The following is a 71,721-nucleotide window of genomic DNA, read 5'->3' on the forward strand; positions in this document are numbered from 1 at the left end:
AAAATCTTAGAGCAAAATGCTTTGATGACATAGTCATATTCTGATATTGTACTCTTGTATATTAAATCTGAAACCAGCCATTCCTTCAGTTGAAACTGCTGCCAAACATCTTGTTATGCAAAAAGAAATTAGTCCTTTCCTGGGCCAAGCAAATACTGCTGTTCCTATTGATGTGGTAGGCACACAGCCTAGATCTTTGGGTTTTACTTCCCAGGGCTCTAATGCTGCCTAGAGATGTAGAGTAGCAACAGTGAATTAAGCATAGTGTTTTGAACACAATGGTTTGGCTGAATCTTGTGAAAGCTGAGGACCATTTGGTGTGATTCTTGGATGTTTTGTTTTTGGTGGGGAAGAATTCCACAAGTTACTCCCAAAACATCAGTTCTATTCTGGCTGAAGTTGCTAGATTTTGTTGTATATCAGTCTGGAAGCAATGTAAAGCCTCGTAGGGCACAGTCCTACGCATAGAGACAGAAAAGGCCTACAACTCCCAGCATGCCCCAGCCACGGCTGGCTGGGGAATGCTGGGACTTTTAGACCTTTTATCTGTCTAAACATGCATAGGATTGCATGCATTTAGAAAATGCAAGATGTCATCACTTGTCAAAACCTTGTTTGCAAATTAGCTTGCCCCTCTCCCATTCTATTTGAGCCAGCCCAGCAAGGTGCTTCTCTCGCTCACTCTGCACCAGGCTACAGAAGCTTATATTTTCTGATCACATTTGTGTCTTGTTCTTCTGCCAAGATTGGCTGCAGAGCAGCTCGCCACAATTAAATGCAACTTCTGGCTACTGCTGAGGTTGTTTTTCTCCTGTGCCTCTTGGGTCTGGGTAGGGGGAAACAGCCGAGGAAACGTTCATTTGCTGTTTGGGAAGACAACTACAAGATCGGGGGGGGGGGAACCTCCCCCCCCCAAACATTAAGGGCCCGATCTCCATGCCCTGCTTCCCAGGGAGTGCTGGAAATTGTAGGGCTTTGTTTCTGTCTAAGCATGCGTGAGATCGCACCCTAACAGACGTTATTGCCAAAGGCCCGGAGCAGATGAGGCGTGGCATCTAATTCGGATGGCGAAGCGTCTCCTTAAAAGTCCGTCTCAGGTCGGGAAGCCTTCCATTCGGGGCGGAGCCGAGAGGCCACGTCGCTGCCGCTGCTGGAGGAGCCCCTCTTCAGCAGCTGCTCCGACGCCGGGTCCGGGAGGGGAGGGGCTCCGCTTGGGGTCCGCGATCGCGTCATTCCCGGCTGCTGCCGTCACAAGACAGCACAGGCCCCTCTGCGCCGCGGGGCCTCTGCACGCGCCCAAGCGGGCTTGCGACGAAGCCAGCCCCGATGAAGGCGGCGGGGCCTCCCTCCCAGTAGGCGCGCCGGGGACCCCCGCGGCCCCACTGAGTCACTCCCTCCCCACGGCTCGTCAGCCTCGCCCGCCGACTGCAGCGCGGGCGCTCACGTCACGGAGGTGCGAGGGAGAGCGCCAGGCCCCGGGACACGCCCCGCGCGGTCCCGCGGCCGTCACGTGACGCGCTCCGGCGGCCGTGTCAGCTGATCTCGGCGGAGCTGTGGCGGCGATGATGGAGTTTCTCCTGGGCAACCCTTTCAGCTCTCCGGTGGGGCAGCGCATCGGTAAGCCCGCCGCGCCGCGCCGTGCCGCTTCCCTCATCGGGCGCGCCCCGCGAGTTCAATTCCTGCGTGTGGCTCTGCGGTTTCTTTCCTGACATTCCTTACCTCAGGCTGGAGGGGGGGGGGGTTGGTGGCGCGTGGGCGGAGCTTATGGTCGGCGAAGGCGGGGTTCGGGGCCATCTGAACCAATGGGAACGCGGAGCTCTTTGGATGGACGCCGGCTGGTGGGCAATGGGGAGCGATCCGAGAGGCGGGCTCTTGGGGCAGGCCTCCGGAGCCAATCCTGGCGTGGGGTGGGGACGGTGGGGGGTCTCGGGAAGGGGATAAAGTTCGCTCATTTAAAGAGACCGCGCCCCCGAGCGAAGGAGCGGCGCGCCCCCTTGGACGATGGCGCCCCGTAGATGGCGGCTCATTCCAGCTCTGTTTTCAAAGGGGGCTGCTTGAGAACCGTTGAGGGGGAGTCTACAGCGGCCGTTCCCCAACCTGGTATCCCTCAGGAGTATTGGACGACAGCAGGGGTAGGCAGCCTAGTGCCCTTCAGAGGTTTTGGACTACAGCTCCCATAAACCCCAGCCAGCATAGCCAGTGGCCAGGGATTGTGGGAGTTATAGTCCAAAACTCCTGGACGGCACCAGCTTGCATACTCCTGGACTACAACATCACCCACAATCCCTGTGGATTCAAAGTCATGACCAATGGCCATGCTGTATTGGAATGTTGGGAGTTGTAGCCCAATGCGTCTGGAGGGCACTAGGTTGGGGAAGGCTGGCTTAAAGTGCCAGTCAGCAGCCTGGAAGCCCCTGAGGAGAGTACCACTGCTCCCCTCAGTTGCTTGCCATACTAAGGGCAATAAGTGTGGTGTGTAGGAGGAAGCAGCGTGTGTCAGAACAGAATGTCTTGGTAGGCCAATTGACTGGGTGGCATTTGAGTTAATGGCTCCTTGCCTTTCATTTGCTCCTCCAAGCAAAACCAGTTGCTGACCAACGCCCTAAAGATAAGAAATGGCAGTCCTAAATGTCACTCAGTGGTTGTCCCTGGTAGAGAAAAATCCCCAGCAACAGTGTTGTTTGCAGGGGATCACCAAATCTGAATGTGTATGGCAGTGTGGGCAAGGGTGAGCCCTTCTTCCGTTGGATGGTGGTGATGGCAGCAGCAGACCTGGACAGGTGGCTCTAACCCATTTAAATTTCCTACAGTGCCTCCCTCATAGCCTTGCTCCAGGGCATTGTAGGAAATTTAAATGTCAGCTAGATGCAGCCACCTGCTTCTGATAAGGGCATCTGGCCAGAACAACTATTTGAAACAGCAAGGAGTTTTCTGGCACCTAAAGATTAACAATCTCCTTATGGCTTAAGTTAATGGCTTACTTTACATTATGGCTTACTTAAGTTAAGTACTGTCTATACTTTCTGCATTTCATTTCCCTCTGACCTGGCTTTTTGCAATCTCCCGTGCCTCTGAGCATGTGTGTATCTATTATATACATTTAGCTTAGGATAACACTTCATGCATCTGATGAAGTGGGCTGTAGTCCATGAAGCTTATGCCAGTCTTTAAGCTGCTACAAGACTCTTCGTTGTTTTTGCTGCAATAGACTAACACAGCTACCACTCAGGGGGTGGGATGTATGTAGCTCAGGGCAGGCATCAACACTGGGCCCTGCCTGTATGCCCACCAAGGTGGTAAGGCCCTAGCAGTTGCTTGTGGGTGCCAGGTGGCACTGCATAGGAGGACAGGTACAACTGATTTCTAAAGCAATCCATTGATATCCATAGGAGGTATGCTGCAGGTGGTTTGTAAAGGTGAGGACATGAGAAGAATGCTCATTTCCTGATCGTGGTGGCTTTTGGTGCCAAGAATTGCACTGCAAGAGGAAAAGTTACATATTTACTTTGGAGCTGTTCTTTGCTGCCAGGGACAATTCCATGGCAAGCGGGAAAGTTACCGATTCACTTGGAGCCACTCTTTGCTGTGTCTTATAAAACTGCATGTCTTCGTAGAATTGTATATCAAAGCATATTGGCTTATATGAGTGATTCACATGCTCCTTCTGCAGATGAATTCCTTCCTGTTTACATCATGCCCTGGCCCACTTCATAGATTCACAGAAGGCCTTCCCTTGTAACTTTAGAACACTTAGGGTGCTTCAAGACGAAGCTTTTATTGTGCAATCACACTGCCTCATTCGTGAAATTTTATGGGAGGTCCAGACAGTGTCGTCTTCCATTTGTAGCCCTCCCATGCGTTCCCACCAGTTCTTCCATCTGTCCTCTTGCCAGAAAAAATCCTTTAAGGAAAGAAAGATGGAACAGCTGCACAATGCCTTCCAAGTTTTAGTGCTAGGAGCCCTGGAAGCACCCTTATAATAATCATGTATATTTGGATTATTTCTTGTACATTTTAGGCAAACAGAAACAAAACAAAACAGCCTTAAGAGCAGGGGTATGCCTAATCCAGTATATTTGCTCCAGCTTTGGCTAGTCCTAGATGCACAAAAAAACTGGAATGTACAGGAAAGCTCTGTCATTCTCATCTATCTTCTGACAATGTAAGGTTCACTAGGCTTCCATTGTGCAGGGAAAAACAGTGTATCAGTCCACATTCAGGGCTTTGGTGACCCACTGATGAATCAAGATCAACCACATTTGTTATGGGAATGTTATAGTCACTACTCTGTTAGAGGTGTGCATTTTCTGTACAGAGTAGACTTTAATGGTGAATGGCCTTGGGACAGTGACTGATTAATGAAAGATGATTCAGACATTGAAACTGGAGCAAGAGATAGCATGAGATGGCATAGTTCTCTTCTCTTCCTAATTAGTTCATTTTCCCAGTACATACTGATTTGCTGCACTGACAATAGTACTAGGTGGTCATTAACCCACATAATCTGAAAAAAAATGGCAGGCAGTGTACATACAGGGCTGGACAGATCAGGCTTGATGGATCTACTTCATTTTTACCATAATCTCAAGATACACCAACCAGAGTCAGATACAAAATGGTGGCACAGTGGGGCTTCTGTACACTTACAATTAAGGACCAGGGTGCCTCTGAGCACATGCTCAGCCCAATAATTTGTTTTCAGGATAGAACTGATCTCACAGTCCTTTCACACACAAAACCACTCCTAGTTTCCCCCAAAGCTTTCTTCATTTCAGCAACCTAATTTAGGGGTGGGAATGGGGAGTCCTTTTTGTTGTTGCTTTTGTTAAACCATTCAGAGTCAGAAATTCTTGCCAATTCCTTGCAAATCATCCCCAAGATCTACTAGTAGATCCCAGTGTACCTTCTGCTCACCCTTGCAGTACACAACACTGTATTAGTTAATTAGGACTGTTGTTCTTGACAACATCAGTTGAGTAAAAATGATTTACATTGAATGAAATATTGTAGTTTTACAGTACAGGTAATATTTTGGAAATTGAAAACCAACTTTAAATCACTGCCTAATTCAATGGAAGCACATACATTATTTGCAACACTAATCAGCACTGAATTCCATATCACAGGGAATTGTTGGGCTAAAGTGTGATTTAAAAGCCATATTTTATAACTATGAAATTTGTTCAGTCTGTGCTAGGTATTAATAGTATATCCTAGTCCCTGATGTTCCCTCCCAGTCTCTGTATGCTGAAGTTCTTAGTGATGCTGAGAATCTTCACTGAAGCCTTTCCTGGCACTTTTCCTTTGAGGACAACAAGTAAACACTTTAGTTTCAGAGTGAAACCTGAAAGTGTCCCCTTGAAATCTGAAATAACCTGACCAGCCTGTAAAACATAACGCTTCAGTGTTATGTGACAAATTGCCAGTCACCACACCCTGGAGGCAGAGTAACACCCTTCTTAACTAGGTTTGAAGTTGCCAGAGATGCTCACAGCTTGGAATGTTCAGCTTGCCATTTGGAATTAGTCTCTGGCCCTCCATCTGATAACCTACAATTTGGAATGTTTGTTGTCAGGTGAAATTTGGGTGCTTGTGTTGTCTGAGTCATGGCTCAGAAGCCATGTTGGCCTGGGTTAGATTTCAGGAGGTGTGGATGGTTCCAATTACAACTCCCAAAGCTGCCCCCAGCATCCAGATCTTTCATGTGACCAATGAATAGCCTTTGTGTTTCTGAAAACCTTCATCAAAGGAGTACAATCCAGGATTTCCTCTCCCTCCTGCCTTTTTTGGGGGGCGGGGGGGGGGGAAGTATCAAAACATACTAAACATCATAAGCTTGAAATCCATTTCATGGGCTTAAAGGGTAAGAAGCATTATTTGAGTGGCTGGGAGAGATTAAAATTCTAGCTCTTTGAAGCATCTCTCTAAAATGCTCAGTCACAGCGACGCACGATGGCTGTATAGGTTAGAACAGCTTCCCCCAACCTGGTGTCCTTCAGCATGGCCAGCTGGAGAATGGTGGAAGTTGTAGTCCAAGACATCAGGAAGGCACTAAGTTGGGGAAAGCTGCACTGGGATCAGTCAAGTGGTTCTCCTTGGAGTGTGATGCACCCCCCAGGGAAGTTCCCCCTTACACAACTTGCCCCCTTATAAACTGTGTTTCTTAGATCAGCAGGTAGAGTGCCAACTTATCAAACACAGTCAATGTACTGTCAGCAGCTGTGTGCCACACTTCTCTTGTTGGTAGTCGTTCCCAGCAGTACCATGTGGCAATACTCCCTCTCTTTCTTTCTTTCTTTCTTTCTTTCTTTCTTCATTCATCTCACACCCAGAGGCAGAATGAGATGATCTATTTCTTTTAGGTCTACTTGAGTAGAATTATGTAAGAAGCTTTTCCATTTATGTGAGGCTTCTTATCAGACACTGAAAACCCCTGAGCTAGAGTGTTGGATGATGAGTCACATCACCCACATGGGCACCTCTTCTTCCCCCCGCCCTCAGCCAACCATATCCACCTGAACTCCAGTGGTCTTTCAGAAGGGGTGCTAAAGTGCTGGCAATATGTTTGACAGTTCCCAAAGATGATAAATAGAATTAGTGGTACTTGTACGATGTGTTCTGCTTGGATCTGGAAGAGAGGCGTGTTCTATTATATTCAGTGTGCGTCACATTCACTAGCTCAGTAATCCTTACAAAACTATAAGGTAGGGCAGTATTATTATCCCAAGATTGCAGAGAGAAGCTGAGGCTGAAGTAGACTGGCTTGCCTGAAGCCCCCTAGTGAGTTCATGGCTGGTGAAATTTGGGCTAGGGACTTCCTGGCTCACACTCTTGTCCTCGAGTTGTACAATTTTGCTTATATCTAAAGCTGAGTGTATCATGTGCGGTCCACAAAACACAGCATGGGAAGCGGTATGAAATGTGGCTTCCAGTGAATCTTTGCTTTCATTAAAGCAGTCTCAAAACTGACAATTTGCACAGTGCAAATGTGCACACTACATTCTGAGACCACTTTGGATTTCCTATTTTTACTTCGGATGCACAGCATTCACAGCCTTCCTTGTACACCCTCAGGTTGTTGCTTGCTCTGTCCTTGGACCTCTTTCCTAATCATGCTCCTCCCTCAACCATGTACTTGATAGCATTGCTCTCAGCTCTGATATCCACGTGCAACTTCCCTGCATCAAAGTAAAGGGAATTGTTTCGCCTTCCAAAGCTGTTGGCCAGAGTAAAACTCGATCCCACGACTGCCAATTACTAGCCATTACCTAATGTTGTAGCCATTTGGTTGGATATTGCTCCTTTGGACTTGTTTCTTTCCTTTAAGAAAGCCGCTTTCCCAGGCAGTCAGAGGAGTATGTATGTGCAGCTTGTTTGCATTCCTTTCTACAAAGTAAATATTTTGGGACCTTGACAGGATCTCGTTGCATTGGGAGCAGCGTTGCTGTCAAAACCCAGGCAGAAGAAACAGTAGTGGAGGAGAGTGCTAGAGTGACCACAGGCTTAGAGGTGTGAGCAGGAAAAATTCAAAAGTGGCACCCATCACCTGCAGTCTGAAGTGGCACAGGCAGTTCTGATTAATAATGCTGCTGTATGCATACTCTAGGTGCATAGTCCTCACATAGAGCATAGAATGCTGTTACCTGTACAGGATTCACAAAGGTTTCTAGCCCTCAGCATTGTAGGGGGAAAATCTTTTAAAGATGGCACATTCTTAAAGGAAAGGTGATATTTGTCAGCGTTTCTAAAAAGGTGTGTCTGCTCAGGTGTGTAGGTCCCTTTCTATCTCTGTACAACTTGAATCTTTGCCATTCCACATCTGTCCTTCCCCCCTGCCCCGCACTGCCTGTGTCATTTGTCATGATTTTTGTAGCCAAGCAATTCCTAATCCTAGTTTATTCAATCAAATAACCTCATGGAGATTGAGCACAATTTGCTTTGAGAAAAAAATTAAAAGGAGGTGTCTGCTGCTCTGGAATTCCCTTCCAAGGAAGCCTGTCTCACCTCCTGTCTAAGGACCTTCCACAAGATGGTTAAAACCCTCCTTTTTAGGAAAGCATTTGGACCTTACTGAATTTCATTTTTAAGAGTCTCTGGGGGTTTAAAAGAATGATTTTTATTGCTGAGTTCTGTTGCTTTTTGCTGCTGTTTTAATATCTTAATTCTTTATTGTTACATTATAAGAATAGTTTAAAATGGTTAATTTGTGTGTTTTTCCTTGAGCAACACTAACATCATTTATATATTCATGTTTTAACATGTAAATGAATAAGTTAAATAAGCAGTGGCAGGACCACCACTCCTGTTTCTTTACTAAGCCTGCAGACATTCTACTGGGAACGTTTTTCCTGCCACTCACAGTGCTGTGATGGGAAAGGCATGGAGCAATGAAGTTCTGTTTATACACCTGTCAAAGGCACAGGAGCACTGCTAGGAAAAAATAAGTGGCTACCCTAACCTGTATGTCTGGGTACCCTGACCTGTATTTTTGGTTCTCCCACTTCCCCCACTGGCCACTTGTAAATGCTACTGTGGACAGTGGATTGAGTTGCTCTCTCAGTTCTGCTTTTCTCTTCAGCCTGTTGCTTTGTAGAGTCCCAGCTGCCTCTGCTGCTGACTTGGTATCCATTTTCCTTTTGCACACTGGTAGTACACCCGCCCGGACATACTCCGTCCCCTTGCCCTAGGGGGTTGAGACTGAGCTGATTACAGGGTAGAGACACTGGCAACTGATAATAACAGCTTGTTGTTCATCGCTCGTCCTGAGTAACAGCGTGGCAAATTCACAAACTGCTAACTAAATGGGGCACCATGAAATGCAGACTAGATTTGCCTCCAGTTAGTTCTGCTATCCATCCCGTACATTTGGATATCTCATCTCATTCTTCCCACTGAAGAACCTTCTACAAATTAAATAGCTACTACATTTTTTGGTAGGGCCAGAGATAGCCTAGGTTAGTTTGGTTCCTGTCCCACCCCTGGTGGTAAAAATACAATAATAAATGAAGTGAGCAACCATATGCCCTGTAATGGTACCCCTAGAGATGTGAAAGCTTGGGAAGAGGGGACAGGGGGAAGAGGAATGGAAAAGTTCAGGGGTGGGGACTCCCCCCCTCAATTTTTCTAAAAATCCCTGGAGAAAAACATTTTCCCTCAATTTATTCTGTGCCTTCCGCACTCATTTTTGCTTTGTTTTTTTTCCCCAGGCCTTCGTATCTCTAGCTACTCCAACAAATTCCCATCTGAAGTGAACTCAGGGGAAGGCCCACAGAGGGCAAGATCCATATGGGGGGAGATGCTTAATTCCCCTCCTCCTTATATATGCAAATACTTTTGCTCCTGAATTGGCCTCCCACAGGACCATCCTTTCTGACCAGCCATATGCTCCTGGATGTTCACAAATAGGTGTTACAGAGAGAGTCATTCCTCCTTGTTGGTCTGGCCTCTGAATATGGCAATGCTGCTCCTAGCTGCCAGCAAAGACCGCCATCTGTTGCGTCCTTGCAGTGTCCCACAAATACCATTCTCTGTGCAGCACCAGACAGGAACTAGGAAGTAGCTGCCTGCCTTATTCTCTCTCTCTCTCTCTCTCTCTCTGGTCCTATGCTGCTGGAGGGGTGCAGGGTGCATGGGCAGCACCATGACGAGAGAGCTGGAATGTGGCTCTCTGGTTAACTGTAGCACAGCCATCCCCAACCTTGTGCCCACCAGGTGGTTTGGGATCACAACTCCCTCCATCCCTGACAGTTGGCTATGCTGGCTTGGGCTGATGGGAGTTCAAGTCCAAAACCTTGGGAGAGCACCAGGTTGAGGAAGGCTGCCTGTAGCACTTGTCACAATCAGAAGCTGATGCAGTTAGCTGGAGACTTCTAATCAGCAGCGGCTTGGGAGGCAGTTCACTGCAGGCTCCCAACTCCTGGCTGCTGCAGGAGCGAAGGGGACCCACTGCCCTTACCAGAGGATTTCATGAGGCAAAGGTGTAGCATCTATTACCGTTGGCCCATGCAGGCTGCTGAGTGGCTAGGAGTGCCCATGGATGTCATGACCTCACAGGCTGCCAATGCTTCTGACAGCCTGTGGAGGTTATTCTTTGGCAGGAGGTGTATTTCTGGAGGAGTGCTGCTGCCTCCTCTCTTCCAGTCTCACCCCTAACAGTAGTTCTATTGTAACAGTCTTTCATGCTTCAAAAGCCAGTCTAGAGATGTCTTTAGTCTTGTGGTTGTTGGTTTTTCTTCTCCCCCCTCAGAGAAAGCTACTGATGGCTCCCGGCAGAATGAAGACTGGGCCCTCAACATGGAGATCTGCGACATCATTAACGAGACAGAAGAAGGGTAAGACACTGCTACAAAAGGGCAGGTGACATTTATCCATGTCCTTGGGTGAGTCCACTGATGCACTTGCATCAGCCTACAGTGCTGCACACAAATCTTCTCAAATACTTTCAGGAACACCCAGTTCAGGGGAAAACGATCTGTGTAGAGGGAGGTAGTGTAAGTTATTAGACTTAAAAGCCCAAGACTAGGTCTGTTGACGCTTTCTGAAGAGAATGCTGTTAGACAGATGTGCTGCTCAAAACCTGCTTTTGTGCCACCACCTGCCAAAGACTGACAGAAAAGAATAGTAGGGTTGGAAGGGGCCTATAAGACCATCGAGACTCCATTAGCTATTACCCATAGTTCTTTGCATGGGGGGTAAAATCAGTCTCCTACTCTTTTCCTGACATTTTTTTTATTTGAGACTGTTCTTATCCCTTTCTCATGAAAGTCAGCTTACTGTGTGTTGTGTTTCTTCTTATAGCCCTCACTTTTTCTTTCTCCACTTCTTTCTCTCTCTCTTCCTTCTTCCCTCTCTCTGGCATATTAATACTCTCCATACTGGTGAGGAGACTGAAAAATCTTAGCTGGCCCACTCAGTGCTCTGATTTTATCCAGTTCCAGGTGGGGTTCTGCTCTCAGGCATATTGATAATACGGTAAAATCAGGGAGATAGAGAGGGAAGTGTAAAGTTTCCAGTTCACGCACACACACTTGACACCCTCTCCCCCCACCCCATATGTTTTCCTCGTCATTGCTTACCTCAGGCAAACCAGCCTTGAGACATCCAGAAATCTGTGGAATGCCAAATCCTTCCATGCTTAACCCTATAAATAGCTTTTGTTGGGCTTGCTGGTGACCTCAGTAAGGGCAAGAACAGCATGTAATAGGAATGGTGCTCCATGGAATGCAAAGCAGTGTTTACGTGGCTGCATCTGTTTCTACCATGCAGAAGCTGAGGGAAGCCTTCTAGCACTCTTCATTCTCATAAACCCTGAAGCCATGTCATCTATTTCTGTCAACAGTATTTCACCCCTACCTTGCAGCCCCCCGTTTCTATTCCAGCCCCACATCACTGGCCCAACATGTGCCCAACATAGCCCTGCCTCACATTTCTACCCACTCTCCCTCTCTTCAGTATTATACATTCTTGGCCACAACAATTCTATCATTGCTCAACGAGTCCATTCTATTAGAATATTTTACTTGGACATGGTCGATGTTGACTCACATCCTAGCTTAGCTGCAAACTTAGTAACTTGAGACCACTCAGTATCTCCCAGCCTAAATTTGTTGTCAGGATAAAATAAAACTGACTCTGATGAAGTGATCTAATCTGCAAATTTCACATCATAATAGATTTCTCAGCCCTTGTAAAGTGCTGCAAGAAGACTCGTTGTCGAGATAACCATTCTGGAATGCTTTGTATATTGAAAGGGTCATGATGTTGTTATGGCTAATAATCATATTCAGGGGCACGTCGAGGTTTCAAGGAGCCCTCAGGAAAGTACCCCTCCTCCATCAGTGGGTCCCCCAGTGGGCTTGTCAGGCAGCAGCAGGAGTCACAGCCAGATTATTGCTGGGTGGTCCCCGGCCACCTTTAATGAGATGTAAAATCCCCTGCCTCATAGCAAGGCCACATCTGACTTTCATTATCCTAGCTCTGCTTCTCATCCTCTACACTGCTGTTCATTCCATTCCACCTTTTCCCCACCCACTCATACAAAACTACAAAACAGCAGCACAAAGATACGAGCTGCTGCTTGTCTGTGTGGGGAAAAGGTTGCAAGGTATCAGTCAAACTTTGGCTATTTCATCTCATTTCTATATGGCCCAGTAGCCAAAGCTCACTGGGCGATTCACAAAAATGACAACCCACAAATACAATATAATAAAAATGTAATATAAAATCTTTAACATTCAAAATTTAAAAACAAATTAAAACAGCTTTAAAAAAAACAGTTACAGTAAGATACTTTACAATCTTTCTGAATGCTCAGTATCAAGAAAGCAAGACATGACCAAAATAAATAATGTTCTGTAGGTTGTGCTGTCTTAATTCTGCATCTTACATAACATGGCAACAGGAAGCATGTACATGGTTCCACCTGTAAAGCTATCAGTGGTACTGATCTCAGGATTTCAGAGTGAACTTGCCCATTGAAAACAGGGTATTCTTCTGTTGGTAGACTGTTTTATGTCCTGCTCTGTTTTAGCCCAATAGCTGCCCCTTTCTGACATGCTGTAGATCAAGGGTTGGTAACGTCCAAAGAGTCAGGGGGCCATGGGGCTACATTACCCCCCTGGACCCCCCTCAGCACCATACCCCCACCCACACCACCCACTGCCACCACTGCACACACATGCCACTGTGCTGCTGAATTTGCCACTTCCTCCATGCTTGGTTTAAAGCAAAATCGGCACCTTTTTTCCTGCAGCGCCATGGAATTTCATCAGCAAATTCAGTAGCATCATGGCAGTGGGGGCCACAAAAAAGGCCAGGGGGGGCACACGTGGCCCATGGGCCATGTGTTCCCCATCCCTGCTGTAGATATAAATCTTTCCTCTACTTCCAAACCAGCCCACACCATCCGATTTTGCCTGGGCATGATTAGGGTGGATTCATACATTTCTTGCCTGTGAGCTGTTTATCCATATTTCTGTTTGTACTTGTCTTGCTCCTTGCACTCCTCCTCTTCCTCCTTGCAGTCCCTACACATTGGTCCCTTGTTCCAGGCAAATTAAATTTGTGCAGATAAAGTTGCTGCTACTGGTATTGTGGGGATGGACTAGTTTAGCTCACTGGGTTGGCTGTTTAATTGCTTGTGTGACTCTAAAATAGTAGTGACTGAGGACTAAAACTGGCCAAGAACTTATGGCCTGGCAAATTGCAGCAATATATTTTGTCTGTGTTCCAGTGCTAGTGCTTTTGTAATCTTGCTTCTCCTGCTGTTAGGCCCAAAGATGCCTTCCGAGCCATAAAGAAAAGGATTGTAGGGAATAAGAACTTTCATGAGGTCATGCTGGCTTTGACAGTGAGTATCGTCCCCTTTTTTCAGTAATACAAAGCCATCACGCCTTGCCCCCGTTTTCTGCCTTTGCTTCTTACCATCTTTTGGTTGGGTGGGGGTTTAAGGGGCAGGTTGTCATTACAAAAGAACTCTGTTGATTTCAGTAGCTGACTAAAGGGCAGGAACGTTCTGAAGGTGGTCTCTCTCCTGGATATCTCTGGGAAAGAGGTGTGACCTCTGAGCTGGAATGTCCAGTCTCAGGTTAAGTAGTGGGAAAGCACCAAAAGACTACAACAATTATGTCACAAGTGTTCTGTTGAAAGCAAAAGTGTTCTGTTGAAAGCAAAAGGAAATGCTGGAGACCAAAACAACAATTGTGTTGACACATTTAAGAACATAAGAAGAGCCATGCTGGATCAGAGCAAGGGTCTATCTAGTCCAGCTTTCTGTTCACACGGTGGCCAACCAGCTGTTGACCAGGAACCCACAAGCAGGGCATGAGTGCAACTGCACCCCCCCCCCGGCCCACCTATTTGGCAGGTTGTGGCCTTTGCCTGCCTTTTGCACTGGAAAGACTGCTGCTTCCAGTTGGGGAGGGTGCTGTGTGTGTATTTCTAAATGTTGGTTTTTTTCTGTGATCAGGGAGGAGGAAGGCAAGCAGTGGCAAGACCAAAAGTACCCTCACTGACATCTTGTTTGGCTCTACAGGTCCTTGAAACGTGTGTCAAAAACTGTGGCCACCGCTTCCACGTACTGATTGCTAGCCAGGACTTTGTGGAAGGTGTGCTAGTGCGAACCATCCTCCCAAAAAACAATCCCCCTGCCATTGTGCATGATAAGGTGTTGACACTCATACAGGTGAGTGCTTGAGGTGAGCTGCATGAGGAAGCACAGTTGTAGCAATGCTTCTGTCTTCCTTCATTGGCAAATAGCTGTACAACAAATTGAGCAGAGGGGCAGGATGCCATTCTGTCTGTTAAGCTCTCTACCAATGTGGCTATATAGAGAGCTTCTAAAGGGCTCCCGGCATAGCTCCCAGCTATGAGAATAGAGAATAAAACACTTCGCCTGCACCTCCCCCCTCCCACACACATGTAGTTAATTTTGAGTCTAAACCTGGGCAGTGGCATACACCCAGATTATTTTCAGGGTTGTGTGTACTCTAGCCTAAAAAAAAAGTAAAACTCTGTGCATTCCAAATCCTCCACCAAGGAAAGTGGAATTCTGCAGCCTTTATATATTATGCAAATGTATTTAATTTGCAATCTCTCATTTTTCATAGTGCATTCTGCAGTATTTGTTGTTTTGCTTAATTTATTCTGGTGTTGCTAAATATGATGAAGGGCAAGAAATTAGGTAGGGCACACTGAAGCCCTGCTTTCAATTCTTGAAAATCTTACTCGGACATCCCTCTGGATCTTGAGATTTCAGCTGTCATTGTCTACACATTTTTAAGAATATCTTTGTAGCCAAAACTTGTCTTAAAAAAATAAATTAATCAAAAGCTGAGATTTTCAGGAAGCTGATTACTGCATCTGATACCACATTCTGCACTATTTCAGTGCTCTTCCAGGATGATGGCATTCACATATCCCTGCTTTTTTAATAAGAGTTAAAACAAAGAGTATGCATTATAATACTGTGAAATGGCACCTTTTTCCTGTCTCTCCAGTCCTGGGCTGATGCATTCCGAAGTACACCAGACCTGACGGGGGTTGTAGCTGTTTATGAGGACCTGAGGAGGAAGGGCCTGGAGTTTCCCATGACTGATCTGGATATGCTGTCACCCATCCATACGCCACAGAGGGTAAGGTTAGCACTTGGGTATAATGGGAAAGGTAAAGGACCAGAAGTAGGGTATTTGTAAGGGTGGAATCAGATGGGACTCCAGATTCCGTAATCAAGATAAAGAGTAAAAAATATGAATGTTTACATCATTTTAAATAATGGCATTGCTGTTTGCAGCAACTAGCCTTGTCCCTCTCTAGTTCCAGACAGACAATACAACAGGGTTGGGCAACTTGTGGCCCTCCAGATGTTTTGGCCTACAACTCCCATCATATCTCACCATTGGCTTTGCTGGGTAGACCTGATGAGAGTTATAGTCCAAAATATCTGGAGGGCCACAAGTTGCCCATCCCTTATGTATATATTGCTGCTGCATTCAAAGCTAATATAGATTTTTTTCTGCACTATTTGATAAAAGATAGCAAGATCTGGATTCTTCAGAGGATTTAGACTTGTCTTGGATGAGATGTATAGCACTAGTTAAAACAGTGTCACCTATTGTAAACCACCCAGAGAGCTTTGGCTATGGGGTGGTATAGAAATGCAATAAATAATAACGAGGAGGAGGAGGAGAAGAAGAAGAAATACTAGTTCCGTATTATTATTTTTTTATTCCAATCCAACCTGATATTACTTATGAGAAAGAAATAAGTTTATGAGGTTTTGGCCTCCACGGAAAGGTTTATTGACTTCAGTTTCGAAAGGGAAAAGGGCTTGAGTAAGCAGATCAATATTGATACATTCTTGTTTATATGTTTTGATGTAACTCCTTTATTACTGACATGAGCAGGGCTTGGGAGGTATGCAGAACTCAGGAATCTTGTCTCACAATCACTGTAAGGTTTTCCCAAGGTTGTCTTTGGCTTCTGAACAGAAACTGCCCACGTGGCTTCAACCTTTTATCCCATTAGCACAAAGACAGCTTGAATCTCTGCTTCAGTATTTAAAAGAAGCAGCATGTTGCATCTTGCCAAATTCCTCGCTGTACATGCAGAGACATGGAACATGCATAGCCTAGTTGTAGCCAGAATGTTTGGACCTGTGGTTGGGGTAGGCTGCAGTAACAGTAGTCTGCTTTGGAATCTCTAGGGACACATTAAGGGCCTGTCCAGAGAACATGAGAAGGATTGCGTGTCCAGCTCATATAAGGGCAACAGTGCATATGAGAATAAGAATCTACATTAAGGGTAGGCAATTTCAGGGGGGGGGGTGCATTTCCCTCCCCCGGAACCCATATCATGTGGTACATCCCTTCCCCACTGCCGGTGGGAGCAGCCGCGCTCCCGCTGGGAGCTGCACTGTCAGATTCCCAACAACAGCTGTTTGGCAGGCTGCGAGGAGTATGAATCTGTTGGGAAACAAGGGATATGCTCCCTCTGCACCCTGTTTCCAAGCAGAATCACCGTTTCTGCAGAGAAACATCTTCCCACGTGCACCCTGTTTCTCTACAGAATTGCATTTTCCCTCAGCCAGCCAAACCATCCTTTGCTAGATGGAATCTTTGAGTAGGAATAAGTACAGATTTCCTTTGCCTCTTTTGCCTGTTACTGCACCACTTTCCCTCTCATTCTGTGAATTCCTCTCTAGACTGTATACAACCCAGACTCCCCGTCAGGAGTGAGTTCACCAGCAGTAGGTTCCCCTCAAGCAATAGAGTCTATCCTGCACCCCGTGTCTCTACCAGGAGCTCCAGGCACCTCCTCTGATGCCCCCATCACACCTACACCAGAGCAGGTAAGAGGCTCATGAGCCGTGGCGCAATATGCACTGCCTGAAATGTTCTGTGTTGAAGCAGCGACTCAGAGTTCCCTATGTATAAAAGAGACAGTCTCATTGCAGCCCCCCCACACCCCATTCTTTCACGACGGCAAATTCCACAGTTGCCAAACAACAACGTATGCCTGAAGGAGCAGTATGAAAGATTCCATTTGCCTAGCAAGGATATGCAGGATCCCCTGGTACGTAACAACATCAGGGAGGAACTTTAGGTGGGACGTGGGATAGAGTGGGGTATGGATGGGTAAAACCTGGGCGCCGTTTAGTGTGTAGTTTTGCTTCCCCTTGATGTCGGCTTCCCCTAATACTTTTCTGAATACTGCTCCTAAGGTTAGGCTCTACAAGCAGTGCTCTCCCCCAAAGATCCCATTTCCAAATAAGACGTAAGTATTTATACTTGCTTGTTTAGGTTCAGTATTGATATCACCTCTATTGCACAAACTGTGGTAATTTACAGCATTAAAGGGTAGGTGGGGTAAAATACTGTAAATACATTAGATAAAAAAGAACCCCTATGTTTGGGAGAGGAGAAAGCAGTTCTTCAGAAATTTGTTGGGGAACCATCACAGGACCAACTGTTTCCATCATGAGGTGTTCTTTTGCAGATGTATGACTAGTTCACTGGCATTTTACCTGTTTGCCAGAGCTGATCCCAGAATGTAAGGCAGCCTTCCCCAACCTGGTGCCCTCCAAGTGTGGCCATGCTGGCTGGGAATGATGGGAATTGCAGTCCAATGCATCTGGAGGGCACCAGGTTGGGGAAAGCTGTTGTATGGTGATTTGACAATGTAAGAAATGGTTGTGAGAATCCACCCTTCATATCCCGTGAACCTTAGCACTTCCAGCATCCAAGTACTTCACATACCTTATCTTGGTAATCCTTGGAGCAGGAGTGGGCAACCTTCGTAGAATCATAGAATAGTAGGGTTGGAAGGGGCCTACAAGGCCATCGAGTCCAATCCCCTGCTCAATGCAGGAATCCTCAATGCAGGAAGGATTGTGTCTTACCACCAAGACACATTCCCTCCATGGATATCTGTCAGGGGACGCACTTTGTGGGGGTCTGGGGTGGTTGTGGGTGAAGTTGGAACGAGGAGTGGGTAGGGCCAGAATCCCATGCGTCTATTCATAAATACCTCCCACCAATTCACACACACTCCACATCCCCATGCATCCATTCACACACCTCCAACACATGCAGAGCTTTTCTAGACAAAGCTGTATCTACTTCTGGTTTCATTGAAGAACTGAGATCAGATCTCTACACAAAGAGCTCTTCCTTTCCTGCCTTTCCATACTTTCCACTACGTAACCTCTAGGTGGCACTGTGGTATAGCAGAATAACGCATTTACATTAGTTGGGATTTGTGCTTTGTTTGGGGATTTAAAAAATACTGGATTTTCCCTGCTCCAAAAACCTCAGCGAAAGAGCTCTTTAAAAACAGAAGCAAAACCTGGAGGGTCACGTTGTCATCTAAAGCACCTGTAAACAACTATGAGTGAGGAATGACAAGGGCACGGTAAAACCTTATGTAGAAAAGCCCACACACTCTAGATACCTATTTATTCATTCTCTTCCCCCTCCCCCCCAAACTACCACCACCACAAACACACACCCCATCTTGGATGCCTTTTGAAAGCGCAGATCGTGTCAGATCCATGCTTTCAAGGGGCTGTTCTTTCTTTGTTTGAGTGGGGAGGGGGCAGCCTCCTGCCCAGCCAGGCAGGGACACCCTTTAAAACAGCTGATTCAGTGGGATCTGTTTTTGCAAAGGGCCCTACTGTCCTTGCTTTGGATCTGTACTTTTCAAAGGACTTTGAGAGTGCTCACTAGGCTTATATTTAAAAAAAAAAATAGGATAAGCAGTGTATAAATCTATTAAATAATAACAAATCTGTCTGGTGCAAACTCATCATTCCTAAGAATGATATGTTGCTCTACTGTTCTGTTGTTTGGTCTCGCAAGCCCTCGCCCAACACAGAGAGTGTTTCCGAAAAGCGAGCTTGCGCAAGCACCTCATTGCCCACCTGCCAGCTTCATCTTTCTCCTCACAGGAAATGCTGGGGGTGGGAGACATTGGAGATCACCTTGAGAGAGATCGGGGTGGGCGGGCATGCAGGGTTCAAATTGCCCACCTGTACCTGAGCAGGGGTCAACAGATTTTGCTTGGCAAACCCAGTGGGACGTAATGCCTGCGTTTGTGCTTTCAGATCGGGAAGCTGCGCAGTGAGCTGGAAGTGGTGAATGGAAACGTGAAAGTGATGTCTGAGATGCTAACTGAGCTAGTCCCGGGACAGTCTGAACCCTCTGACCTGGAACTGCTCCAGGTAGGAATTGGCTGGAACAGATGTTTGCCCTTGCTGCTGTGAGTAGAGACTTGATTTGATTCAACCCAACAACTGCTGAGTTGGGCAGAGCTTACCCCAACAGAAACTACCCATCATGTCCATGACCTGGGTAGTAGAAATGAATTTTGAGCCCCAGCTGGTGACTGGCTGTCGCTTCTTAACCTAGTTTCCCTGGTTCAGTTCTCACAATCTGCATTCTCTTGCCATGGGTAGGAACTGAACAGGACGTGTAAATCAATGCAGCAGCGTGTGTTGGAGCTGATCCCCCGTATCCTCAATGAACAGCTAACAGAGGAGCTGCTCATTGTCAATGACAACCTCAACAACATTTTCCTGCGTCATGAACGGTATTCCTAAGACCTTCCCCTTTCCCCTGCTCTTTCCCTTCTCCTCTCACAAGCAGAGCAGCCCATCACCTTCCACTGAAGCTCATCTCCCTCTTTCTTGTAGGTTCGAACGGCTCCGATCTGGCCAGCCTGCTAAGGTGAGCATGCTAATGACTGAGCATTCCTTTCCTTTAAAGCATGCTAACAGGTTTTGTCATTCGTATTGCTTAGGAGGATAAGGTAGAATGCCATAGTAACACATTTGGGACATGGTGTACTGGATTCAGATATTTGGTGTGCTTGGAGAAGCTACTTCCGTTACATCCAGATAGGAGGTAATGATTAGGGATGTCAAAGAGGATCATACATCGTTCTGGTCAGATTTACTCCCTTATGGACATTCCATAACCATACCCTGTGGACATCTAATTCGGGATTCACTTCAGTTTCTGATAGATATAAGGGTACTGAAGTTTCCATTCCACCCACCTCTTGTCTCAGCTGGAGATAGAGGGAGATTCTAGGAGCCCTGTTTATTGTTGAATCCTGGCCCATTGGTCTGCCCAGTAACTACAAGGACTAGCGGAAGGGCTGTCGCTCAGTGGTGGAGCAGGTAGGTTCATCCCCAGCATCTCCAGCTAGGGCCGGGAAAGAGTTCTGCTGAAAACCTGGAGAGTCGCTGCTAGTCAGTGTAGACCAGCCTTCCCCAGCCTTGTGCCCCCCAGATGCTCTGGACTACAACTCCCAGCATTCCTGACCATTGGGAATGCTGGCTGGGTCTGACAGGAATTGAAGCCCAGAACCCCTGGAGGGCACCAAGTTGGGGAAGGCTGGTGTAGGCAATATTGAACTAAATGGACCAACAATTTGACTCAGGATAAGGCAGCTTGCTATGTTCCTTGGACGAGTTCACCTTCCTCTGCGTTCACTGTTAGGCCACAGGCATATCTGCCATATACTTTGCAGTTCTGCCCATTTTCCATAAGAGTAGCCCTGGTCAGGCATTCATAATTCATAAGTGTGGAGGGATCATGCCCCACCTGTGCCCTCCCTGCATTGACAGAGAAGGTCTGCAAGGGTGCTGTAACCACATTTGGCTGAGCACAATTACAGAGCCCCACACAATTGGGAGCCCTGGGTTCCTGATGGTGTAGGGCTCTGTAACCGTGTTCAGCTGGATGAAGTCACAGCACCCTTGCAGAAGTCCCTGTAAATAAGGGGAGGTGGAAGGACTGGGGCCAGAGCGTGCACCCTCCTGCTTACAAATTATGAATGGGTGAGTAAGGCATTTCAAAGAACTCTCAGGAGCTGAAGATCACTGCTTCAAAAGAACTTCACAGATTGCCCATAATCCAATGGTTGGAGGCCCATTTGTTACTCACCTCATGCCAAGCCTAATGATGACTCATCATTACAACTCTTAAACGTCTTGGCAACCCCGTCCCCCCTCCCCAATAGATGGGTTACAAACAGATTTTAGGCTTAGAGACATTTTGCCCTTTCATGCTACTGAAGTCAGCCGGGGAAGTTACTGTGTTGGATTTCCATTGAATCAGTGGGAGTTGAAGACACAGTTAAGTGTTCAAGACCCACTGATTTCAGCAGAACCAAAACAGGCATAGCTTGGGGGGGGGGGGGGGGGACTGTGTCCATATCTTAGATGTGGGCACAGTTAATAGCAAAGGTCCCCCCAAAACTGTCCATATCTTGGATCTCCAGTTAATAGTGAAGACCCCCCAAAAGTTAATCAAGTAATCCATACCTTGTCCATGTGGTCAAGGTAACTGCCTGTGTCTGTCATGTAGCAACGTTTCTGTTCATTCCCCACATTTCTCAGGCTTTTGTGTGATGGGTGGTGTTTTACATTTCCCAAACTGTTCAACGGGACCTTGTCTGGGCAGTAATGCCATGATGGTTGAGAATAGTGCAAGGATGGCAAGTCAGTTTTCTCTCTCTTCAAAGCAGCAGAACAATGCAGAAAATGCAAGCAATTTGATTAACATGGAACCTAGCGCTACACCAGTGGAAAAAGAGCCTGAAGCCCCCAACACACTCTCGTCTCAGCTCGCAGGAATGAGTGAGTAACCTAGCTGTGTTCCTTGTTCTGTGTAGCTCCTTGTCTCCTCCCACATCCCAGCTCCATGGTTCTGGCCACCAGCCCACCTGTCTTGAGTCTCTGTACCAGGGGTGTTGAACCTCTTTCAGCCCATGGGTAGAATTCCATTTTGGAGAAGCTCTTGGGCACCGCATTCCACTGGTGGGTGGAGCTGAAGGCAAAAGGGGTGGAGCCAAAAGACCAGCATATTGTAGCTTAAAGCTCTTCCTGCCAGTCACTAAGCTTTAGGAGAGGCATTTCAACCTTTTAGAATGGGGGTGAAGTCTGCATAAAAGCCAGGAAAGCACCAAAAAGAATCCATAGTTGAGGAGGGCGGGGGCAAGAGAAAGGGGCATGGCCATCTGGAGAACCCTGGAGGGCCAGATTGGGACCATAGGAGGGCCAGGTTTGGCCTCCGGGCCTGAGATTCTACAGCCCTGCTCTGTATGTTTTCCTCCATATGTTTGCTTGCTGTAAAAAATTCTTTGAATGTAGGGTAATAGAATCAGTAATGCAGAATTAGCAAATCATGCAGATTTGTTGGTTGTTCATAACCTAGTCAGTTATCAAGACTTGGATTTGGGGAGCCGGCACAGTACATATACAGTGTGGCTATCCTTACCTGCGATGAGGCAAAGAGAGCTGAAACCTTCTGTTTTCAGACTTTCACAATGGTACCTTACTGTATCATAATACGATCTTAACGTGTTGGATGCTGCTTTGCTTCCGTCTCTCGTGCCTTGCAGATCTGGGTTCTGGCAGCGTCAGTGCAGGGCTGGTGTCCCTCAACAATTCTGGCAAACTGGAAGAAGAGTTTGACATGTTTGCACTGACCCGTGGCAGCTCCTTGGCTGAACAACTCAAAGAGTGAGTGGCGGTGCCTGCTAGAATAAATTAGGTGAAATGGTGAACATCGCAGAATAAATGATTCCACATAAGATTTTTAAAATCCCGTAAGGTAGTGTATACAAGTTGTGGAATTCAGCTGTTGTTTATGCAAACTCTGGTTTATATCCATGCAGAGATTTGATTTGATTTTTAAGTGCAGTCCATATTCAACTGAGGTCTGTGGCCCTCTGCCCCTTAATATGTTTTCGTATGTGTAAGGAAGTTGCAGAGTCCTAAATTCTACTGCGCCGCAAGGAGAGAGAAAGGGAGAAATCATGAAACTGAAATCAAGGGTGCTTGTAGGCTGGAGAAGCAATTTAGTGAGAGATCCTTGTTGATTCAAGTAGGAAACCATCTGGCATACTGCAGGTGAAGCTAAATCCCCTAGAGACTTGCGTGCCTGCCCAGGGCACTTTGGGAATGAATAGTTTCCATATCCAGTCTATTGCCATTAGATACTGTATTTTCCAATGCGTCTTGGCATGTGCCCAATTTGGGTAGGGCGGTAAAGGCCACATGTGTGTCACTCGTCTTTGTTGGCTTCCATTTCTCTTTTTCACAATAGGCCAGCCTTCTCCAATCCAGTACCCTCCAGATGTTTTGGGCTACAACTCCCAGTATTCCTGACCATTGGCCATGCAGGCTTGGGGCTGATGGGCACTGATGTCCAAAACATTTGGAGGGTGCTGGGTTGGGGAAGGCTGCAAGTAGACTGTAGTGCAGAGGCTTTTCAGCTTCTTAGCCTCCCACTTTTGATTTCCCAATTTGAATCCTAAGGAGTTGCAAAATTCAAGAGCAGACTATCTGTACTCTAAACGCACAGAGACCCAGTTTGCAGGATCAAAGCAAGCCACCCAAGGCTTGTTGTTGGGTTATTTGAGGTTTGTTTCTCCCTCAAACAAGCCATGCCACCCGGGTTCAGACGACAAGCCGTGCCTGGGTGGGTTATTAGGAAAATGACCACTGGCACACGCCAGGGATTAAAACAAGCACAGCTTTTCACATCGTCCAAACCAGGATGACCTGGCTTATTTAAGCCATAGTGGCTTGTTTGACACGGGCCCACTGTCTGATCTTTTAGAAGACACTTCCTTCTTGTTGCTTTTATCCTCCCCCTCCCCAGAACGAATGTAAGCAAACTTGAGCCTTCATTAGCACATAGCTCTCTCCTCCACTCCTTTTTCCTCCTTGGCCTGTTCTCAATCTTTGATGGTCTCTGGGGATTGCAGCAGCAGTGAAATGGGATAATTTATTTTTAACTGAGTGGGCCAAATGGAAAGCAGAGCTGTGTGTCAGTGCTCTACAGAACACTGGTCAGCCTTTAGGAGGTTAACTCACAATGCTTCAGCTAGTTTTATGCTCAGTTTCTCATTCTGGTAGCCTGGAGATTGAGGTGAACCTCTCATAAAGCACCTAGTTTACATTGCAGTGCTACTCTGAAGCTACCTAGAGTGGAATTTTCAAGGTATTTGGAATACCTCCCTCCTTCTGCCTTTTGAAAACAAATCTCTCACTCATACGAAGCTGCCATATTTGTTTGGATCTATTTAGACTCGACTGGAAAGGAATTTCTCTGCAGTTTGTTTTCTCTGCATTGTGCAGTGTTGTTTTACACCTTAATTCACACACCTTGGTTGCTCCTGCTGTCCGAGTTATGGGAATCTAGATTTTGTAAGAGCTGTTGTATAGGCTAAGGGGAACTTAATGCCCTCCAGATTGTTTGGACTACAATTCCCATCCCCCCCAGCCAGCACGACCAGTGGTCAGGGGGGCACCTAGCTGTCTACTCCTGTGAGCCAGGGTAAGAAGGGTTTTTTTTTTGTTTTCTGAAGAAAGCTTTTGGTTTCTTCAGAAAACTTGAGGACAATTTCAAGGGCAAAAGGAGGACTAAAATAATTCACTCCCTCCTCCTTCACTGCCGCCACCTGTATGTCATGGCGGTAACAGCAGTAGCAGCGCTCCTTGGGACAGCTGCAATTCCCACCTCCACCACAAGACTCTCCACATGATGCTACATTGTACACCATGACACAGTGTTTCGGGGGGGGGGGGTGCGGTTCTGGGAGCTACCAGGGGGCGGTGCAGTGTTGCTGTCATTTTTCCCAGAATACCCTGCCTCTTCTCAGTGTGTCATGATACAGCATCATACAGAGAACGCTCTGAGGGAAAAATATCAGCCCGTGGTTACCAAGAGGAGCACTGCTGCCGCTGCCTCAAGTGGCTACCCCTCCCCATTTTGCAAGAATTCAGCCCCGGAAAAAGTTACCAAATCCCCTTCCCCTCCATTTTCCTGGAACTGTGGCAGGAAAATGAGAAGTCCGCTTCGACTCTGCCACCCAGGAAATCCCAGGTGCAAATCTTACCTCGGCCATGAATTCACTAGAAGGCTTTAGGACAGCCAGTCATTTCTCACCCGTCCCTCCCTGCGCCCCGGCCCCGATCCCAAATCTCCAATATGGAAATGATAATAACACTGACCTACCTTGTAGGATGGCTGTTTCTGAGCTCGCTATGAGAATTATGTGAAGCCCTTTGCGCACTCAAAAAGTGTCACACAAATGCTAAGCGCTGTCCATCTGTGAAGGGCCTGGCCTTGTAATTGTACCTATCTCACGCTCTAGTCCATCACAGCTCTGTTGCTGCTGGAAACAGGCATTTGTTACAGGCACGTGAGATTATGCTTGAGCACAAAATGCACACCACCTCCACCCCAAACACTTAGCAAATTAGGCTAGGTGCCAGCACACTTCTAGACGCCACTGGCTTGGTTCTCACAGCCGCCAAAGGGCTTATAATGCGGAGATCGCCTTCTCAAAGGCTCTGGCTGGTTCACTCAGAAATTGCCTTCTCAAAGAGCTGGGCTGCTGCACCGGCTGAAGGGAGCATGCCAGAGAAAGAGGACAGATGCTGTATGTGTGCACCAGGCTGCACAAAGGGGGCTCTCAGCAAGCTATTCGATGAGAGCACAGCACGGAGTAGATTCCTACGGAAAGGAGGCAGAGAAAGAGATAGAGAGAAGCAGCTGATCTTGTGCTGAAACCGAACCTCTTGACACATACCCTGGCCGCTCTCCTCCCAGCCTGGATAGCTGCAGAGGGACCAGACAGCATATCTTCTCCGGCACAACCTGCTCCTCCTCTGACCAAGAGGCGGGTGTGATCTTTCCGATAAAGGGACAACTTCTTTTTGTCACCTTCTATTTATTCCTCGTTCTCTAACTGGACTAGCTGCCTCCAACTTCAACTTTCTTGCTGGTAAGCTAGTGTGAGACTGTCTGTTCTACAGCCCCCCACGTGCTCCGGGACCTCTCTTTTTTCCTGTGGCTTGGCTGCTCACATCAAGACTCCTTTCACAGGCTTGAGTCTTCCCAGAACCCCCATGAACACCTGCGCACGGAACTTCTGGCAACACCTCAAACCCTTCCTGCCCTTCTGCCTCATCAGTGGCATGGTGGCGGCCCTCTTCTTCATCATTGATGCCATCGTTCACAGTGGGCCCTTCACCGACAAGCAGTTCTTTAAGAAGTTTGAGCAAAACTGGCCCAACCCCCTGGCCCCGAAAGGGAACATTTCCCAGTGAGCATGCGAGGGGCGGAGACATGGCTTGGGGGAGCTCGCTGCTGGGACATCCTCGCCCAAGGCCTCTTTAGCCTTCCCGTGTAAGAAATCATCTGCATAGACAAGAGGGTGATGGCAAAAGGGGGGCTGGTGGTCTTGAGAGTGAGCGTTCTAATGCGGGGTACAGAACCATTGGTGCTTATGGGTGCAAGCATGTCAGACAGCTTCGGCGAGATGTTATTTGGATGGAAAGGTATTGCTATAGCTCTGCATGCATGGATTATTCAAGAGCAATTGCGTCTGTCCATGTCCAACTGCAACCCATAATAAGTGCCTCCAGAATCAGAACTGTGAGAAGATGCAGAATGTGGGTCAGGGTCGTGTGCTTAGGTGGACCAGCTGTAAATGGAGGACTATCTGTATGTATGCCGCAATTCTGGAAGAGCATAGGAGGAGTTCAGAAAGTGATAACTGGGGACAGAATTCAGCTTTCTGGAGAATCCAGTCTGTCATTTACAATAAAAGGGCATGTTTCTAGCCCTTCTGCCTACAAAGCTATGCTTGAAAGCATTGCTCGCAGAAATCTCAGAAAGCAGAGAAATGGCTGAATCAGATTTCCCACAACTAGCAACACTAAAATAAATGATGCAACATACCAAAAATTACACAATACATTATGCAAAATAATAGCAGTTATGCAAATGTATTTTATTAGCATGATGTATACAGGCTGCAGAAATTATATTTTCTTGGTGCAGAATTTGGAATGCCTGGGCACAGATTTTTATTTATTTTATTTTTTTAATCTAGCTTGGAAAACACACAGCCCTGGATATATGATGCATATTAGCAATGTTGGATTTGTGTAAGGGCTTGACTATTCTCAATATGTATATGAGATAATTTTGATTTATAGCCTATCCCAAAGGCTCAGGATAGATAAACACATTTCCTTATCTTATTTTATCTTCCTCCAAACCCTTGAGGTCAGTCCTTCTTTATGCTGCATTTGGAGAATTGGAGCTGTAGGGAAATTTCTTGTCCAGAACCACTTGGTACATGGCCATGCCTGGATCTGAGCCCAGGACCAAGGCTGACACTCACTCTGCTAGATCACATTGGCAAAATCCATAACCAATTACACTGAAACAGTAATGGAATATTGGTTCAACCTTGTTGCGATAGATCAGCCTTCGCCAAATCTGGTGCCTTCCAGATGCGTTGAACTACAACTCCCATCATCCCCAGCCAGAAGCTGGTAGGCACTAGGTTGGAGAAGACTGTGGTAGGCTCTCTTCACATGTGTGGACCAGCATGGTATCGTGGAAAAGGTCTTGAGCGTAACTATTGGAAAAACCATACTTAAAATCGTGGCCCAGCCATAATGTTCATTGGGTGAATGTATTTATGTTGCTCACCAGTTTCTGCACAGGAGTACTCAAGGTGATTTACAGCCATTCAGAACAGCTGGGGCTAGAAAAATCACAACATTACACCCAGCTAACATAAAGCATGCCAATAACATAAGTAAAACTGTTACCACTGCCTGATAGAACGGTTATAAAAACTCTGGCAAAACACTTTCAGCTGCCTCTTAAAAAGGGATGGTCTCTCTGGAAAAAGGAATTCCAAAGATGCAGCATCACAGTCCGAATGGAAATCCTGCAGAGGTGGAATTTGGAGCAGGGCCTTCTCTGGTGGTTTGCGCATGCTGCCACGTGGGCGGGCCCTCTCTCGTAAAATTGGTTGCCAGTTTGTTTCCAGGACAAATTCAAAGTGCTGGTTTTACTTTATAAAGCCCTGCATGCTTGGGACTCCAATACCTCAAGGACTGCCTCTCCACATAGGAACTAACCTGAGGCCCTTGTCTGTGTGACCCCTCCAAGAGATGCTGGGGGGGGGGGGGGAGATTTCAGGAATGGGCCTTTTCTATGATAGCCCCACGTTTATGGAACATTCTCTCTATGGAAGCTTACCTGGCACAGACACTGTCATCTCTTCAGTGCCAGGTGAAAACATACGTATTTTCCCAGCCATTTGGAATTAGTTAAGGCCTTAATTGTTTCTGGCTGTTTGGCTGCTTTTGCATGGTGTTCATTCTAGGCTGTTGGGAGGGGTAAATTTTGTGTATTGCGAGTAGACACTTTTCATATTGTATTATTTTTTAGATCATGTTTTTATGCTGTTTACTTTTATTTGTATAAAGTGCTAATTATGATTTATATTGATTTTGTTTTTTTCCCCGTTTTATTAATTATGGATTTCTGTATTTGTGTGTGTAAGTCGCTTCAAGACTGCTTTGTGCAGTGGGAAGCAATGCATAAATTGGGAAGAGACACATAAATTTAATAGATGATGATAGTATAGGAGAAGCCATTTCCTAAGGTACAATGGGCTCTACCTATGTAACACTGATAGGAGGGTAAAGGAATATATTACAATGAATGCCCAGAATTTGGTTGACATTTCCATGTCTGTGCCAGTCCAGTATTAATTTTGTGGATGCTCAAAAAGAGTAAGATCAGTGATTCCCATACTGGCCACATAAGCTATCCTAGCCAATTAGGGATCACGCTTTCACTTTTGCATCAACCTTAAAAAATTGGTGGGGTGGGGGTTCCTTTTGACGTAAAGGATTGCAGAAAATCCCCCTCTTCTGTTTTCAACTTGGCCCTATTGTCAAAATGAGTGTGTGTAAATTTCAGGCAGTCCCTGTAACATAACATAATAAATAAGAATTCTATATACATAGGAAAAGCAGGACCCCCAAAGATGTGAATAGTTGTATCTATGGCTCAAACAGGCCCTGCAATCTTCAGCAACGTCTCTGGTTATAGGTGCTCTCTTTAACCTGATTCTCTCTTTCAGGGTGAAATATGAAGACCCTCTAGCCAAGCAAGGACTAGCTGGAGCCTTGGATGCGAGGCAACAGAATACAGGAGCGGTGAGTGGCTTCCTCTGCATTGTTCCTGCAATGGCAGGACAGATATCTCCCTGACCCACTTGGGATGTTAATGTTTTCAGTCAATCAATTTATTTGTATACCACCTTTCCACAGAATTCTTCTCAAAGCAGGTGGCACAGCCAATCAAAATACACAAGTCAATAATAAATACAATAATGCAAAGCAAAAAAAAAAAGTATCAGCATCAGTATATCACACAGTTCATTAAAAGATCAGTACAAAGGCAGAAATAGAACAATGGTATTTTAAAACCATTCTAAATAACTTTAAAAGTCTAAAACATTTCAATAATAATAGTCGTTTGTCTCAATGAAATTTTGGAATTATAATACACATTTTGTAGTTATAGTACACATCAGCAACAAGAATAATGCTAGCAGCAATTATAAAATTTTCAAGATGGAATGTCATAAAAACCTGTACCCAAATAATGTCAACAAACCATAAAAATACAATACAATGTCACAGTAACTCTCCAAAACAAAGACTCTGTTCTTTCTAGTGGCTCTATCCAGAGGATAATACAATCAAGATGGTGGGCAGATCTGTTTCACGGTTAAGTACATCATTTTCTTGAGGCTGGACTGACTTTGTGATGACACAGGCTTCAGACAAGAGTTCATCTGAATCATGCTTCCCATACCTAGGAAAGAGGAACTGGTTCTATGTTTCATGCCTTTCTGTCTGTAGGGCACCCCTCCCCAACATGGGTGCTTCCAGATGAGGCTTTGAATGTGCAATCACCCCGCTGGGGGATGCAGATGCTTCTTCCATATTTGTTCTTACTGCAGGGAATCCATTAAGGAAGAAAAGACGGAATAGCTGCACAGTGCCTTCTGACTATTACTGCGAGCTCCACTCTGGAAGCACCTGTGGAGCCCTCCAGATGTTTTGAACTAAAGCCCCGACCAGCATGGCCAGTGGTCAGGAATGATTGGAGTTGTAGTCCAAACTGTCTGGAGGGCACCAGGTTGGGGAAGGATGTCCCAGAGGCATCTTTTGTGGTGCTGGACCATAAACATAGTTTGGGATTCTCATTCATTCCATTAGCCTCTCCCAAAAAATGGCAGGAAGAATGGGAACTTTTCAACCCTCTTTTATGTGTAGAAGAGGGAGCTCATCTCTCTGCTGCACTCACGAATGCTGCATCCTGGTAGATGCCTGCACTTCTCCCCACCCTGCCCCTCATCTCCCACCTTTCCTAGCTGCCTTCAAAGCAAACTCTCTCTTAACTAGCCGGAGCCAGATACTTCCACCGACGAAGCCCCGATCGCAAACTGGATGGTGCGCCAAGGAATGGTGAGAATGTGTCATTGCTGGGGAAGAGTGACATAGAGCTGAGCAACCGCTAAGCCAGGCTGTGGTGCTGACTGAACAGTGTGTGGGGACACACCGGCAAAAGTGACACCAGCTGGGCTAGAAGCCAAGAAACACCTTCCGGTAGTAATTCCGGGTCGGTGGACTGGAGAAATGTTAGTGCAATAAAGAAATCAAGCAAATGTTATTTCAGACTTTCATTCTCCTCACCTTAGCGGGATAAAAATTGTGCTTTTTGAATCCACTAATAGTGCAGCACCGTCCACAAACTGTACAAACAACATCAGTGAACCTATATTGACTTCTTCCTGCACTAGAAATGTTTTCCTACCAGGGACGACCACCAATGGGGTGAGGAAAGGTCTGTAAGCGGCCAGCTCTTGTGCTTCCCCTATTAAAGCAAATGATATGCACTCAAACGGGCCACAGTTTTCCATATATTATGGATTTTATATTTTAAAAAATAAAGGATCAAACTGATCTGCCTTTTTTCTTCCCAGCAACCTGAGGGGCAGCTCCAGGTGAAGCCTGAAGCCATTGCATCACCTGGTAAATTAGGGGTAGGCAACCAGTAGGCCAAAACATCTGGAGGGCCGCAACTCCCATCATCCCTCAGCATTGGCTATGCTGGCTAGGGCTGATGGAAGTTGTAAGCCAAAATATCTAGAGGGCCACAAATTGCCCACGCCTTCCTCCCCCATTCCAACTCAGAGCCTTAATTGAATGTCTGCAGATCCTTCCTCCCCAGTTCCAACTCAAGACTGTGATCATGCAGACACCATTAATTCAACATCGTCAGTATTTTTCTCTTCCTTCCCCCCCACCTGTTTTTTGTAACACCTTACCTTATGAAGAGATCTGTAGACCTTGTACATCTTTTGGTTTGCCCAATAAAGGTATTACAGTAATATGTTTTCTATATTGTCATCCAGTAGCAACTTCCCTTCCAGAACTCTGACATTTGTGCTGACTGTATCCACATCTCCTAGTAAATGCCAACTCAGGGAGAACATTACCTAGCATTGAACCAGCTGGGGAAATCGTCATATGATTGAACACCCCCTGCCCCCTGAGATGCTTTGTCCAAAGTGTCTCCACACACTGTTCCAGCAGGCTTGTGTAAATCTCTCTTCCTTCTGTTCCAGAAAGCTCTTCTGATAAAGAAAACTTGGTTGTGTTTTCCTTAATTATGGCCCTCTGATTAGGCCGGGGGAGAGGAGAGCTTTACCTTGGCAGAGGAAAGAGAATGAGGCAGGAATAGCTTATATTCTGGGTACTGGCTTTAAAGAAATCTGTTCTTTTGGGGGGCAAGGTAGATGCTTTCTTGACCATCGATTTGGAAGCAAAAGATCAGCACATTTTCTTGCACTGGGTAGCAGGAACCTGCTTGCTTTTACTTCTGCTTATGGTAAACTATGTGAATAGTTCATTGTCCTTCCTCCTTTGCTTTTTTCACTTTCTTTTGGAAATTTGCCATTGCACTCAAGGGTCTGTGGATTTGGGCCAGCTTCTGCTTGTATTAAATAATAAGGAAAAAAACCACTTCCATTCTGACCAACTCTACTGCATAAGGGAAAGACCTCATCTTTGAAAACTCTTGCACTGGAGATCAAGTTCACTTTCTCTACCTTAAGCATTTTCCCCATCACTTGGCTTGGCATAGGGACCCATTTTGGAAGGGACCCTTGTAAGAAGTGGCCCTGTCTTCTTGCATGCCTGCCTCTTCCTCATTTCCTGGAATTACAATATAATTCCATAAAAACCAATGTCTTCTGTTTGGGATGGAGACTAAATCTCTTTGGCCACTAATAGCAATCACACCATTGTTGTCCTAAAACACCAGAGTGTGTATGTAGGCCTTGTGTTTCCATTATTTTTAAGAATATAAGAATTGCCTTCCTGGCTCAGACCAAAGCCCATCAAAAAATAATCTAGCATTCTGTGTCCAACAGCAGCCAGCAGCGATCACCCCCACCCCACCCTGGGCAATTCACAAACAGGGCATGAAGATGGTGGCTGCTGTTTGTCTGGAATGTAATCTCTCTTCCATGCCTTTATCTACGGAGGTGTGCTGAAGATGGGGTGTATTATTCAAGCACCCAAGATTCAGTCGTGCAAGAATAAAGGAAGCCCAAATGCATACATCCATTGAAGGTGGTCAGTGTCCACAGTTATGCAGGGAGGACCCTACCGTCCATTCCAGCAGTCCTGGGCTTGCTGCCAAACCCCAAGACATTTCACCAATTGGAGGTGTAAACATAGTAACTTCCTTAAGTGATGATGTGAAAAGGGAGGCCCAGGTAACACTGCATTAACGCTTTCCATGAATTTTGCCCATAATGAAAGCTACCCTTAAAAGAACACGGAGTGCTAGAGAGAGAATAAATGAAGACGCTGTAGCAAGTCCGACATGACAAACCCTAACTGACTGTTAGTTCTGTGCCTGTGTGAGTGGCTGTAGGGAGGGCATAAAACGGTATTGACAGCAGGGAGCGGTGACAGAGCAGAAGCCCACAGAGGTACTTTCCCTTGCTGTTGGAATATGGTTCAACATGTGCAAATTCTCTTGCTTTCATTTTACAAAATCAGAAGTTTCTAATCATCTTGCTTGTGGAGGAAAGCTCGCAAAATACCCTGAAATAGACAGAAATGCAGAATATTTATGGTTTGGGAATCTCATGATTGTTACATCGGTATCATGATTTGGAGGAGCTTGCTGTATATTTGAATATTTGAAGTTCATGGGAAAACACTGCAGCTTGGGATAGGCGGTTTGTCACAGTTGCCAAAAATCTAGTGCTCTGCAACAGCCTTCCCCAACCTGGTGCCCTCCATATGTGTTGGACTCCAACTCCCAAAATTCCCAGGCAATAGGGCAGATGGCTGGAAATTTGGGGTGTTTCAGTCCAATACATATGGAGAGCATCAGGCTGGGGAAGGTTGCTGTATACAAACACTCCTCCCCCAACAAAGCTCATCTTGTTGCATGCTAATAATCCAAATAAAAACTTACTTTTTCCCAGGCTGTAGTAATAAAATGTAAAAATCAGTGGAAGCCTTCCATTTCATGATACATATCCAACATGAATCATGAGGCTGAACAACTCTGCCATCTTTGAGGGTCACTTCTGAAACTGTGACTTAATACAGATCTGAAGACCCTCTCAATCTAACCAGAAAAATTTTGATTCATATCAATGCCATTCAAGGTTAACCCTTCAGAAAGTGAGTCCAAAGCATCTAAGAAGTGAAACTGACAACCATCTAACCATTCTCAAGTGATGCTTGTGTGACTTCAGAGATGGGTTTTATAAGTGATGGGGCCTAAGAACTGTATTGATTAAAACTGGGCTTTGAAGAAGCTCTCCGTTAAATGGATGATACAGGGTATAGAGGGTATTTTTGCACGGATAAATTTAATTCATGCTCCTCCCTATCTTTCTCTGCCTTGTTCCTTTCTCTTTCCTTGTCAGATTCCCGTCCCCCAGGCTGCCCTCATGGAGGATATCGAGAAGTGGCTCTCCACTGATGTGGTAAGTAATAGGCAGGCTGAAGCACTTGCTTATTAGTAAGGGTTGACTATGAACATTCTGTCAGGTACCTTGGGGAAGAGCCTGTAGCTCAGCGGTAGAGCACACGTTCTGCATGCAAAATGTCCCAGGGTCTATGTCTGGCATCTCCAGGTCAGGCTTCAAAAGACTCCTATGTGAAACTGCTGCCAGTCAAGGTAAACCAGCATTTCTCAAACTGTGGACTGGGGACCACCAGTGAGCTTTTAGGTGGGCCTCAGTGCTGCAGCCCACCCAGTACCTCCAGCAGGAGGGAAGGATGAAAGAGACTAGCTGTGTGGGGGGATAGGTTACAAGTATGACAGGAGAAGGGGAGAAGAAATGATAGTAGATAAATAAGAAAGTCATATGGAGGTAAAATAAAAAGTTTTCCACTTAGAGCCTCTGGATCAGCAAATTCTGCCTGAAATGGGGAAGCTGAGTCATTATACCTCCAAAGCCAATGTCTGTACTTAACCTGAGGAAAGCTGAATTATGGAATTCCCTGCTACAAGAAATCACTGTAACAAAGAATTTAGCAATTTTCAAAGAGGGATCGGGTATCAGTATAAAACTGTATCCACAGTTGCCAGCTGATCATGCCAAGCTCCACCGCCATCTGCCACCATTTTGTGCTGGTCGACCTCAGTCATTTTCAGCTTTCTCAAGGGGATCATGAGGACAGAAAGTCTTAGAGCCCATGGCATAGACCATATTGAGCTACATGGATCAATGGTCTCACTCGCTATAAGGCAGTTCACTATGTTCCTCAAAATCTATGGTGCCCCTCCCCATTCTCACGACTTCCCAGGCTACTATAAACATTGGCTTGCAGAATATTGAATCAAAGACTGATTTGCACAGCCACATTATGTAACTGTTCACTTCATTTTTTTCCCCAGCCAGGATATCATCATCACCAATCTCAAACATGGCCTGAGCCTTCTGTACTCATGCAACTAGCTTGCCATTGTCAAACAACATTCCAAGCTGCCTGCCACAGGCAACCTGGTTGTGTAAATCAGCTTCATCACTTACCAGCTAAAATGTTGCCTGCCTTGTATGGTCCTTGACACTATCTCTTCTGATGCTAGTGCAGAGGGAATCTCTTTGCATTTCATCCTTTCTGGGGGCCATTGGTGATTGTATCACTAAACTGATAGTCTTTGGGAGTACAGGTTTGGCATCCACAACTCAGCTCATTTCCCCCTTGAAATGCTACCTGCTTCTACTGGGGAATGGGTTGTGCAAGCCAAGGCAATTAAACGCGTAACAGGTCCGTCTCAGTAACAATCAAATTCGCTGTCTGCAAAATTGAGCCTCATGAGCTTTCCTTTGATCTTCCATGATTTCCACACTGCATTTTGTTCTCTCTTCTCAGGGAAATGAGACAGTCGATCCAAAGGGTGTCACCAGCGAAGGCAAGTTGCTACCAAACCCTGATCCCTTGCCCAAACCCTGATCCCTTGCCTAGATTAATTCTGGCAGGCATGGGATACTCTCCCTCTAGTGTCCCCATGTCTATAAATCTATAAAACACCCTATATGAATGAGCAACACAGGCAAATGGCTTCTCAACATACCTGTGATTTTCAAAATTACATAAGGTGGCTGTTACACCACAGCTCTGTTGTGATGCATTGCAGAAATGTCCTGTATGAAGGAGTCGCATGTGTAATTAACTCCCCAGCAGTGACGTGAACTATAAATCTCCAAATTATCCAAAATTAATGTGCCCCATCTGTGGACACTGCAGCGTAAAAAGTAACCCTCAGAGCTCTTCCAGCTCTGGTTTCATTCCTGCTCCCCCAAAATTACCCCTACCTTCTTTCTTGCCAGAGTTTGACAAATTCCTGGAAGAGCGAGCGAAGGTGGCAGATCGGCTGCCCGCCCTTCCCAATCCTCCAACTGGGATTCCTTCTCCCTCCACCAGCTCTGGCCCTCACCGGAAGAAGGAAAAAGAAGAGGATGGAATGTTTGCTTTATGAGCCCCTCTGTGGACTGGTGTGCTGTGGTTGCAAGAGGACCTGTGTGCTGCACTGCACTCCCCCTTCTTGGGGAGGGGGGAGCAAGAGGGGAGTGGGTAGGGGGAAAGACCCTCCCTCTTTCCTCTCCTCCTGCCTCCTTTTCTAGGCTGCTTTGGGGTTAGATTAATTATTGCTGCATTTGGGGACACAAGAGAGAAGCCAGTGGTGGGAAGAGGTTGCCAAGCTGCCAAAGATGTTGCCAGATATGCTGACAGGCTTGGGGTTTCTCCTGGGCGGTCTAGGCAAACTAAAATGTGTTCTCTGCTGTTCCGTTGTTGTTGTTTTCCCCCCCGAGGAAGAGACTGCAAAAGCCGTGCTGAAAGCTGGTGGTGGGGTTTGTGGTTCCTTACCAGTCCCACAAGCAACTGCACCGAGTGGTAAAACTGGACAGCTCCCTTCTCCCTTCACCTGCACCTTTCCATACTTTGCCCTCCCCTGGCAGAATAGGAATGATGGACACAGTTTTGCAGTGGCAGGAGAGTGCTGTTGGGAGTAGGGCAATAGCACTAGCAGGCTTTCTGACACCCTTTCCTGTGTGTGAGCACTACATCCTGCCTGCAGGCCAAGCAAGTTCACTGTAGCCAATCCAGGCATCAGACTCGTGGAGCATAGACAGAAGAGGTGCATGCATCATCAGCAGTACCAAATCCTTCCAAGAGTGGCTTCTTCCTCTCTGCAAAGATGGCACATCCAGGAGCCACACGCTTCTTCTGAAAATAATTCATATGGCCTATTGATCATGATTCCCCACCATCGCCTTCCCTTAGAGCTCCTCCCCACAACCTCTCCCTCTTGGCCACGGAGGCTGAACTCTTCGTGTATTCGCAGAGAACGCTCTTAAGAAACGGCATTCCCTTGTGTTAAAGGTTAGTGGGTGAGGAGCTTGTTGGGGTGAAATGATTAATTCTGTGTAACTGGGAGACTTGCCTTTTATATTCCATATTAAAAAAATGGTTGACTTCACTACAGAATCTGTGCTTTCTGTGACATTTTGGCTTTGCTTACCAGGATAAAAGACAACCTGGTCAGGTGAAGAAGAAAGAGGGGGAGCAGGAGGAAGCCAAGCAAGAGGTAGTGGCTCCTAGGAGAGTGCTACACCAGAGGAGATACCCCCTTAACTGAGTTCTGTCTGGGTTGGCTCAGGGAGGGAGGGAATATGGACTCTCTTGGTCAGAGCAGATGCCACTGCATTTCGTTGGTCATGGCTGTCCTTATAACAGGCCAATCAAACCCAAGCAACACAGCAAGAATTGGAGATACGTGCTTAGAATAAGTTGTATAGCGTAACAAGATGTATAATTACTCTGATCGCAAAATTCTAGGTCTGGAGAACATAGATTTCTCTCCCCACCCGCCGCTTCTTTCTCACCTATTTCAGATGAGGAAGTATAAGGTACTGTGAATGCAAGGTTTGATGTGCAAGAATTTACTTTAGAGTTTGAAATTGACTAAGCCTGGGGGCCGGTGTGTTGGATTTTAAAATATAGTATACCTAATTGCTAGCTTTAGATTTACATACACTAGATTTGGTAAAGAAGCTGAAACTGATAACCTGAACAAAGATGGTTCCTGTGAGCGGGGAGATGAGAGACGGGAGGGGTGGGAAGGGGAGAGGAGGGGAGACAAGTTTGGTGAGCTCTTCAGTCATTACGAGCCCTCATACCACAGAAGTGGCTCACATACAGCTCTGAGGCCTTCCACCCTCATGATGCCTGTACTTGGCAAATATGCTAGACTGGCTTCTTGATCTTCCTCTTCAATAAATTGGGGATGGGAGTGGATAAGTGTCTTACAGAGCAATGCTACATACCAGGGGTGGGCAACTTTGGGAAGTCCGGGGACCATTTTTGCTCCCCTGACTCCTTCCCCCCTCCTTGTGGGTTGAGCACATGCCCACACCCATGGCAGTGGGGGGGGAAATGACATCTGGAATGGCGACAAAACTCCAAAAGCGTCAAAAGTAACTTGTTTGCAAGCTAATTATGACCCTTTTGTTGCTCCATAGCAGCCAAGGAGCACTAAGAGGTTTCAAATGGCTGCTCCCCGTCCCTTTTTTTTAAAAGCGTGTTTTTTTTAGCATTGTGGACAACGGAGAGGCCTGTTGGCCACCTCTGCTATGCACCAATTATGCTAGGGATTCCACTGCTCCAGCAGAACTACCGCTGTATCTTATTCTCAACCGGTAAGGGAGGGGGAAATGTATCACTCGTATAATCCTAAAATGGCAGACATACCCACATCATTCCTAGATCAGGCTGAGCTGGCAACGGCACCCACATTCCACACAGACACGAGGGAGGCTGAGCCGGGGGCATGCCCATCACGTCCCCATGCCCCCAACATTCAAGAAACAGGACTAGGCAGTAGCCACAGGCCTAGTCAAGGGCACACTGTGGTCCTGTCTAATAAAGCAGACACAAACACAGGAGATCGCTGGTTCGAATCCACACAAGGGCAAACATTTTGCCACACTCCCATGGAAGAATGGCAAGGCAGAAGAACTGGGCAGCAATAATAAGCAAAAGAACTGTGGCACAGTTTGCAAGCCAAGCACAAACACATCCACTCGGGGGGGGGGGGGGCCATCTACACGAGCCTTTTACTCCAGGGAAGCTGCAAGTCAAGGTCCTTTGGAACATACAACACAGTTGCCACTTCGCAGTCATCTGTGGTTTTCTGGAAAATGCAGATTTCTGAGTTGTTTTGCTGTGATGTTTTTCGTTTGCTGTGGGCTTTCCCACAGTTGCAAGCCATCTGTCCCCTCCCCAAACTGACTTCACATTTTGCAGTGGGTATGTTGTGGGCATGCGTAATGCTTGTGTCACTCTGTGATGCCCCTTTACTCCCCCCACCATCCCTTTGCAGCTGCGCAGTTACAGAGGCACAGAGAGGCGTTTTCATTTCTTTAATCGCATTTCCGCACATTTTGCAGCTTCGTGTCTTCGCAATGGTTGCTTTTGGACTCAGTGCCCAAGGGCCGGGGTGGGGGGTGTCTTGGGGGAGGGCCAACTTCGCTCTGGCCACCATTTCAGAGCGATGGCTAGGCATGTAGCACTCACACTTGTAAGTGCGGGCCATCGCGAGAGTCTCAGGCTGGGGAACTGACAAACAGATGGGGTGGAAACAAAGGCGCACAGAACACCCACTTTTTACCTAACGGGACGGAAAGGCACAGCAGAGCCCCTCAAATACAAAACAGCCACTGAAGCGTCGCACCCCCACGCTCACGGGACTGCACAGCTGTGCATTTCACTAAAATGGCCCCCAAAAAGGGCATGGCGAGTCTGTAAGGGAGGCGCGCGGTACATCTCGAGTGTATCGCAGGGCATGCCGACTCGAAACCGCAGTGCTGTGCAGTTGCGATGGGGTGGGGGGTCAAAGCGGTGCCACGTAGACGGGGCCAGGGTTGCTTGTTCAAATCCACATAGGAATTAGTACTATTTTTCTTCTCTCGATAGCCATCGTTGGTTGAAAGGGGGGTGGCCACTTCAGTTGCAGAGATGCATGAATGAATGCACACATGCTTCCCGGGCTGTTGGTTCAACTACTTTGTGATTTTAATTTTTGTGAACTTCCCGGAGAGCTTCAGCTATTAGGCAGTATAGAACTGTAATAAATATCCCAAAGGAAAAGCAAATTTCACACAAAACACACCTTGATATTGACTGGGAAGTTCGGGCCTGGGACAACATGGAGGGACTGAGGAGAAGTGGGCAAACAGCACACTGCTCTCAAGGATCAGTCGTCTTCCCAAGGGAATGCACCCCCAGCTAGATTTCTTCCCACCCACTACTGCCCCTTGATAGCTGTGGCAGAGTGAAACGCCAGAGGGGGAGAAAAGTCAAATGCACACTTACTGCTACAGGAGGTGGCATAGAAGGACAGGAGGCTACAGCGCAAGTGCCAGAGGGGAAGCCATTTGCCACACTGCTGCAAGGGGCATTTGATGAGGTGACGGGATGGGGGCCCATGACAACTAGGTCAATAATGCAGTCTTGCAGAGCCCCCTTTCTTCGTGTCAAATGGTGGTAAGCTTCCCCTGCTGCCTATGTAGGCCTCTAGCTGATTCTGCTGAGTGGAGCCTAAACCTTTGTCCTGACAAACCAGGACTCATGTGCCTGGGAACCTGAGCATCTGGGGAACGGGGGATCTAGCCGTTTGGGGTGCCTGGCATGCCAGGGCTGTAGGGGTCACTGCAGAGACATCACCGCGCTAGTCCTCGACATGATGGGGAAGACAAGAGGTGGAGCCCATCCTCATTGTGGCTGAGGAAGGAGGAGCCACCACAGGTCTCTTCTACTCAGTGCCAGCTCCAGGTTTTGGAGGGCCCCTGGGCAAGACACCCTCCATGAGACCCCTTCCCTCCCTGAATCGCCCTTCTTATCAGCATTGTCCCCAGCCGCTCTTGCTCCTCATCCACTTTCTCACCACTGCTGCCACTTGCTTGCTAGACAGGCAAAGAGCCAGTGAGCAAGCAGGCAGCAGCATCTACTGCTCCTCCTTCCCAACACCATCTTTTTCTGGGCCAGAGCAAGAGGCAGGTTAACAAGCAGGTTGCGATGGAGAAGAGGAGGAGCAACTCCAGGGGGCTCTCGTCAATGCCACCCGGGTAGGATGTAGGCCCTTGGCAGGTGCGTGACCATGACAACTTTTGATGCCGGGCCTGCTTCTAAATGCTTCTCGGATGTTGTCTTCCCCTATCTCTTAGCCATTCAACCAGTTGCAGCATTAGCACCACTACCACCAGTGACTCTGAGGGAAAGTTTTCTGGGTTGGCCTCTCCCCGCTGAACACAGCTTCACCTACTCTTCCCACACAGAAAGTACTTTCTTGTAGGGGAAAAAGAGCTATAGCTGTGTGTAAATAGCCTCTCGAAATTCTCCCCCTATTTGTGGGCAGAGAAATTTCACCGAAATTCTCCAAGGGGAGGAGAAATTCTCCCACGGTTTCTCAGAGGTGGGGCTCACCATGAGCAGTGGCAATAGCACAGCTTCTTTTTCCCCCTAAGGTTGTTGGGTTTTGGCCTGCCGCTGCTGAGGTTGCTGTGCGTGCGTGCGTGCGTGTGTGTTTTCTTTCTGTTACACATTTCCGTATCACTTTGCACCTTCCCCAGCTACCCACGCTTCCTGATCTGAAAAAGCCTTGAATCCCACCCATGATAATTTCTCCGAAACTTTCTCCATTTTTTTTAACATTCTTTTCAAAACCAATTTCTTTTCTCTCAAAATTGAATGAGAATGGTCAAAGAAAATATATAGCGTCCCCAATATATTTCTATATGGAGTGTTAGGTGAGATGATCTTATATGTTTATTTCATGACACGAACACATGCTGTATATGCGACAGGAGCCACTGGCCAATCACAGCTTCCCAGCACGTGTACATCCTGTGAAATACACTGTGTGAGATTGCCACATACTACAATGTACTTACAAGACTCCATACTTTTACCTATGCATAAAATCAAATCCTCTCCTTTTAGTGGTTAAAAGAGCATGTATTCAAAAGCAAGTAGGCCAGCAGAGGTCAGCAGAGTTTTACAGTACGCAGATGAGTATGCTGTTCTAAGAGGGGTGCTTCCAAGTCATGCAATTGCCCCACCTCACTTGCAGAATTTTACCTGGAGAGGGGGTCCAGATTGGAAACCTCCTGTATCCTGCCCCCCCCCCCAGTCTTCACACACACACACACACACACACACATTCCATAAAGGAGGAAAAAGTGGAACAGCTGCACAATAGGTTTTGATTGGTAGCTGTGGAAGTACCCATGTAAGCTGGCCATGTTTCCTATTTCACAGAGGACAGTCCTCTATTTGAAGGCATCCTCTTCTAGTTGAAGAGATGTCCCATCCAAATCTAGCTTAAAGATAAAGATCCATAAGGAGGGAGAGCCAGCAAGGTCCTTGAAGTTGCCCATCAGCAGTTAACACCTACGGAGCAGCTCACCTGGGCACAATCTTCCCCCACTGTGGCAGGATGAATTGTATTTCTTGTTGTTGTTGTTGTTGTTCAGTCGTTCAGTCGTGTCCGACTCTTCGTGACCCCATGGACCATAGCACGCCAGGCCTTCCTGTCCTCTGCTCTCTCCCGGAGTGTGCTCAAATTCATATTCGTTGCATCGGTGATGCTATCTAGCCATCTCATCCTCTGCCGTCCCCTTCTCCTTTTGCCTTCAATCTTTCCCAGCATCAGGGTCTTTTCCAGGGAGTTTTCTCTTCACATTTGGTGGCCAAAATATTTGAGCGTCAGCTTCAGTATCTGTCCTTCCAATGAGCACTCAGGGTTGATTTCCTTTAGGATGGACTGATTTGACCTCCTTGCAGTCCAGGGCACTCGTAAGAGTCTTCTCCAGCACCACAGTTCGAAGGCATCAATTCTTCAGTGCTCAGCCTTCCAGCTCTCACAGCCATACATTGCTACTGGGAAAACCTAAGCTTTGATTATACGAATCTTTGTCGGCAAGGTGATGTCTCTGCTTCTTACTATGCTGTCTAGGTTTGCCATAGCTTTCCTCCCAAGGAGCAAGTGTCTTTTAATTTTATGGCTACAGTCACCGTCTGCGGTGATCTTGGAGCCCAAGAAAGTAAAATCTGTCACTGTCATTTCTTCCCCTTCTATATGCCAGGAAGTGATGGGGCCAGATGCCATGATCTTAGTTTTGTTAATGTTGAGTTTCAAACTCTCCACTTTCACCCTCAACAAGAGGTTCTTTAGATCCTCTTCGCTTTCTGCCATTAGGGTGGTATCGTCTGCGTATCTGAGGTTGTTGATAATTCTCCCGGCAAACTTAATTCTGACCTGTGATTCATCCAACCCGGCGTTTCTCATGATGTACTCTGCATATAAATTAAATAAGCAGGGTGACAATATACAGCCTTGTCGTACTCCTTTCCCAATTTTGAACCAGTCGGTTGTTCCATGTCTGGTTCTTACTGTTGCTTCTTGACCCTCATACAGGTTTCTCAGGAGACAGGTAAGGTGGTCTGGTACTCCCATCACTTTAAGAATTTGCCACAGTTTGTTGTGATCCACACAATCAAAGGCTTTAGTGTAGTCAATGAAGCAGAAATAGACGTTTTTCTGGAATTCTCTTGCTTTCTCCATAATCCAGCGAATGTTGGCGATTTGATCTCTAGTTCCTCTGCCTCTTCGAAACCCAGCTTGTACTTCCGGTAGTTTTCGGTTCACATACTGCTGAAGCCTAGCTTGTAGGATTTTAAGCATAACCTTGCTGGCATGTGAAATGAGCGCAATTGTGCGGTAGTTTGAACACTCTTTGGCATTGCCCTTCTTTGGAATGGAATGTAAACTGACCTTTTCCAGTCTTGTGGCCACTGTTGAGTGTTCCAAATTTGTTGGCATATTGAGTGCAGCACTTTAACAGCATCATCTTTTAGGATCTTAAATAGCTCAGCTGGAATACCGTCATCTCCGCTAGTTTTGTTGTTAGTAATGCTTCCTAAGGCCCACTTGACTTCACTCTCTAGGATGTCCAGCTCAAGTTCAGTGACCTCACTATCATGGCTATCAGGGACATTCAGATCTTTCCTGTATAGTTCTTCTGTGTATTCTTGCCACCTCTTCTTAAGCTCATCTGCTTCTTTTAGGTCCCTGCCTTCTTTGTCCTTTATCATGCCCGTCTTTGCACAAAACGTTCCCTTGAGATCTCCGATTTTCTTGAAAAGATCTCTAGTCTTTCCCATTCTATTGTTTTCCTCTATTTCTTTGCATTGTTCATTTAAGAAGGCCTTCATCAGACAGCCACTTTGCTTTCTTGCATTTCTTTTTCTTTGGGATGGATTGAGTTGCTGCCTCCTGAACAATGTTACGGACCTCCATCCATAGTTCCTCAGGTGCTCTATCAGGTCTAATCCCTGAAATCTATTCCTCACCTCCACTGTATATGCATAAGGAATATGATTTAGGTCATACCTGAATGATTTAGTGGTTTTCCCTACGTTCTTCAATTTAAGCCGAAATTTTGCAACAAGAAGCTCATGATCTGAGCCACAGTCAGCTCCAGATCTTGTTTTTACTGACTGTTTAGAGCTTCTCCATCTTTGGCTGCAAAGGACATAATCAATCTGATTTCGATATTGACCATCTGGTGATGTCCAAGTGTACAGTCGCCTCTTGTGCTGTTGGAAAAGAATGTTTGCTATGATCAGCATGTTCTCTTGGCAAAACTCTATTAGCCTTTGTCCTGCTTCATTTTGTACACCAAGGCCATGCTTGCCTGTTATCCCGGTGATTTCTGGACTTTCTACTTTAGCATTCCAATCCCCTATGATGAAGAGCACATCTTTTCTTGGTGTTAGTTCTAGAAGGTGTGGTAGGTCTTCATAGAACCGATCAACCTCAGTTTCTTCGGCCTCAGTGACTGAGGCATAGACTTTAATTACTATGATGTTGAATGGTTTGCCTTGGATTCGTACTGAGATCATTCTATCGTTTTTGAGATTGTACCCCAGTACTGCTTTTCCCACCCTTTTGTTGACTATGAGTACTACTCCATTTCTTCTAAGGGATTCTTGCCCACAGTAGATATTATGGTCACCTGAATTAAATTTGCCCATGCTTGTCCATTTTAGTTCACTGATTCCCAAGATGTCGATGTTCAATCTTGCCATCTCATGTTTGACCACCTCCAGCTTACCTTGATTCATTGATCTTACATTCCAGGTTCCTAAACAATATTGTTCTTTACAGCATCTGACTTTCTTTTCACCACCAGACACATCCACAGCTGAGTGTCCTTTCGGCTTTGACCCAGCCGCTTCACTCTTTCTGGCGCTACTTGGAAATGCCCTCTGCTCTTCCCCAGTAGTATATTGGACACCTTCCGACCTGAGGGGCTCATCTTCCAGCGTCATCTCTTTTAGCTTTGTGATATGTTCCATGGGGTTTTCTTGGCAAAAATACTGGAGTGGGTTGCCATTTCCTTCTCCAGTGGACCACATTTTGTCAGAACTCTCTGCCATGACCTGTCCGTCTTAGGTGGCCCTGCACAACGTAGCTTATGGCTTCACTGAGTTACGCAAGCCCCTTCGTATTTCTATTTAAATGCTAATAATTATTTCTAAATTTGCATGCATATACTAGGATATGCTAATTTTATGCAGATCAGTGTTCTCTTTTGTCCCCTTTTTTTGGTGGTGCATTTCTTCTTTCCTGTCAATGTGCAAGCAGCCATCCTATTCCTTAGCATTCCTTGCCCTCCTCTTGTTGTGGGTTACCTTGTGTATGCTGCACAATTATTCCTGGCAAGGTATTGTGAGTTTGTTGTTGTTTTTCAATTCTATAGTACCTTAGAAATTGTCAGCTTAAAACTGAAACTTCCCCTGCAGATGTTTCTCATGTAACCACTTCTCTGGGGAAAACAGTGCCTGTTGTATTTCTGCCTGGCAAATAACAGTTGAAAGTACTGGAGCTCTGCCAGGAAAAAAAAAGGCACTACACAACTTGACTGCTGAGCAATGCTTGAAGTCTCACCATAACTGGAGTTTCAGAAAGCAGAAGCAAAAACCCAAACGTTTTCCTTTTTTAACAAAAATGCATACATTACGCAATTTCATAATAGAAAAAAGCTGACATGATTTTGAGGATAACAGTTGTTTTGCAGTACTGGCTGTATTCATATATGGGCAAACAGTCCTTCAGAGGTTTTGCATTTCATACTACCATTATTTTAAGCAAGTTTTTTAAAAAGCTAACTTGACACTGGTGATAATTGATAAGAATAGGCTGCATTTTTATATGTAAGATGGCTGCAAAAGCTTCACATCAGACTATTTGCCAAGTGACCTGTCAGGAAGCGTCTCAGCCTTTAACAAGACCTGAATTCCAAGCCTACAGTCCTAAAAGGGAATTTGTCCAGCATTTATAACATATGTTCAGATGAACTGAGACACATAAGGGCTCAGGGCAGCCTAGGTAAGTGACCTGAACTGCCAAAATGATGAAGGCAGTTGGGACAGAATGTGGTTGAGGGGCCATTCAGGACTATCTCAGCTAAACTAAAAGAAACCATGATCCAAATACTATATAGAAGGCATCATATTCCAGTCAACCTGCACCGTATGGACACCTCTCAATTGCCACAGTGATGGAGAGGTTGTGGGGATGTAGGAACACTGTTCCATATGTGGTGGGGTTGTTCCCAAGTTCAAACTTTCTGGGCTGAGGTTTTTGGAATTATATTGGATATACTTGCATATATTATTTTCCCTGATCCCCTCCTAGCACTCCTATCCATGGCAGACAATTTACAGGATAATTTACCACACAGTGAGGCAATTGTGTTCTTTTTAATGATATGTTTGGAAGTTGCCCAGCACTGGAAAGCAAGTTCTCAATGTTTGATATAGGACTGGTTTGCCGAAATATGGAAAATTGAACTCTCCGAAAGATTAACTCATCACAGTAAAGAGGTACAAAGAATGGTAAAATATGACCAATTCATAGAAATCTGGTTTCCATTTATCACTTTCATAAATAGAAGAACAGTGGACCATAAACCTCTGACAGGCCAAAAGTCATTCTGGTAAGACTTAATAAAATAGTGGAAGACAGAGGCTAATAAGGACTATTGGAGACTAAGCTGAACAAACCATCTTATTGAACATGAAACACAGACAAATATGGGAACAGTTTTTATTTGTATTGTTGATCTTGATTACATTTGATAGTGGTTGATGACATTGTATTATTCATAATAAGTCAATAAAAGCTTCTTTTTTTAGTGTATGTTACTTTGATTTAACTCTATTGCATTGAGTGCCCTGATGTTCAGGCTGGAAAACTAGCTAAACATTGAATAAAGCATTAAGAATGTTTATAGCACTGAGGAGACAAGCACTTACCACCAGAGCCCTGGGGAAAGGGGACATTGCTGCCATTGCCTTGAATAAATAAGTGATAAATGCTAAGAAGGAGGCAGGCATTTCACCTAGTCCTTTGTACGTTCAGAGTACTGCTTGCTGCCACAAGGCTTTTAATTTCCCACAATGCCCCAGGGAAATGCTAGGGTGGGACATTGTGGGAAATAAAAGGCTGGCTAGATCCAGCTGCATGGCGCACTGCTCAGAGTGCTGGGCTAGAAAATAAAATTAAGGGGGGCCCTGCAGATGTCAGCAGAGGGCCCTGCCCAGACATGGAGGCCCTGGCAATTGCTCAAGGATGCTGGGAGCCAGCCTTGTCAATGATCACCCAACAGGCACAGGCTTGAGTACTATGCTACCAGAGCACTGAACACAGGATTGCTGTTATTGCTCTGAACAAACTGTTGTCTAAATTCGCCCTTTGTTAGGTTTCATTGGGGATATTTACACGCTCTTCTTTTGGCTACAGGCGGTGACACTTTTGGGTAGTCAGAGAAAGTTGACAGTTTAATATGCCTGAGTCCTCACATTCAAAGTGCTAGGATCAATCACCACATGTGAGAGACAGACTGGCCCTACCCTTAGGCCAGGTAAAGCATCTCACCTCAGCTGGCAGATTTTGGGATACCATTAAAGGGCAGCCAGTTGCTGTTGTTGTTGATAATGATGATGATATAAAAATAATAACACTTGAGGGCGCCATTTGGTTTTACTTCCTCTGGCAAGGGTGTAATTTGAACTTACTACCTCAGGCCTCAAAAATGTGTTGGGCCTCCACTGTAAGGCCCTATTTTCAGTCTCACATCCATCTCAGCCCATATGCCTGTGACCTTCACTTCCCCAGCTCTGCAACCCTCAGCCATCCAAAAATCTACCGTTCCCTCACACAGCTTCATACTTTCTCCTTTGGTGTCCCTTATGTAAGGAGCTGCCTCCCAGAATTCCTGCCCCAAGCCACCCCTCCTACTTCCTTCAAATCCCTCCTCACAGCCCACCTTTCTATGAAGCCTCTTCCAAAACCTAGTCCCCATACCCTTTTGCAACCAAGCCTAAGTATGGTTACTGAAACAGGCACATTCTTCCTTGGTTTACCTGTGCCTCCATTTCCTTCCCCTTCTTCTGTTGTCTGCCCCATGTTGAATTTTAGATTGTAAGCCTCTTGTAAGACTTTGTCTCTTTTATCTGTTTCTTAAATTTATAGCCTTTGATACTGATGGTACTATATAAATAACATTAAACATGGAGGGAAAAAAAGTCAGACAATGCAGTCTGCAAACAGCATCAGCTCATTGTGCGGTGATGGTCATGTGCATCCCAATGGCATGTGCAGGATTCCATCCACATTCATTTTTTGATCACCTGAAAAGAGGACAAAAGATGGTACCGATTTGCATATGCTGATATATATAAGTATAGATGCTAATTTAGAAATAATTGCTATCATTTAAATAGAAATACATTGCACCATGGTGGGGGAAGACTGCGACCAGAAGACCCGTAGGCCTGCTTGGTCCGCTATCTAGATGCTATTTGTTGATAGGCAATATCAAGACCCCTGCTAGCTCTCCCATCTTATGGTTCTTTATCTTTAAACCAGAGATGGACCAAACGTCTCTTCAAATAGAGGAATGGCATCTGTTAAGTGGGACACATGGCTACCCAATGCACCAGTGAAAACATCTCTTTTCTAGCTGGCTGAAAGGTGCACTGGATTCTATGTGTGTGGTCAAGATGTCCACAGCCACCTCTCGATGGTCTGAGATGGCTCAAAGGGTTCGTTTTTCCATGGCTGCCACAGGGTGCAATAAACATGCAAAGAGACCTTGAGTCATGCCATGTCCTCCACATGACTCCCATGTAGCACTTGCCTGAGGGAAGTATGAGACAATGGCCTATGATGTCTCACCCCAGAGACTGTTGGCCATGTTGAGATTGTCATGGCCTTGGTTCACCTCATTGTTGAATCTTTCCCTAGGATACAGTGAGATGTATTGGGAGTTGGGACTGGCACCTTTCACAAGACCAGTTTTAACATAACAAAAACATTCGGTCAGAAATTAACATGTAAAAATGATGGTGAGAGTCACCCCTATGCTTTGTTTGGCCCCGCTGTTTATTTTTACAGTTTATGCAGAATGAATTAATGGGATCAGTCAATCAGTCTTTTACTTATGGTCTGCCAGCCATAATGCAATAAAACACCATAATACAGGATATGTGGTTGAATACCGGATCTGCCTTCCATGAGAGGCAGGGACTTTCTGTGAGAGAAAAGGCTCCACTTGAAGGAGATCCCTCTATCCAATTCTTGGTAATCCACACACCCACAACCCACAGCTCACCTCATTCAGCAGGATCTCCTGACTCAGAGTGTAGCATTTTTAGGAGGCTAGAGGGGCTGCCATGGGAAGGAGTGGGCCATTGGAGGCTGGTGGGTGCCCTGGCATCATTGAGTGTGTTGTAATGTGGGGTGGGGGGAGCTGCAGAGGACCAGTGGTGTAGTGGAGGCACAACTCACAGGGACGCAGCCCTGGCACTTTTTCATTTGCAGGGACTCTGATGTCATCTGCCACCCCGCTCAGAATTCCCTGTTCCCTCTGAGCTTAGCTGCAATCTGCACTGTAGCTGCATGGGGAATGACTTTTCCAAGCAACAATATATTGTTCCATATTGGAATGCAAAGTATTTGGGATGACTTTGTCTGGAATGGGCAATTAAGACCTATTCGCATTACCAAAGATGTGCTCCTGGTGGAGATGAAAACTCCTAAAACTGGTTTGTTGATATGGATCAACACAGGGGCCTGAAAATTTTGGACTGCCCTTGGAGACTGTCTCAGTGAGCTCCTGCATTTCCATATTTACCACTACACCACTCTGTGTGTGTTTCAATCCAGCTGGGTGTGTGGAAGTTTCTGTTGGAGGAGGAGGGGGAGATATAATGAAGGAGCTTAGGGAAGGCTAATGGGTAATGCTGGGGTGCTAAGGGAGTGTGCAAGGGGGCTGTTTAAATGAGAAGGGATCTGTCCATGAGGGCTAAGCTGAGAGGGTGAAGCTTCCATAGAGTATCATATTTTGAAAACCCAGAATGTTCGTGAGTGAGTTAAAAAGATTTCAACACCCCTGCATTTTTTTCTCAGACATCTAATTGAAATACCCCTGCCTTACTCTCAGCTGCACTGTTTTTGGATCCCAGTTGAAGGCTGTATATCTTAAAAGGTTGTATAATCTTAGAAGGGGGTGTGGCTGTGAAGGGGCATGGCTGTGACTGTCACAAAGGGACCCAGCACTTCTGAATTTGCACTACTGCAGGGGACATGTCTGGATTGTCGAGTTCAGTGGCTGCCTCTGTGTGTGAGCAGCATGTGGTAGGCTATGGCAGTGTTTTCACTGGTTCTAGTCCTGCTCTCTGGAGGAACAAAAAACAGCTCTGCTTTATTGTCTGCATGTTGTTCAGTCGTTAAGTCGTGTCTGACTCTTCGTGACCCCATGGACCATAGCACGCCAGGCCTTCCTGTCCTCCGCTCTCTCCCAGAGTGTGCTCAAGTTCATATTCATTGCATCGGTGATGCTATCTAGCCATCTCATCCTCTGCCGTCCCCTTCTCCTTTTGCCTTCAATCCTTCCCAGCATCAGGGTCTTTTCCAGGGAGTTTTCTCTTTGCATTAGGTGGCCAAAATATTTGAGCTTCAGCTTCAGTATCTGTCCTTCCACTGAGCAGTCAGGGTTGATTTCCTTTAGGATTGACTGATTAGACCTCCCTTAATCTTCTCTTCCTCGGGCAAAACATAACCAGCTCTTTCAACCATTCCTCACAGAACTTGGTTTCCAGACCTCTCACCATCCTGGCTGCTTGTGTCTGAACATGCTCCAGTTTGTCAACATCCTTCTTAAAATGTGACACCCAGAAATGGATACAGTACTTCAAATACAGTCTAATTAACACAGAATGGAGTGAACTATTGCTTTCTGAGACCTGGACACTAAGCTTCTGTTAAAGCACCCTAAAATTGCTTTAAATTGCCTTTGCTTTAACCCTCTGTTAAAGCACCCTTTCTTAGCTGCTGCATCGCACTGCTGGCTCATATTTAGCTTGTGATCCACTAAGACACCTAGGAACTTTTCATCCGTTCTTCTGCCAAGTCAAGTTCTCCCCCATCCTATACTTTGATTTTTCTTTTTGTACCTAAATGCAAGACTTTCCATGTATCGCTGTTGAATTTCATCTCATTAGTTTAGGCCCAGTGTTCCAGCATGTCAAGAAGATCTTTTGGACTCTTGATCCTGTCTTCTGGGGTGTTGGTTATCCCTCCTAGCATTGTGTCATCTGCAGGTTTGATAACCAACCCCTCCATATCCTCAACCAGGCCATTAAAAAAAATGTTAAAGATATGCTGGGGATCTACCCTCTGCAAGGGAGCTGTCCTCTGCAAGAGGAAGAGCTCCACTTGCAGAAGCTGTCTCTGCCCGATTTTGAGGGGTCCCCCTCCCTTCCCCCCCCCCACATCTCATCCCATCCAACAGGGTCTCCTGACACTCTGTGCAGCATTTTCAGGGGGATGGAGAGGGTGCCTTGGGAAGGAGGGAGTGGGGAAGCCCACTTCTGCTAGCCCAGTTGCTCACACTTAAATCTGGGTCCAACCCTTAGAATGTAACACAGTTCTCCTACAGTCTCTTATAAACTGTTCAAAATGAGCTAGGCCAGCATACGAAATGGCTGGCTGTGCAGGACATGGTACTTCAATGCTATTCACATTTGCACCCCACCCTTCTTCTCTTGAACTCAGGATGGCATTCTAGCCTCATAATAACCCTGTGGGGTAGGTAGGCCAGGATCAGACAGCCGCCATACACAATATAGGGCATTTGTGTTCAAGTTCCTATGTGTGTGTTCATGCCAGGCTGTTTTGTGCAAAGTGCCCCCCTGTTGTGCAAAGTGCCCTTTCCCCATCGTTTCCCACCAACAGAGGTTCTCCCCACACCCTCTTGTGAGTTCTTTTATATATCTATATCTATACACACACACACACACATATATATTTAAAAAGAAAACAACAACATAAACACACAATACACATACACTAAAATATCTCTTAAGATTGTAAGATATCTACCTTTGGCTCCCCTTACACAACAAATGCTTATTATTATTCTCTACTTCTTATTTTTGTTGTATATCATACATTGAGTTCACAGACGTTATCTCATTTCTCTCCTAATTTTTAACAACAACAACAACGTTCAAATCCACATACATAGATATCATTTTTCTCTGTTTCTTGTACAAATTCTATAAAAGGTTTCCAATCTAACATACATTTAGTTGTTGATCCTTCTTTAATTATAATAGTAAGTTTTGCCATCTCTGCCACCTCCATCATTTTCATGATCCACTTGCTCACAGTTGGTATTGTTTCATTCTTCCACTTTTGTGCATACAATAGCCTTGCAGCCGTTGTCATGTAAAGAAAGAGGGTTTCCCCCTTCTCTTTTACATGTTTATCTGTTAGATCCAATAAAAACGTTTCTGACTTTAATTCTATAGTAGTCTTTAATATTCTTTGAGCTAAAGACTGCATTCGTTTCCAAAATATTTTAGCTTTTTTACAAGTCCACCATAAATGATAAAACGTTCCATCCTGATCTTCACATTTCCAACATTTTCCAGAAACACCCTTATACAACCCTCTTGTGAGTTCTAAGTGCACATGACACGAGGCCAGAGAGAGCCCCATGCCGCCCACCCCTTCAACTGAGTTGTGGTCTCCCTGTGTGTAGTTTATATACTGGTGCCAATAACAACTTCTGATTGGATGCTGGCAGAGAGGGGAGTCATCAACCTGGGGAGGGTATAAAAAAACTTTACTTTTTAAATGTCCATCCCTTCCATTGAAGTCAATGGGAACGAAATTCTTTGCACCAGGTGAGGAGCATGGCCATGGATCGAAAGGATATAGGATATGGTGTAAGCAGTGGTGGTGGTACATTATGAAGTGCAGATGCTCATCATGGCAGTCCCCCATAGCCACACACCCCAAGGAGAGTCCAGAAATGCAGGCAGCGGTGTTGATCCAGTTCTAGCAGTTTTCATCTCCACCAAGAGCAGGTCTTTTGTAAAGTTAATTAAGCTTAATTGCCCAGTCAAGACCACGGGTAAAATCCAACATAAGTGCTACTTGGAGTAGACCCACTGAAATGAATGGGACTTGAGTTAGTCGTGACTAACTAAATCCTACTCAATTCAATGGGTCTACTCTAAGTGGCACTTATGTTGGATTTTACCCCAAGCCACTCCAAATACTTCAAATTACGACAGAGGACAACTCATCTTCCCCCAGCTGCCATGAGGATTGCATCTAAGCTCAGAGGGAACAAGGAATTCTGAGGGCAGGGCAAATGATGTCAACCCCTGCTAATAAAAAAGTGGTAGCAATGCATCCCTGTGAGCCCTGGTCCCACTGTACCACTGGGGGTAAACGGGCTTCTCCCTGTGCCAGCAATGTCTCACCCGCAGCTCTGGTCTATGTTAGCTGTTCCTTTCCCTGAGCAACAGCTCCACTAGCGCAACAGCTCTGCTGGCATATCTGGGCTGTTCTGCTGGTGTATTTTTCATGGCAGCTGCATCGCTTGCCTTCCACCAGTGTAGCAAGGCTTTCACTGAATCCTATAGCCCAGCGGTGGACAACCGCAGGAGGTGGGGGGTGCACTTTGGCCCTGGACCCCCCTCCCTTTGCAGGCCACAGTTCATGGGGCACAGTGTATCCCAAGAAATTTGGGGGGAAAGTGGCTATTTGCTGTCAAAATCTTTCAGCAAACCACTCCATAGCACTCTGTAGCACTAAAGGGGTTAAATTTAGCTTGTTTGCAAGTGGAATTTGACCCTTTTCACTCTCTATATTGCTAAAAGCTCCAGTTTTTGTTTGTTTGTTTTAAAAAATTCACCACTGCCGAATTTGGCAGTGCAGCAGGAGCCGAACGTGGCCCACGGGAAACCTGTTGCTCATCCCTGCTATAGCACTTCAGCTGGCGTATCTTCAGCATTGCACCCTGAAAGTCTTGTTTTAATGGTTTATTTCATCTCTTTTCGAATTTATTTTGCTTCCAACATTTTCAGCCCTCTCCATCTGCAGCTATGAGGGATAGAGACTTATCCTTACAATGAATAAACCCTTTGACCTTCAGGCTTCTAAGAATACAACAGAGAAGAGGGATTTCGGGGCAGGGGAGCGGGTCTTCATGTTGCCTACCCTCCACATTGGACAAGCCGGGACTCAGTGCCTTTTGTTCAGAAATCAGAATTTCCCCTTTTCAGAACACTCTTTGTCTCAGGAAACCGTATACGCAGAAGACAGCAGTGCCCATCAGCGGGAAGTCACTTGTTCAGATTCACTTCCTCTGATGAGGCTTGGGGTTATTCCAAAAGGCAGATCAGAACGTGTAAGGGAAGAGGTGGGTGGATGTCGAAGTGTAGCCATTTGTTCCATCTGTAACAGTGCCAGCCTGAAGTTTCGGGTGCCTTGGGCAAGAACCCCTCAATATGTCCTTCAGTGGACCCTCATCCTCTTCACCGTCATTGACTCCTGGCTGCTGTCTCATGCCAGGGAGAAAGCTGCTGAGTAAGCCATTGGCAGCTGCTGTTCTTGCTCCCCACCCTTGCCATTCTCATTATTTCACACCGGGGAGGAATGTTTAAACTTCCTCGCCTAGCACACCGCAATGGGAATGAAAATCAGCTCCTCAGCTGACTGACACAGGTCAGCTGAGGAGCAGAGAGGGCCCTGACCTTTACCCCAGCATGGCACACTAGAGAAGGAAGTTTAAACCTCCCTGCCCAGAATGCAACAGTGGCAATGAAAGATCAGCAGGGAAAAGTTCATACCTCTGATCCAGAGGAGGTTGGTGGCGCCAAAGTTAGCGGGCTGGTGAATCCGCTCCAGGTTTCAGTCAGAACCAGTCAGTTATGACTGAAACCCTTGGATTTTTCATCTTGGATACCTCCGTTAAAAGTTCCGACTGATTCTGACTGAAATCCGGTGCGGATTCACCACCCCACCGACATCGGAGCCACCAGCCTCCACTGTTTCGATCAGCAGCTGATCAGAAATAAGAGCTTTTCTCTGCTGCGCAGTGATAAAGGCTCCCTTTCTCACCAAGCAGCAAAGAAAACCTCTTCTCTCCGATCACATGCTGATCAGAGATAAGATCTATTTCTTGCCTAGGGACACGGGATGGGGCCTGGGGAAGAAGATGGGAGGCTGAACAGGGACAGGGCTTTATCTGTCCCATGGGCTGGACGTTCCCCATGACAGGTATATAGGATAATACAAACCTATGCCTTTTAACATGTGCCCAACAGACAAACACAGCAGAGGGTGCCATGATCCCCATCACTGTCTATCACACCGATGGGCACTGACCCTCTGCAAGGGGGATGGGGGAATGGCAACCCTATTTTTTTGTGGTTTCTACACATACAGAAGAATGAGGTGCAGATGAGGTTATCCAGCCAGTTCAGACTGCAGGCCTTCTGACGTCAGATTCCCTGCCAGCAGTCTAAAGTGGTACACCCCACTCTACCCGCTCAGACATTTTGTTCCATTTGTAGGTCCAATCTTAAATACTGTTTATTTATCTCTTGCTTTTCATAAATGCTGACAACCTCTAAGTGGAACTGGAACTTACAATGAAGTGCTGATCATTAGAAATGTGTGTAATATGACCAACAGTACCTTTCCTGTTGTTTTCATATATTGCTGTTCATAGCTGAAATTCTTCCATCTTATTTGAGGGCAACGATATTTTTAACAGTGGAATTGGGGGGGAGGGTCAAGTTCATGTGACCATTTTTTTTTAACAACATGAAGGTGATTTCTCCCTGCACCCCCACCGTCACACTACTATATGATCCACACAGAAAATCATTACATCATAGCCCAAGATTAGTTGGCCAAGCCTCGAGACAAGATCCTAATGTATTGTTATAGGATTGCTATCAGATTACAGTGAATAGGTCTCTGGTGGGCTTGCCTTAAGGCAATATCTGGCTAGAATGTTAATAGCCTGAGATATTCAGGTGATGCCTTTCAGAGCTTTTCTACATGAGGCTGTTAATCAGCTGTATCTACTTCCGGTTTTGTTGCAGAATTGAGAGCCAGGTACTATACAAGGAGCATTTCCTTTCCTGCTTTTCTGCTATATAACCTCTAGGTGGCACTGTGGTATAGCAGAATAGCACAAATACCCAAGAGTAAATTGCGCTTTCTTTCGCTTTCACAATTAAAGCTGCATTTTCCCTGCTGTAAAAAAACTTGCCGAAAGTACTGATTAGACACAGAACTGAAAATGGAGGGTCACAGTGTCGTCTAAAGAACCTGTAAACAACCATGAGTAGGGAATGACGGGCACATGATAAATGTGTCATGTAGTGGGAGCTAAGCTTAGAAGATTGTTACTTGACACAGAGGGAGAAGGAAGGCTGAGCTGGGAGACTGGAGTGTGTTTTCAAGGGGTGGAAGTGCCCCTCCACGGGCACAGAGGGAGGGGAATGCATCAGCCATGGATGCCCCTGGTACTAGTGTTGCAGTGTAGCCAGGGCTTGCAGGGTCAAAGCACCAGGACTTTTTGATTGGCAGGAGCAATTATGTCATCTGCCACCCATCCTAAGTATCTCTGTTCCTTCTGAGCTTAGCCGTAATCCTCACAGTAGCAGGGGGGAATTGACTTTCCCAGCAACAATACAGTCAGGGCCAGAAATATTGGAACAAGGATAACTTCTTTTGGCAGTTGGCCTCTGTACACCACCACATTGAACTTGAAAGGAAACACACCCAGATGGGAGCAAAGTCAGGACTTTCAGCTATAATTCAAGGGGATTGGCAAAAGTGGGGCACTAACCATTCAGGAAGGACAGCCAGTGGCATACACCCCCCCCATCGTTGATGGCTCATAAGTAATGGAGCGAATGGCTGACAAGCAGCTGCACGGACAGGGGTGGCCTATTTCCTGGGTACCCCATGACCAATCAAGCAGATGAAAGGCGTGGAGGTGGTTCTGAGTGTTATATTTGGATTTGATAGCTGTTCACTGGAACTCCCAACATGAGGTCCAAAGAGGTGTCCATGCAAGTGAAAGAGGCCATCATTAGGCCGAGGAAACAAAATAAACCCATTAGAGAGATAGCACAAACAGTGGGAGTGGCCAACACAACAGCTTGGAACATCCTGAAAAAGAAGGAATTAACTGGCAAGCTCAGCAACAGCAAAAGGTCTGGAAGACCACGGAAGACAACTAAAGTGGATGACCGCAGAATTCTGCTCACGGTGAAGAGGAACCCTTTCACAACATCTAGCCAGGTCAAGAACACCCTTGAGGAGGTAGGCACGTCATTGTCAACATCTACAGTCAAGAGACAGCTTTATGAATGTAAATACAGAGGCTTCACAACAAGGTGCAAACCACTGGGAACGCTCAAGAACAGACAGGCCAGATTAGCCTTTGCCAGCAAACACCTAAAAAAGCCTGCCCAGTTCTGGAATAAGATTCTTTGAACTGATGAAACCAAGATTAACTTGTACCAGAATTATAGGAAGAGAAAAGTATGGCTAAGGAAAGGAGCAGCTCATGGTCCAAAGCATACCACATCATCTGTCAAACATGGCGGAGGCAGTGTTACGGCATGGGCATGTATGGCTGCCAATGGAACCGGGTCACTGGTGTTTATTGATGACCTGACTGCTGATAAAAGCGGCAGGATGAATTCTGAAGTGTATAGGGCTATACTTTCTGCTCAGATTCAGCCGAATGCTGCCAAACTGATAGTATGCCGCTTCAAATTGCAGATGGATAATGACCCAAAACATACAGCAAAAGCTACCCAAGAGTTTCTGAAGGCAAAGAAGTGGGATGTTCTTCAATGGCCAAGGCAGTCACCTGATCTCAACTCAATAGAGCATGCTTTTCACTTACCGAAGACAAGACTAAAGGCAGAAAGACCCACAAACAAGCAGCAGCTGAAGGCAGCTGCAGTAAAGGCCTGGTGAAGCATCTCGAGGGAGGAAACTCAGCATTGGGTCATGTCCATGGGTTGCAGACTTCAGGCAGTCATTGACTGCAAAGGATTTTCATCCAGGTATTAAAGGCAATCCTTAAGTTTGAAATGATGTTGGTTTGTTCCATTACTTATGAGCCGCCAACGATGGGTGTGTGTATGCCACTGGCTGTCCTTCCTGAATGGCTAATGCCCCACTTTTGTCAAACCCCTTGAATTACAGCTGAAAGTCCTGACTTCGCTCCCATCTGGGTGTGTTTCCTTTCAAGTTCAATGTGGTGGTGTGCAGAGGCCAACTGCCAAAACAGTTATCCTTGTTCCAATATTTCTGGCCCTGACTGTATATGGTTGTGAGCTAGCCCTGTTATAATGTGAAGTATTTGGGGGTGGCTTGGCCTTCAAGGGACAATTAAGACCCATTAAATTTTATGAAAGTTCCTGGTGAAGGTGAAAACCTCTAGAAGTGGCTTGTTGATATGGGTCAACACTCAACAGAGATGCCTGAATTTTGGACTCTCTTTGGGGACGTAGGTATGGGGACTGTCATGATAAGTGCCTGCACTGCCTGGTTCACTTATGGAAACTTCTGTGGGTGTAGATTTACCAACAACAACGTTTCTACCAGTGGTAGGCCCTGAAATGTGGTGTTTCTGGGACATTCCCGGGGGATGTCAGAGATGTGACCTTGCCACAAAGCTCCTTTACTTCCATGCCAGGCCACAGACTCAGGCCCTTCAAATATAACAACCTGGAGCTGGAAGTAAAAGAAGAAAAAGAAGGAACCAACAGTGAATCACCAGCACACACAGACAGCCAGACACACCCTCCTGCCCTGGCCAAGCAAACCAGCTGGATTCTGGAAGAAGCAGATTGTTCACCACTTCACTCCCCCACACCTTAGGATTACTCTCTAAGGCACCACAAAAGTCACAGTCTGCCATGTCACATGCTACTGAGGCTCATGTTGAACTGTTGATATCAGGCAGCAGGTTAAAGTTGATTTTGCAGCATATCTTTAATCAAAAGTACAAACACATTCTTTGTTTTTACAACACAGCAGGGCAAGTGTTTGTTTTCATCTGTAAAATGTTTGTTTGTTTGTTTGTTTATTTATTGCATTTATACCCCACCTTTTTTCCTCTTGCAAGGAACCCAAGGTGGCTTACATTATCCTCCTCCTCTCCATTTTATCCTCACAACAACAACCCTGTGAGGTAGGTTGGGCTGAGAGTCTGTGGCTGGCCCAAAGTCACCCAGTGAGCTTCCATGGCCGAGTGGGGACTAGAACCCGGATCTCCCAAGTCCCAGTCCAACACTCTTGCCACTACACCACACTGGCTCTCAAAATGTTGAGCATTCCTGCATGAGGCTTTTCTTGCATGCTCTTGATTGGTCAGTCATGGAAATTTGTGGGTCCTTCACATGACATTGTCAACCTCCAGGGCATCTCCAGCACTTTCTGACCTTTATCCCACTTTTTAAAAGATTAGAGATAACCTGATAAGTACCATTAATCCAATATATCGGGTGTGTGTAATTACAGAGTTGCACTATAACCACAGCACCATCTAGTGGCTGTAAAATGAATCATACAGAACTTGCTGAGAATTTGCAGAGAAAGACGGTCTTGAAAAAAACAGCCCGTGTCAGCCCACATAAGGAGCTGATCTTAATCCCGCAAAGAATCTGAAGGCAGAAGCCCTGGTAAGTTGCAGGATAAAAAGCCTGGTGTGGTGAAGCCCATTGTGTGTGTGTGTATGTATGTGTGTGTGTGTTGGGGGGGGTTATACCATGTGAGATCCTCACCCCCTAAGGGGTTGTAATGGCATAGGGGTTGGAATGGATTCCAGAAGAGGCATGAATATGGCTGGTCTCCCTACTGACATCTGTTCAAGAACTAATATACCTTGAGTAAGCTGGTTAAGTTGATATACCATACTACAGATGGTTTCCAGAAGAGGTTATGCCCCTGTAATGGCCCTGCCTCAAACTCAACATTTTACAAGAGGTCCAGATCAGATTGCTTTCCAGTTGTAAGCCTCCCATGGTTTCCATCACTTCCTTACCAGAAAAAATCTATTCAGAAGGAAAATAGGAAATTGGTGCACAATTCTTTTTGAACAGGAGCGCTAAAAGCCTTCTCTCTGGAAGTGCCCTAAGATACTTGGAGACTCTTGTGCTCCCAAGGAAGATTGCTAAAAAGACACTGAGAAAATTTCTAGTTCTTCTTCTTATTATTATTATTATTATTATTAAAATAATTTAGGGCACAATCCTATTGGGCTAGGCAGCTGCCTCCAGACTCGGAGGTGACCACCTATCCAATGCAGGGCAGAAGAAGCACGGAGGGGATCGTTCCCTCCGCATTTCTCCTGCCCTGCATTTGTGGCTAGACAGCTGATTTCGGCTGTCCAGCCGCAGGAAAGAGAAGCGGGGGAGGAGGCTGCTGGATGACACATAGGATGTGTTGTACCAGCATTTCTGCCTTCCCCACCCTGGAATGCCCCCTGGAGCACCCCGTTTTGGCTGCTCCGCACTCCTGTTCTGAGTATGGACCTTGGGGTTGTTCTACGCTGCCTGCGAGGCAGCACGGAAGGGGGGGAAGGTTGGTTCTCCGGGAACCAACCTCAGAGTCTGGGCTCCAAGGTCGGTTCCTGGAAAACCAGATATCCTATGGCCGTCTAGCCACTGACTACAGGCCATGGGATTGCTCCCTTAATAAGACATTTTAATTTAATAAGACATTTTGACTACCAGCAGGGAGGGTAACTCGTGGCCATCCAGATGTTTTGGCCTACAATCCAATCATCCCTCACTAGTGTTTATGCTAGCTGGGGCTGATGGGAGTTGTAGGCCAAAACATCTGGACGGTCACAAGTTCTGCACCCCAAGCTAGAAATTCCACCTCTCCTTTGCTCCTGCTGGCTTCTGATCACACAGTTCTTTACTAACATGGAATTAAAATGTATTCTTTTTCACTGGTCCAGACACTGAAACCATCTGTAGTATAAAAATTACAGACACTGTTCATCAGACATTGGTAATCCTTTCTGAGTTACAGATTCCAACCACAGAACAACTCTACAATATACAAAGAAAGAGCTAATTGTCTGGAATGTGCTGACTAACCTTTTCAAGGGCCTCACAAGCCATGTGCCTGTTTCTTCATTCTGCTGTGTCATAGCACGGAAGATTTTGTTTGCTTCTCCACATTGCTGAATAAAGGTTTCAGTCTTGAGGCCATTTTTGCTGAGTCACAGTAGCACATGTGAGCCTGTTGTTGAATCAAATGGTTTCCTATAACATGTCCTGAGATTGCAGCTGTTTGAATTGGCTCATATCCCAGTTGGGAAACAGACTTCAGAATGATCTGGAAACAATGTTGTTCTAAACGCTCTGGCTCCAGTGCTTTCAACTGTTTCTGCCCCCTAATGAGTACGAAAGAAGTATGAATTGTGCACACTCTTAAAGAGACTTCTTATCTACTGCTACAAGGTGGGGAAGAAGGACCGTGGGTGTTACCAGGCGGCTGTCCAAGGAGCGCCACAAATGGTCAGTGTACTGAGTTCAACCAGCCAGTCTCCACTTTTCTTTTTCAACATTTGGGCCCAGTTTTGGAGTTGTGCAACATCTTCAGAAGTTGCCATTATTTTGTTGGTTTATTGCGGAAAGGAATAAGGCAGTAGCAAAAATTAGAGATAGAGAGGGCAATAGAGAGGGCAAAAAATTCTGCCACTTGAGCAGAAGTACAGTTAGGCAAAAGATTTTGTTCTGTTACAGTAAGGGAAGTACAGACAGCATATCTCTTCAGCATTTCCTTGACAAAACCCATCTACAATATACACACAATCTACATTAATGTAATGTATTAATTACATTATTGGCTCCCCTGAAAAGGCTGGATGTGGCTTGCTAGATGCTCAACCACTTCCAAACAATCATAAGGGATAGGTTCAGAAGGATCAGGCAGCAGGATTTAGAGTGGAACAACGTTGCATAGGTACGGAGTCCTTGTCTGAAGTAAAAGAGCTGCCACTGAGTGAGGTACACAAAGAGTTAAAGAAGAAATTAACACAATATTTTCAGAGGCTTGAACAAGGAGGGCAGCGGCTGCAATGCTTGCAGACAAGGAGAAAACCTTGTGGCTACAGAATCAAGGGAAGTACTGTAATACTAGAAGTTCTGAGGAGGAGCAGGAGGAGGAAGCAGCTAGGATGTGTGAAGTGTTTCTGTTGTATAGGTAGAGGGAATGACTGTAGGACTCAGTGGGACTCAGACACAACTGTCCTTTATCACACACAGAACTGCAGAACTTAGCAGAAGTTCCACCCACTGCTGCTACTCCCAACTCTACAGGAGCTGCCAAGGTTCAAAACAGTAACTAACCCACACTACCCCCCCATATATAACATTCCTCCCCCCTTAGTTATCGCACTGAGCAGGGGGTTGTACTCGATGGCCTTGTAGGCCCCTTCCAACCCTACTATTCTACGATTCTATGATTCTATGTAGTATTTCAACCAATGAATGAGGTTTCGCAAAACTTAATGAACACTGCAATCATTACCTTGCTTGTCGAGCAAAGAAGAAAGGAAAAAAGGGGGGGTCAGCAAAGAGACAGGGGACGAAGAGAGCCCCGCATGGGCTGCTGCCACTTTTGTGGCCAAGTTGGGCATTAGAAAAATAAGTGTCCCCACCAGTCTGGCCAGCCAATGGAAACTCTTCACGGATCCCAGCTGCTTCCCCTTCTTTTTTGCTACCAACAGAAGCTAAAACAATGCACAGTAGTTGCTCTTCATACTGTGTACCTTTTAACTGATAAGGGATGCTTCTTTCTGTACTGTGCGAAACTTATTTTGCTGCCAAAGGAGAAAGACCTTGGGAAAGGCGGGAGTGAGCAGCGTGTTCGTTCCACACAAAATATAGATACAATTCAGAAAGATTGGCATGCTCCTGGATTTGCTGCAGTAGCCCACCAATATTGCCACTCTTGCCCAATCAGCCTAGATCACAATGTGGGAAAAGCCTATGAGGGCTGAGCAAGCAGCCCATCCTCCCCTGTGGGGACTGTTTGTAAATATTCAGGTTGCTTTTATCCAGATGCCAAAATGCTGTAATTACCAATATGTGCCTGTGATAATTGGCATGTTTTCCAAGTGGGTCAGTTTCCAGGGCAGGTCATTTAAGAACTGTGTAAAGACTTGAGAATCAAACAGAATCTGCACTGCCCTTACCATCCGCAGTCAGCAGATAGAGAGACAGAATGGACTCTTAAAGAACGGTTAAAGTTGAGTGACAAGCTAGAGCCAAATGCTCAGATGCACGGCCACCAGCTCTCATGAGGAGCACGCCCAGCAGGGTTAATGGACTGAGCCCACATGGAATCCTCATGGCAAGGCCAAGGAGGCTTCTGGTCTCTCCTCCATGTGCTAAAGAACTTTTTTATTGAGAAAACTGTATTAGAATACTACAAAGAACTGAGGAAATGTGTCAAAGCCTTTCATTCACAGGACAAAGAAGCCTTGCTGGCTCCACCTGATTCAGGCCACTGTATCAGTCCAGGTGATGAGGTGTACATAAACGTTTTCCAGAGGAAAAACACCTTACAACCCCAGTGGAAAGGCCCGTGCTGGGTGATCCTAGTCACCAACACTGATGACAAGTGCCAAGGCCTCTCCATGTGGGTCCACGCTTCCCACTGCAAAAAGGTGCTGAGATCTATCATCGCCAGTCAAGAGACAACAACAAGGGACAGAGATGGTGATCCCTGCAGATGACCCAGGGAAACCTCCCCAGAAGCAGACGACTTCAGAAGTGGACTGCTGTACCCAAGACTTATCAGGCTCCCAGAAGTACAACCTGAGGTCAAGGAGAAATGACATTATTGATGGACCCACTTCCTGACCTGTATTGGGAAGGTTGGAGCAGCTGCACCACCTGGTTCCTGTTTGGACTTCTCCTTGTTTGAAGGAGATTTGTTTGAAAAAGCTACTTTGTAGTTCTTTGGTGCCATCTAAGAAACCAGTAAGATTCTGCCCTGCTGGCAGAGTTGGCAAAGTCCAGCAGTGAGCCTAGCACCAGCTGGTGAACAACCGATCATGAGACCAGAAGATGTCTTAATGATTCTGGACTTTGGGTAATAAGGAACAGTGAGAGATTGGGATAAGAATCATGTTATAACTATGGAAAACTTAGCAACAAGGAGTGTTAAATTGTCTAAATGTTGAATATGTATGCACTTCCCAACCTAGTAGATATCCCATGGTAGGGTAATAAGAGTTACACCCTGTATAAAGACCACATTCAAAATGGGTTAAGTCCCTGTTGAAATGTCTTATTGTTGGTATTATTGTTCTCATAATCATATATGTTGTTGTACAACTGTTGATCTGTGCCTGTAAATGTTGTATCTCAAGGACCACCAAGTCCTTGCAAACTATGCCTGCCACCAAAATGAAGCTATTAGTGATGAAAGAAATGGAAAGTGAATGGGAAAGGAAAGAGGAGGACAGGAGGCTTATGCTAATAAACTCTAAAGGTTAGCCAGAGGCCTCTCAGATGGAGTAGACCCTGGCCTGAAGGTCTTCAGTAGAAGTGGACTGAAGTAAAAAAATACCACTTGTATTGTTAGCATGGGAATGTGTTGCTGAAGTGCCAATAGGCAAAAGGATATAGTGATTGAATTAGTGCTAGAGACAGTGCTTGAATTAGTGCTAGAGGATGGTGGCTGATTAATTTACTGCGCATGAGTAACAATGCCTAGCAGGACCCTTGTCTCTGGAAACCAGAAAACTTCCTTTGAAGGAAGTTTGTAGCCCCTTGACTCAGCACTGCACCAAATACTGACCAAAGCTTACGTCATATGCCTTGTTTACTTGTTCGTATAAATACCAAAGTCGCCTATTGTTCTGGGTCCAGTTCGGAGGGGCCACATTGGCAAGTCTTGACTGCACCACACCTTGGTATTGTGGTAATAAACATCTGCTCAAACAAAAGTCGGTGTATGTTCTCTGGCCGAACCCGGCAGAAGGATAAAATTCTGCAACAGACTACACTCAGCTATTTGTTTTTGCCACGTTGTATCTCATTCTCTGTTGAAAGAAAGTAGGTTTGTTTGTTTTTAAACTGGGACAGGTTGTATTAGTGAATATAACCTGGCACACTTTACAAAAACTGATGCAAAGCAGCAAAAACATGAACAACAGCACTGGAAATTATGAAGCTGCATACAGTTTTATTAAGCAACATTATATGTTTTGTGTCTGTGGGCGGATACTGTCTGATCGGTCACTCAGTCAGTAGTACAAGTCAAATAGTGCAGTTTGCTCAGCTGGCTTGAAAGAGGGATAGATGTGCAACCAAGTTTAGTGCCATTTCCAGGTTCCTGGGGGCCTTTGGGCAAGATGCTCTCAATGGGCCCTGTCCTCAGTGGCTCTACCTTCTCACCACGATTATCACCAGCTGCTGTTGCTCCTCATCTTCTTTCTTATAATTGCTGCCATTTGCTTGTGTGATAGGCATTAGGCAGAGAGGCAGTGAGCAAGTAGGCAGCGGCATCTACTGCTCCTCTTTCTTACTACTATCATCTGAGGCAGGTGAACAAGCATCTTGCAATGGTGAGGAGGAGGAACAAGTCCAGGGAACTCATGTCAGTGGGCCCCTACTGGGGTGTAGACCATCGGCAGGTGCCCAATTATGCCTACTGTGACATGGTGTGCTCTAGTTAGACCCATGTACAAACTTGCACACATTCTAACGAGACTCAGTCACCCACTTATAAGGAATCTTTAGATATTGGCAATGGAGCGTCTATGGCTAAGAAGGTCTATGGCTCACCCAAAGAGGTTCACACTCAGACACTGTTGGAGAGGATAACGCCACAATGGCACATTTATTAAGGTTTTGTTGTTGTTCAGTCATTAAGTCATGTCCGACTCTTCATGACCCCATGGACCATAGCACGCCAGGCCTTCCTGTCCAAGATTCAAATACACAAGCTGGTCTTGGGGAAATTAGCTGAACAAATGGATTTAACACTTAAGACCAATTTGGGGATGCTCCAGCCTTCATCAAGTTATGCTTTGGTGGGGAAATTAGCTGCATTCTTGGTGAAGCTGCGCTCCAGGCCTAAAAGCAGCTTTGTAATATACCTTTCCTTGGGCTGAAGCCCTTTCCTGCAGACAGGAACTAGTGCGCGTTGCAATTCCTGGTCTCAGATTAAGAGGAAGGAAAGCAGAGAGCCTTGACTAGGGGAAGCAAAGCACCCACTGTTGCCACTCTGCTCTGGCAAGCAAGGAGCTTAGTGATTTCAGCATAGATCCTCTCCTCTGAGAGGAGAAACTCGAGTGATTTCAGCAGCAGTGTGGCACCATACCCCTGCGGGTTGAGGCACCTAGTGATTTCAGCAGCATGGCCCCACACCTCTGGGAAGAGGGGGACTCCAGACTGCCCCCACCTGAGGCTTCTTATACAGTTCAGAGAAAGGCAGTGACATCACAGCTCGGATGAGCCAGACACTGCTCATAGGCACTGGAAATGGTGCTACTTGCTATGGGAGAACTGAGTTGACCTTCCTTCCCATATAACAAAAGAGGGTGCTTGGGGTGATGGCTGTACTTGCCGGAAACAAAAGTCTGATGTACTATCTCTTATTCTTTTAGCAAAAGATGACCTTGCATGTTAATGACTCTCTTAAAGACAGCTGTCAATGCTGGAGTTCAGCAATGGGAGCATATTGCAGGTAGTTGACTAGGTAACTTACCAGATATCACTCTTGCTATCCAGCACATTCATGTTTTCCTGAATTTTTTACCCCTGCTTTGCCTTTGGGGAATGCATTGTAAGAAATCCATTAGAAACTGAATGGCTTGATCTAGTCTTGCATGATGCTCTCAACTCCATTCCTGTGCCTTTCTCCCACCTGGGCTGGGGATGAAGATGCCTGGCTTTTGGGCTGTGTCTCAGAATGGAGTCAGTACTGTTCACTCAAAAGAGAGCTACTTCATTAACACTACCCTTGACACCAGCCCTGTCTGCAGTCCTCTATCTGTCTTCATCAGTGGCCAATGGAGGACTAGCAAAGGCAATGCAGGGAAATCCTATGTAGGTTTACTCAGAAATTAGTCCAACTCAGTACAATGGGACTTACTCCCAAAGTAAGTATGCACAGGATTGCAGCCTTAAAAGGTCAAGGGGGGGAGATGGTGGCAGGAACTGGAGCAGCTGTCTCAAGCATTCAGCAAGACTAAACCATTTTGGCTTTACCTCAGGCAAAATGTCTTGGACCAGCCTCGTGATGGGGTTAAATCTTTTTAAATGCTACATTCCTAGCAGCCATTTTGTTTTTCCAAGGGGGTAAAAACAGTCACCAGTGGGGGGAGGGGCATCATTTTTTAAAGGTGGTCACCATTTTTCCCACAGTGCCCAAAACATCAGGGGCATTCTGGGAAAAAGAAAATGGTGGCCACCAGGAGGGGTCAATGACGTCTGCTTTGCTGCTGACACCATCAGCACCAGCGGAACACAAAATGGGGTGCGGGGAATACCCGAGGATGAATGTGGGTAATATGAGGACTGAAATGCTCATCATTACTAGCTAATACCCAAGTAATGATACCCATCATTACTAGCTAATACCCAAGGATGAATGTGGGTAATATGAGGACTGAAATGCTCATCATTACTAGCTAATGAATGAAACTTTAAAAGAATTTGATTTTAACAAGTGAAACATAAAACCAATGGAGTTTTCAAAAATAAAGACAAATGGAAACTTAAAATGACAAAAGTAATGTACACCCATAGCTTCAATGGTAAAATTGCTATATTTCACTGTCTTTCATTCTCTAATCTCCCAAGTTTTAGCCAAGTTGCTATTCTGAGAAGACATTTAAGAGCTGGAAGAACAGCCCACGCTAAAAGCAATGAAGGCAGATCTTTAGCCCCAACTCATTATCTTTCATGTGCTTGATGATTTTTCCACTTTCCAACTAAACGTTCAAAGAAACTCACCACCCTCAAGGCTATTATCGCTTCAGAGCACAACCCTGGCAGCCGTTTTATGGATTGTCAATACAGCTTCTAGCATATATGTCAAGATTATGAGTCACTGTGTAAAAAGGGCGTGTATTTCAGTAAATTGAGTTCCAATTCCATAGATTTCCATCATGAACTTGCATCACACCTGAGTAATTGCATAGGACTCATTGTGCGCCCTCATCGAACCAGACATTCACATCATTTGGTAATGTAATTAGGATCAAGGTCACCAGTCATTTTGGAGGTGCTTTTGCCTAGGCGTCTGCCCAAGGATAGTGAACCCTGCAACACAGGAACAAGCACATGTTAAAGCAGCCTGTCTTCTATTTTGGGGTGGAACATCTCCCTTATTTGCAGGGGGGTTTGCACCCTTGCAGCCCTTAACATGCTGCTATCTCTGCTGTTTCCTTGGACTTCCCAGCTCCCATGCTGGGCACCAAATGTACTCTGCCTGTCAAGCTGTCTCTGCTACCCATGGGAGTTCCATGCCAATGACAGACTGACTTGCTATACTGCACCTGATCTTATGCTTCATGTACTTATGAGCTGTAACTCTAGAACATGTGCCATTCCCACTGATCCGTATTTCTGAGTCAATCCCTCTGAAGCCTATCATATAATGATTGAGAAATGGTTCAGCACCAACAACCACCTTGAAATGGCCTATGAGCCAAAGGATCACAATCTGTTCTCATTTCATCAAAATAATGTGGACAAGCATGGTGGCTGTGTATTGGGCAAGCGCTATAGGAAGTTGCTTCACACCAGGTTAAACTACTTAGTAGTCGTGTCCTCCAGATGTTTTAAACTACAACTCCCAGGATTCCTGACCATTGGCTGGCTATTGCTGATGAGAGCTGAGGTCCAAAGCATCTGGAGGGCTCCAGGTTGTTGTTGTTGTTCAGTCGTTCAGTCGTGTCTGACTCTTCGTGACCCCATGGACCATAGCACGCCAGGCCTTCCTGTCCTGCGCTCTCTCCCGGAGTGTGCTCAAGTTCATATTCATTGCATAGGTGATGCTATCTAGCCATCTCATCCTCTGTCGTCCCCTTCTCCTTTTGCCTTCAGTCTTTCCCAGCATCAGGGTCTTTTCCAGAGAGTTTTCTCTTCGCATTAGGTGGCCAAAATATTGGAGCTTCAGGTTCAGTATCTGTCCTTCCAATGAGCAGTCAGGGTTTATTTCCTCTAGGATTGACTGATTTGACCTCCTTGCAGTCCAGGGGACTCGTAAGAGTCTTCTCCAGCACCACAGTTCGAAAGCGTCAATTCTTCGGCGCTCAGCCTTCCTTATAGTCCAGCTCTCACAGCCATACATTACTACTGGGAAAACCATAGCTTTGATTAGATGGACCTTTGTCAGCAAGGTGATGTCTCTGCTTCTGACTATGCTGTCTAGGTTTGCCATAGCTTTCCTCCCAAGGAGCAAGCGTCTTTTAATTTCATGGCTACAGTCACCGTCTGCGGTGATCTTGGAGCCCAAGAAAATAACATCTGTCACTGCTTCCATTTCTTCCCCTTCTATATGCCAGGAAGTGATGGGGCCAGATGCCATGATCTTCGTTTTTTTAATGTTGAGTTTCAAACCAGCTTTTGCACTCTCCTCTTTCACCCTCAACAAGAGGCTCTTTAGATCCTCTTCGCTTTCTGCCATTAGGGTGGTATCGTCTGCATATCGGAGGTTGTTGATAATTCTCCTGGCAATCTTAATTCCGACCTGTGATTCATCCAACCCAGTGTTTCTCATGATGTACTCTGCATATAAGTTAAATAAGCAGGGTGACAATATGCAGCCTTGTCGTACTCCTTTCCCAATTTTGAACCACTCGGTTGTTCCATGTCTGGTTCTTACTGTTGCTTCTTGACCCTCATACAGGTTTCTCAGGAGACAGGTAAGGTGGTCTGGTACTCCCATCACTTTAAGAATTTGCCACAGTTTGTTGTGATCCACACAATCAAAGGCTTTAGCGTAGTCAATGAAGCAGAAATAGACGTTTTTCTGGAATTCTCTTGCTTTCTCCATGATCCAGCGAACATTGGCGATTGGATCTCTAGTTCCTCTGCCTCTTCGAAACCCAGCTTGTACTTCCGGTAGTTCTCGGTTCGCATACTGCTGAAGCCTAGCTTGTAGGATTTTGAGCATAACCTTGCTGGCATGTGAAATGAGCGCAATTGTGCGGTAGTTTGAACACTCTTTGGCGTTGCCCTTCTTTGGAATTGGAATGTAAACTGACCTTTTCCAGTCTTGCGGCTAATTTTGTCTCCTCTGACTGGTAGGGTCTGAGGAAAAAGTCTCTCCCCTCACCTAAACCTGATCCTTTTAAGCAGAGATGCTGATGATTGAATCTGGGACCTTCTCAGAGCAAAGCTTGTGCCCTACAACTGAGCTGTGGACTTGAGGCTCCCCATCAGGGAATCCATCCCCAGTCTCCATGAAGGCAGGTGCAGATGCTGGGCACAGGCACTATATTAACAAGGAATGCTTCTTTCTCTCTCTCTCTGTCAGGCTGCATAGGGGAAAGCAAGATTCCTGGAAAAGACAATGCTCAGGGGTCTGTTACCCATTCCCACAGTACAAATAGTTTTCTCTGCCTTTGTCTCTCCTGTCCAGGGCTGATGCAAGTCCTGCCACCTGAAGTAGGAGAGCACATGCAAGCCTCTGCTGCGTCCGCACACCCCCACACACTGCTGCCGTCACATCTCCCATCCTATTGCCCACCTATGCCTGCCACATCTCCAACCTACCTCCTCATTGCCTCCCTGTCACTGCTGCCGCTGCTCTCTGAAGAGCCATGTCAGTCATAAAAAGTGTGTCTCTCCAGGGGGGCCTTCCTGAGAGCCAGGCATTGTGGGACAGGGGTCTTGGAGGACCCCCTCAGAGCCAGGCATTTGGACCTTGGCTGGCTCTCTGGAGAGCCATGCTGGATGCTTTTTAAGGCCAACACAGCTCTTTAGAGAGTCTACCTGCTGGCTCACTCTGAGACGATTCTCAGAAAGAGCTAGAGGTTGGGTGGCTGCTCCGGGGTGCCCCACTGGCCACTCTCCCACTATGGCCAGCATTTGCCACAGTGGGAGACCAGGGCTGGAGCACCTGCTGTAGTTCTGCCAGGTAAGCAGCAGCTCCAGAAAGCACCATTGGCTCCTCGCAGCAGTGGGAAAGTGGCAGTAGGGTTCTCCAGGCCCTCCTGGTGGGGGGGGGAGCGTGCAATGAGCTGCTGAGGTCCTCCTCTCAGTGCCTCCTCCAAGGGAATTTCAGAGGATGGCAACAAGGTTGAGGGCCTTCTTGGTGGTGGCTCCCTAATTGTGGAATGCTCTCCTGAGTGAGGTCCTTCAGCACCAGGTTAAGACTTTCCTCTACTCCCAGGCATTTGATGGCATATGATGGAGCTTTTTTGGTTTTTATCAGGTCCTGTAGTTTTATTGTTAATTGTTTTTAACTTGTTTTCAAACCATTTAATTTTTTTTAATGTTAAGGGTTTTATATTATGTTTTATCGTACGGTGAACCACCCAGAGAGCTTTAGCTATTGGGCAGTATAGAAATGTAATTAATGAATGAATGAAAATGCTTGACAGGAGAGGGAAGAATAAGCCCCCTTAGGGCATACAACTGGGCTCCTCTGGAAGGACAAGCAACAGGAATCCTTCCAGACCTTAAAAACTGAATTCATGAGGGACACCCCTCAGACAAAACTGCAATGCATTTTGTAAGACGAAAACTGGTGGCTAAAATTAAGGGTCCCTGGTATTGGATACCTAGGCACTTACTTTAAACAGCCTCTGCTTGGCTCTGATGTT

The 71,721-nt window shown here is 46.0% G+C and overlaps 1 protein-coding gene across 7 annotated transcripts; it reads left to right on the plus strand.

Annotated features, from left to right (window-relative positions):
- Nucleotides 1-1,529: 1,529 nt before the first annotated feature.
- TOM1 (target of myb1 membrane trafficking protein) lies at nucleotides 1,530-36,929 on the plus strand. Of its 7 annotated transcripts, none has more exons than XM_084809699.1 (16): nucleotides 1,530-1,617; nucleotides 10,247-10,331; nucleotides 13,270-13,348; nucleotides 14,033-14,182; nucleotides 14,997-15,131; nucleotides 16,700-16,846; nucleotides 19,100-19,216; nucleotides 19,451-19,584; nucleotides 19,688-19,721; nucleotides 21,529-21,640; nucleotides 22,405-22,525; nucleotides 28,972-29,047; nucleotides 30,305-30,367; nucleotides 33,859-33,918; nucleotides 35,315-35,354; nucleotides 35,773-36,929. In XM_084809699.1, exons 1-16 carry the CDS (start codon nucleotides 1,563-1,565, stop codon nucleotides 35,919-35,921), a joined length of 1,557 nt encoding a protein of 518 aa, XP_084665825.1. In that variant the 5' UTR covers nucleotides 1,530-1,562; the 3' UTR covers nucleotides 35,922-36,929. The 7 variants fall into 7 exon arrangements, with proteins under 7 accessions (XP_084665825.1, XP_084665824.1, XP_084665827.1 ...); XM_084809698.1 differs by having other exon boundaries at nucleotides 21,526-21,640; nucleotides 35,773-36,923; XM_084809701.1 differs by lacking the exon at nucleotides 30,305-30,367.
- Nucleotides 36,930-71,721: the final 34,792 nt, after the last annotated feature.

Source organism: Heloderma suspectum, chromosome 7 (assembly GCF_057233095.1).
Source record: "Heloderma suspectum isolate Gila_16-S chromosome 7, 16-S_ref, whole genome shotgun sequence".
Lineage (NCBI taxonomy): Eukaryota > Metazoa > Chordata > Lepidosauria > Squamata > Helodermatidae > Heloderma > Heloderma suspectum.

What these genes read in the sequence shown, in the direction of transcription:
- TOM1 (XM_084809698.1), top strand. Translation starts at nt 1,563, where the DNA reads ATGATGGAGTTTCTCCTGGGCAACCCTTTCAGCTCTCCGGTGGGGCAG. An exon ending in AGGTGTTGACACTCATACAG is followed by an intron (nt 14,183 to 14,996) that starts GTGAGTGCTTGA and finishes CTGTCTCTCCAG; the next exon opens with TCCTGGGCTGATGCATTCCG. An exon ending in AAAGGGTGTCACCAGCGAAG is followed by an intron (nt 35,355 to 35,772) that starts GCAAGTTGCTAC and finishes CTTTCTTGCCAG; the next exon opens with AGTTTGACAAATTCCTGGAA.